The sequence below is a fragment of the Bufo gargarizans genome, chromosome 2 (assembly GCF_014858855.1).
Source record: "Bufo gargarizans isolate SCDJY-AF-19 chromosome 2, ASM1485885v1, whole genome shotgun sequence".
NCBI lineage: Eukaryota > Metazoa > Chordata > Amphibia > Anura > Bufonidae > Bufo > Bufo gargarizans.
The window spans coordinates 459,983,151-460,055,239 of NC_058081.1; the positions used below are offsets into that span (position 1 = coordinate 459,983,151).

Genomic DNA, 72,089 nt, shown 5'->3' on the forward strand with positions numbered 1-72,089 from the left:
TCCCATAGGAATGAGAATGATGGTTCCCCAAGGTCCCCAAGTTCCCTCTCTGAGCTAGTGTGCACGTGAGTCCCTCACTCCATTCACTTCTGTGGGGCTGTTGTAGATAGCGCTCCATCAGTCCTATAATGCTTAATTCAGGGAAGGGACTCAGGAGCCACTCATTCTCTGAATCATGAGGGTTCCAGTTGTCAGATCCCTTGCAATCCAATATCCTATGAATAAGAGATAAATATTTTTTCTGAGATAACCCTTAACAAGGTCGCAGTAGTGTCTTGTGTAGTTCCTCCTGTGTACGAGAAACTACACGGGGCTTCTATAAACACAGAGAGCAACATCTGCTCAACTTTGCCAGCTCTGGGTCAACAGTAGAACAAAAATACTATAGTGCCAATGGTATTAATACAGGAGGATCCTATAGTTAGATCAGCTCCTGTCAATATACCCTACCCCATTTTAGAGCCCCCTCTATTGGACAAAATGGATAGCAGATTTGTAAGGGCAGTTCTGGCAGACCCAACAAGTCCATATATTACATGCATTGTCATACATGTAAAGCTGCATGTGTCCTGCATGGGCTCCTGTAAGGAAAATATATGCCTACATGTAGCTTGCCTCAGCAATAGCAGTTAATTGCTGAAGGTTAGAGGAAGGTCGGTGCTCAGCTAGCGGTATAATCGCCTCTCGCTTCACAGCAGTGGGCAGGTGAATGGGACAGTAGGCCAGAGACCTCGGCACAGCAGGTAGAGGTGTGCTCATATATGAGTTCCATTTAAAAAACATATTTTTATTAAAATGACATTAGCATTTAGGATACAGTGAGTCCATACAGGAGAGGTAAGTGCTCTTCGGCTGCTGATTTTAAAATAAACAATTTCTCCAGATTAGTCTCTTTTTTTTTTAAACTGCTCCAACGCCAGTGAAATCAGAAGTCTCCATGGTTACGGCTGAGTGTGAAACTGCTGATCAAAACCGCAAGACCCTTGGGTGCAAAAAAAGAACAGACAGCTGAGATGTGACCACGGAAGGCTTGTTTTGTAACCTTTCTCAAGACATTTATTCCCATGCAATTGACTGGACAAACATGACGGATCAAAATGAAAGGACGGGGAGGACAAGGCTCATGGTCGGAGCTGTCCATGCTTGAAAGCAGATTTCTAGAAATGTCCATTTAAAGACCCTTATTGTGGAAAATGCTATTTTTTCTATCACTGCTGTGATTTATCTGATGAAATAAATGATGCAGCCTTGTAGCAGACATGAAAATGGAACGAGTGAGTGCCACAAAGTATCTGCAGTACTATGACATTGTTATATGGTAGTGTGAACCCGCCACATGCATGGAGCCACTTTCCAGCTCAGAGGTAAAGGTAGGGTGAGCTAGCTAGGCCCAGGCCATCATGGTAGCAGGTAATCTAGTCTATCTAATGTGAACAATGAATGGGGAGATCTCTGGATCCATGTGAGGTCCAGGGCTGGTTATAGCTTTGCTAGAAAGAGCTTCTCGTGTACTAAATTATGTATGATTTGCATATTTTCCATTAATCATGGGATAACTTCTTTAAATGGGCCATACTGGTATCTACCTAAAAGAGATCTGTGTTCCAAACCTATTCCAGATCAGTTGTTCTACTGTTGTCCATGCAGTACCCAGTCACAGGGGGTATCTGAAAATGTTTGGTTTGTAATGTTATTTAATGTTTGCACTATACACCAGCAGGTGAGGAATGGTTGGCATCAGGAATGGGGCTAACCAACCCATTGGTAGGAGTGGGCTGGTCCTTCTTCCTGCCAGGAGAGGGGAGTGTTAGTTAGGACTGTGAGGAATGAAGAAGGGACCAGAGAACTAGCTCATCTGTGAGACTGTTACTTCAGAGACTAAAGCTTTACTAAAGATTTACAGCAAGCAGAGTGACCAGCAGCCACAGCTATGCAGACCCTGCTGTGGGTGAGGGACTACAGCTCAGACACTCAAAACCTAGATCAAATGCAGGCCAGACCAACTCATAAAAGCCTTTATCTTCACCAAATGGACACCTACAGCCCCAAGGGCCAGCTTTCAGCTGTTAGCCAGAAGTTCAGGGGAGAGATATCAGTAAAATAGCATACCAGGACCACTACCACTCCCATCCTCTGCTCCTGCTCCTCAGGGGCTCGCTGCACCCTTTAGGTCACTGAATTGTTCAATAGCAACCTATTAAAGAGTCATGTGGTTATATGTAAAGCGTTTATGTTTGGCAAGTCTGCTGTCCGTGACATTTCGTGTGTCATCTTCAGCCAGTTCTACCAGATTATATATACACATGTAAGTTGGATTGCTCTGTCAAGATCCATTCCAGGTTTTGCTTTGGCATCTTAAGATTACCAGTGTACTTTCAGACCACTTTACAGTTATTTAGAATAGAGGAGTAAGATTAAGTTTATATTTATGAGCCAATTGCACAATACTCTGCCACATCTTATGACTGATTCCACTGGCATTCGGCAATGCCAGTAGTGTTACGGATAAGTGGGTGTGGACCTTACTGGTTAGGCTTCGGGATTCTCTTATGGGTGTTATTCTGACACTCCCTTGATATTCACCCTTTAACCTCTGTATAGGGGTCTGGACTTCGCTGTAGGGAAATAACCAGACCACCACCTCTTGGGATAGTCCCAGTATAGTTAGCAGCTGACCCACTAGGGTTAGGAGCCATGGTGCAAGCACCAGGAGCTCCGAATACCCAAAATGCACCAAAACTGCAGGTATGGTGTAAAAAGTCATTTAGATTTGAATGCTGGTCCAGAAAGCACACTGTAAATGTGGAAGTAAGCAGACACAGTATAGACAGGCAGGGCAGGCTGGGTGTTAGGCAGGATTACAGAAGAGGGTGACGAATTGGGTTAAACTCAAAATACAGGTGAGCGTGCACATGCCCTAAGGCATGCCCTGGGCAGCAGCTTGCTTAGAACACCGGAGACCAGGGTGCTGAATGGCATGGTGAGTAGCGCAGTGTCCGCACTCACAGGGTACAGCAGGAATACGGCAGGCACCATAGGCCTAACACTACTAGATTGTATGCAGGTAGATATGTAGAGGCCACAACACTCACCCAAGCATTGTGACCCCTTTAAACAGCTGATTGACTTGGATAGGACATCAATATCCTGGTCCTGGAAGACCCCATTAATTGTATTAAAACAAGAGAGTGGATATAATGTTTAAAATTCTCTAGTGGTGTTGTGTTCCTCATGGAAATATCATTAAAAGCTTTTTTTTTTTAATGAAAATAGAACTTTGGCACCATCTAGTGACCAACATAGATTAGAGCACACCAAACCTAAGTAATAATTCGCAAGCAGCTGTTCATTTTTTCAAGGGATTGTCTACTTTAGGGCACATGAAGGCAACGGGTCCCTCAATTTATTCACTGCCATAGAATGTATTAAATGAGACTTTCACATTTGCACAGTTTGGCCAGGGTTGACTAGAAATGACTGGGTCCCACAGCAAATTTTTAAATGGTGAAGGACCCCAACTCCCCCCCAGCAGTTTTTTTGCAATCCCCTTCTCCAATGTAACTTGTACTCCCAGCAGCCGCTCCGCCCGTTTCCTACAAGTACAGTATATACTGTATTAAATGTCACTGTATATAATGTTATTGTATAATACTATTGAGGGTGCCCTGACAATAAAATCTTTTACTCCTCCGCTTGGATGGACCCCAAAGCAGCAGCTTCCCCTGCTTTCCTTATAGCTGCGCCCCTGGTTGCCAAGCATGCATAGATTTGTAGAGAGGCTTTAAAAAAAAAAGAAAAAAGATGAGTATATTACTCTAACTGTGAAACTGTGAAGAACCTGTCATCTGGGGGGCGGAGCCAGACGCAGGGGGTTGAGGTCCCACCGGGCAGTTGACTTAGATAGTGAAGCCGGGAGCCGTCCACTCCATGCTTCACCCTGGGTTCACACCTGAGCGTTCGCAATGGAGCGCTCTGTATGCGCGATTGTACCGGCGTTTGCAATCGCGCATACAGAGACAAGCAAACGCCCATAGTCGCGCGTTCCCGAAAGTCTATGTACAGGAACACGCGACAAAATGCCCCAAAGAAGCTCAAGAACTTTTTTGAGCGTAGGACGTTTTTCAGCGTGTTCAAACGCGCTGTAAAATGCTCAAGTGTGAACCAGGGCCATAGGGAAGCATTGGTTTTCATGTGTTGATTGTTTTACAGCGCGTTTGAACGCGTTGTAAAACGCTCAGGTGTGAACCCAGTGTCACTGTTCAGCTGAGCTGCAGCTCTCTCTAGCAGTCTCATCACATCCACACTGCTGGGCTGTGTGGGGGGAGTGTGCAGGCCCGGAAATCATCCTCCTCCCACACAGCCCAGCAGCGTGGATGTGATCAGACCATCAGGGAAACAGATGAGTATTTGTGGGCTTTTTACTTTATTAATGGAGCTGGAGGGGGCACTGCTGAATGTGGGCATTACTATTGTGAGGGGGGCACAATATGGGCATAAGTACTGTGTGGGGGCACAATGTGGGCATTACTACCGTGAGGGGGCACAACAGTGTCGGACTGGGGTACCTAGTGACCACCAGTAAAATTTATTTTGGGGGCCCACCGTGCGGATACATTCAAATATAATAAATAATCTAACAAGTATTTTTATATGAACATAAGCTGGTTGAGGTGCTGTACATTGAATATATATATATATATATATATATATATATATATATAGTGTACTAAATCTAATGTGTTATGTGCCACTTGTGCAGGGGGTGGGAGATTAGGGGCCCACCTTGCTCAGGGGCCCACTGGGGGATTCGTCCGAGCCTGGGGCACTAATGTGGCCTAAATACTGTGAGGGGGCACAATGTGTGCATTACTACTGTGAGGGTAAACAATGTGGGCTAACTACTGTGATGGGGCACATGGTGGGCATAAGTACTGTTAGGGGGCACAATGTGGGCATAACTACTGTGCGGGGGCACAATGTGGACATAAGTACTGTGAGGGGGCACAATGTGGGCATAAATACTGTTAGGGGGCACAATGTGGGCATAAATACTGTTAGGGGGCACAATGTGGGTATAAATACTGTGAGAGTGCACAATGTGGATATTATTACTGTGAGGGGGCACAATGTGGATATTATTACTGTGAGAGGGCACAATGTAAATATTACTACTGTGAGGGGGCACAATGTGGATATTATTACTGTGAGAGGGCACAATGTAGATATTATTACTGTGAGAGGGCACAATGTGGATATTATTACTGTGAGAGGGCACAATGTGGATATTATTACTGTGAGAGGGCACAATGTAAATATTACTACTGTGAGGGGGCACAATGTGGATATTATTACTGTGAGAGGGCACAATGTAGATATTATTACTGTGAGAGGGCACAATGTAGATATTATTACTGTGAGAGGGCACAATGTAGATATTACTACTGTGAGGGGGCACAATGTGGATATTATTACTGTGAGAGGGCACAATGTAAATATTACTACTGTGAGGGGGCACAATGTGGATATTATTACTGTGAGAGGGCACAATGTAGATATTATTACTGTGAGAGGGCACAATGTGGATATTATTACTGTGAGAGGGCACAATGTGGATATTATTACTGTGAGAGGGCACAATGTAGATATTATTACTGTGAGAGGGCACAATGTGGATATTATTACTGTGAGAGGGCACAATGTGGATATTATTACTGTGAGAGGGCACAATGTAAATATTACTACTGTGAGGGGGCACAATGTAAATATTACTACTGTGAGGGGGCACAATGTGGATATTATTACTGTGAGAGGGCACAATGTAGATATTTTTACTGTGAGAGGGCACAATGTAGATATTACTACTGTGAGGGGGCACAATGTGGACATAATGACTGTGAGGAGGCACAATGTGAATATTACTACTGTGAGGAGGCACAATGTGGACATAACTACTGTGAGGAGGCACAATGTGGACATTATTACTGTGAGGAGGCACAATGTCGGCATTAGTACTGTGTGGTGACATTTAGGGGAAAGCAATAACCTAGATTAATCTATTATACCTTTGGGCTAGGCTAGGTCTTAAAGGGCCAGCACAGTGTCCCCCTGCTGGGGACAGTTACCATCCGTTCCTTATGGGGTTATTCTATTTGTTCTATCACCACAGAGATCTTGTTCTGGATCAACATGCTAGCGAAACTCTGGATGAGGTAAGACTAGCTGGTTATTTCATTTATCGCAAAGTGTATTAGTACCGCCGTGTACCTTATGATAGATTTTTTTTTCATGTAAAATATTTGGGGTCATTTACAAAAAATGGCTTTTTACACCGATCATTGTTCCCCCTCTGCACTGCCAGAGGATTAACCTAATTTATTAATTTATGAGGTGAATCTCTGGCAGTCCGTGGGCCTCATTTATCAAAACTGTCTAGCCCATAGCAACCAATCAGAGCCCACCTTTCATGTTTTCAGAACACTTTAAGAAATGAAAGGTGAGCTGTGGTTGGTTGCTATGGGCAACTAAGTCAGTTTTCCTGATAAATGAGGCTCATGTGTGGAGTAAAAACTACTCAGGCCGCTGACTGGAGTCGTTTTTACTCCTCTTTTCAGGCATAAAGGATAGTAAATGTGTCAGGGCTGGAGTCTTGGCCCCTGTCACTCATTTTCCACTCCTAAATAGTAAGGATATTATTAAAAATTACACTTTAAAATATTCACCCAAAAACCTAAGGGGATTGGGTGAGTATAGTTATGCATTTGACGGAGTTAGAGGTGTGGCTCTGTATTAAGAAAATGACCACTTTGTCATCTAATACAGTTGAGTAGTAAGTGCGGGTTGGAGGGGGGGCGCCATGCTGAATCCTTGCCCCTGTTGCAGGACATTTTTGCTACACCTCTGAAAAGTGTCTGTGCTCAGGACAACCTGTGCTGTATTAGGGCTCATGCACACGACCGTTGCCTGCTCTACGGTCCGCAAAATACGGAAACCGGTCATGAGCATTCATCCAGCCCATAGTATGGACAATAGTAGTGTTTTTTATGTGGACCCATTGAAGTTAATGGATCCACATACAGTACACAAAAATCAAAAAAAATATGTTCATGTGCATGAACCTTTACAAAGACAACCCAAGGTTTTCACAGGGCCCTGTGGAAGGCTGTGGTGCTGCTGCAGGGAAATCATTGTCAAGTTCCCCAAACACTACAGATCCCAGCAGGTGGACACTTTGTGATCACCATATTGTCCGGGGACAATTCTGAAATGTAGGGCTTGTCCAAAGTAGAAATTGTCTTTTAATCTAGTTCTCCAATTTGAACCATATCACTCCTGTACCCTGTAGTATATAACAAATACCCACATTAAAGGAGGAGTTACAATGCATATTGTTGAATCACTGATTCTCCCTCTTTTTATATAAAATAATCTTTACTTTTGCAGCAGCTGCCTGACGTTGAATGCTGCTGCCTGGTTAACTGTAACAGGCTAGATGGAACTTGTCTATACGTATAGAACAATATAATTCTTTAGTAAGCTGAGGACAACTGCTGCCTAATATTGTGCATATTCTCTGCATACACCAGGTGCCCTCGTCTGCGGATGTCTACCCTGGGGATCATCATTTGGTGTTCTCCTACAGCATTTTGACTTGTACACTCCTGGGCTGCTTTCTGACACTGTGTTGATATTCTGCACCAGGACCACAAGTCCATAACTTCTCATGGCTCCAGGTCTTTATTCTGGATGTAGCACTTTTGATGAATCCACGTTCAGGTCCTCCTCATTCTCAACAGAAAACACATTACTCTTCTAGTCCATCCTGAAAAGTTGATGAAGTCAGACTAAAAATTTTACCTTACTCCTAGCATTGTGTTCATCAGCTCCAAATAAGTATTGTCATGAATGATCATGTCGTTCTTTGAAATGCCTGAGAAGGTGATAGATACCCCTGATGACCTGCCAATGCCAGGGTGCCAACCACACTTTTTCCCTGTTTTCTTGCTACGTTGGATCTGGATGACTAAATAGAGCTGCACATGCAATCTATCCAGCTAAGACCAAAGCTAACAGTAAAGCATTTCCTCTGGTACAACCTCTACACCACTAGGGTGAACATGTCAGCAGGTAAGCATAGGTAGAGCCACAGGGAGTTTGATGTATTACTTTTCCTGGTGGAGAAGGCAGAACTGAAAGTTAGTGGGCTGCTGCATATACACCACCAGTTTACCCACCATGTGGCTTTTTTTCTTTAACAGCCAGTGATCTTTATGTTGATATTGGGGAGTCTGGGGACTGAAAAAAGATGTCGTGTGAGGGGGTTGGGAAACTGAAAAAGACTAGAGCCATCAAAAGTCATATATAGTGATCTCATTAGCTTAGCACCTCAGCATTGTCACTATTAGTGTCCACCACTGGGCTGACCTAGTGGCCCATGAAAGATACTGTATAATGGCCCTGTCCATTGCAGCAAGCTGCAGGGGCTGTGTGGAGGATGGGAGTAGTTCGGACACTCCCTGAGTCATGCAGTGATGGGAAGGGTGCACCTTTCTTCTCTTCAGGCCACATCCTGGTCTTGGGGTTTTCCTGCCTGATGGTGGTTTAAGGTGCCCGGAGTGGTGATGAATTGTGTGGTGCAAAGCAGGGTCCCCAGCAGCGGAGGAAACAATGATGAGGCCATTTTGCAGTAGAACAGTTCTTTATTTGCAGATTAAGCTTAAAGGGGTTCTCCGGGCTTTTAATATTGATGACCTATCCTCAGCAAAGGTCATCAATATCAGATCGGTGGGGGTCCGACACCCAGCCCCCCCGGCGATCAGCTGTTTAAAGAGGAGGCCCGCGCCGTGCCAGCGCTGCCTCCTCTTCACTGTTTACCTTCTCGCTGTCGCCTCTGCAGCGGTGAACAGGTGTAATTACACCTAACTGTCCAATTCATTTCAATGGGACTGATTGTTCCCATACACTTGTAAAGGAGCGATCCGTCCCATTGAAATGAATGGGATGTCTTGGGTGTAATTATACCTGCTCACCGCTGCAGAGGAGACCGCGAGCAGATAAGCAATGAAGAGGAGGCAGCGCTGGCACGGGGCGTGCCTCCTCTTCAAACAGCTGATCGGCGGGGGGGCTGGGTGTCGGACCCCGGCAGATCTGATATTGAGTGATGACCTATCCTGAGGATAGGTCATCAATATTAAACACCCGGAGAACCCCTTTAAGTTAATTAGTTACAATAATCAACATGCATGGACTGGCAGTTCTTACACAACTTTGCAACATCACAGATGTAGTTAATTGGCCAGGCAGAAGAACTTAAAGGGAACCTGTCACTGGGATTTTGTGTATAGAGCTGAGGACATGGGTTGCTAGATGGCCGCTAGCACATCCGCAATTAAAAAAAACGATTTGATCCATATGCAACTTAACCTGAGATGAGTCGTGTCCCTGAGATGAGTCCAGCGTGAAGGAGCCCAGCACCGCCCCGCATCCTCAGAATCTCCTCCTTGCTCCCTGATGTCAGAAAGCTAGAGCGCTGTGATCTTGCGATGCGTGAGCTAGCGCATGCGCAGTCATCGTAGTGTTCCTTCCCTGTGCTGGCATCAACCTCAGGGAAGGAACTGCGCATGCACTAGCTCAAGCATCGCAAGATTACGGCTCTCTAGCTTTCTGACATCAGGGAGCAAGGAGGAGATTCTGAGGATGCGGGGTGGTGCTGGGCTCCTTCACGCTGGACTCATCTCAGGGACAGGACACATCTCAGGTTAATTTGCATATGTATCAAATCAGTTTTTTGACACAATAAAAGCACACAGAGCTATGGGGATTGGGTATTGCCGATGTGCTAGCGGCCATCTAGCAACCTATGTCCTCAGCTCTATACACAAACCTCCTCTCAAATCTAGAATGCCTTTCAAATATACCTGTTCTTTTCTCTGGCTGCATTTACTCACATCACCGCCCAGATACTGTCTTCTAAGGCTACTTTCACATTTGCATTGTGCTGTCTGGTTCTGAGATGGAGTGCACCCGAATGCATTCCGTTCTGGTTTATTGCGTTCCCATGCGGAACACAAAATTGCTGCAAGCAGCATTTTTGTGTCCAGCTTGGGAGACTTAACAAGCCGGCACCAAAAACCATGTAAGTCAATGGTGCAGGACTTGTTTTTTAGACACAAAAAAATCGGATCTGGCACCCATTGACTTACAATAGTTTTAGTGCCGAATCAGGTTTCTTCATTTTCAATATGATATAACCGGATCCATTCTGAACGGATGCAGCCAGTTGTATTATTGGAACTGAAGCATTTTGCTGTGGTTTTGAGATCCCCTGCCGGATCTCAAGACCATACAGCATAAACACTAAGGCCTCTTTCACACGGGCGTCATGGATTTGGGCCGGATAAGATGCGGGTGCATCGCGGGAAAATGCACAATTTTTCTGAGCGAGTGCAAAACATCTTAATGTGTTTTTCACGCGCGTGAGAAAAATCGGCATGTTTGGTACCCAAACTTCTTCACAGAAGATTGGGTTTGGGTTAGGTGTTGTGTAGATTGTATAATTTTTTCTTATAACATGGTTATAAGGGAAAATAATAGCATTCTTAATACAGAATGCTTAGTAAAATAGGGCTGGAGGGGTTAAAAAAATAATATTATAATTTAACTCACCTTAATCCACTTGTTCGTGCAGCCCAGCTTCTCTTCTTTCTTCTTTCTTCAGGACCTGGGTAAAGGACCTTTGATGACATCACTGTGCTCATCACATGGTCCATCACCATGGTGATGGATCATGTGCCGGACCATGTGATGAGTGCAGTGATGTTACCACAGGTCCTTTTCCTCCTGTCATCAAAAAAAGAAGGCAGAAGAGAAGTCGGGCTGCGCGAACAAGTGGATTAAGGTGAGTTAAATTATTATAATTTTTTTAACCCCTTCCAGCCCTTTTTTACTAAGCATTCTGTATTAAGAATGCTATTATTTTCTCTTATAACCACGTTATAAGGGAAAATAATAATGATCGGGTCCCTATCCCGATCATCTCCTAGCAACCATGCGTGAAAATCGCACCGCATCCGCACTTGCTTGCAGATGCTTGTGATTTTTACGCAGATCCATTCACTTCTATAGGGCCTGCGTTGCGTGAAAAATGCACAAAATAGAGCTTACTGCGATTTTCATGCAATGCACAAGTGATCCGTGAAAATCACCGCTCATGTGCACAGCCCCATAGAAATGAATGGGTCTGGATTCAGTGCGGGTGCAATGCATTCACCTCACATTGTGCTGCCCCATAGAAATGAATGGGTCCGCAATTCATTTTGCGGAACGAAATTGCGGACGTGTGAATGGACCCTAACCCTGAATTTTAACCACTCCCTGGGAGGGTTGCAACAGCCTCATCTAGTGATGAATGGCCTATTAACAACTTTTACACCAAAAACCACATTATATACATATCACATTATTAACATACATAATCATATTTGTAACCTTTTTGCAGTATGCCACTACCGTAGCAGTGGGACGCTGCACACTGTTACTTCTGTCCATGATAACTAAAAAGACACCTGGAGAGAGAATTAAAAATCTGTGAGACGTCAAATTACCAGTTACATCACTGAAGAAAGTAGTGGAACAGCAAATAATACAGCTACATATGAACTGGGATGAGATCTACTACTGTATATGGGCCAAATGCTATTACAGAGATGACTGGCATCATCCAGGGACTGTGCAATGCACACTGTGAGGGAAGATGAGGTGTTCTAGAGAGTGGAAGGGTCAGTAGAAAAATCAACAGCTCCCGGCTACTGCCAGTAATGATCCAGCCATCTATCCCTGGGGTCTCCCCAGACAAATAGTTTCATAGCTGATGTTGCAGTTTCCTGGAGGTACCTTGTCCAGCTTCACTCAAACTGAAAGATGCCAAACCGACATGCAAAATACAGACCCCTGTTCTCACAAAGCAGTCCAAATAGACCAACATGCTGCTAAAATCCCTAAATTAATCATGAATGGGCAAACTGGAATTCAGTATTTCTCAAATATGCCCTAAACAAGCAGCTTCTGCAGCCCTAAGGGTACTTTCACACTTGCATTTTTCTTTTCCGGCATAGAGTTCCGTCCTAGGTGCTCTATACCGGAAAAGAACTGATCAGTTTTATCCCCATGCATTTTGAATGGAGAGTAATCCGTTCAGGATGCATCAGGGTGTCTTCAGTTCAGTCTTTTTGACTGTTCAGGACGGAGATAATACCGCAGCATGCTGCAGTATTATCTCCGGACCAAAAAAATAAACACTTGCCTGAATGCCGGATGCAGAATTTTTCTCCATAGGAATGTATTAGTGCCAGATTGACGGATCTGTTATTCCGGTCTGCGCATGTGCAGCCCTTTAAAAATGTGAAAAAAATGAATCCTGCATACATTTTGCCGGATGACACTGGAAAAACTGATCCGGTATTGCAATGCATTTTTCAGACTGATCAGGCATTTTTCAGACTGATCAGGATCCTGATAAGTCAGAAAAATGTCTGATCAGTCAGAAAAAATTAAATCAGGCAGGCAGTTCAGGCAACGGAACTGCCTGCCGGAATCAAACAACGCAAGTGTGAAAGTACCTTAACTCTTTGGCTCAACATTTCTATAATACTGTACAATAAACAGTGAAATTGGGACAGAAAAATTAGAACCGGTCACTGTATCCGGCGTACATGCCGGCTTTTAGCCAGACAGAAAATGTCACATGCAACATTTTTTGTCAGGCTGAAAGTCGGCATATTTGCAGTGAATGGGGATCCGGCGGTGCAAGGTGGTATCCGTCTGTGCCAGAAATGGTGAACTCCAGCAGTCTGTTCCTCCACCAGAACAGACTGCTGGAATTCCCAACGTAGATGTGAACACAGCCTTACAAGGATGATGGATGATGGGAATCACCTAGCAAAACAAACAACATATATGTCAAGTGGGTATTTGGAGATCAAGATATCTATGACCTATCCTCAAATTAGACCATTAATATCAGATTGGTGAGTGTCCAACACCCAGCAAACCCACCAATCAGCTGTTCCTGAACCCCCCAGTACTGAAACTACCACCAATGGGGTCAGGAGCATAGCTCTATGCAAAGTCTAGTTCATCAATATCTGTGGTAGAGTCTGACTTCTGGCACCCTGGGTGATCTGCTGTTCTTCAGGAGCTCTGGCTCTAGAAGTAGGTGCCGGAACTACCGTGTAGTAGACAAAGCTGTCTACCGCAGGGCTGCACCTCCTGAAGAGAACCCTGCAGTAACCAGGTCCATCCACTACACCACACAGTGGACGGAGCTGTGTAGTCCCAAAACACCTGATCAGCGGGGGTGCCTGGGGTCGGAATTCTACCAATTCTGATATTGATGACCTTTAACAAGGATGGGCGTTCAAAATAAAAATCCTGGCAAACCCCATGAATGACACAGAAATTGAGGGTGCCCTAGTAAATGTTTTGCATTGGGGCCTGAGGGCTTCAAGCTGTGCCTCTGACCGAAAAAATACATTCAAAACTGACTCCTATGGTTTTGGATGGAAATGAACACAATTATCAAGTGAATGCAATATTTGCAGTATGTTAGAAAGATTCCGCTTTACTCACATGACTGTTCGGAAGTGAAGCTAGTGTGATCCAAGCTACAGAACTGAGTCCCAGGGGTTTTCCTTTATGTAATAACCTATGGAATTCAGTTCTCAGAGCTGGGAACTCATCTGGCAGAGTACGTTTATGGCTGTGTAGCAGGAGATGCCTACTTCTTACTGTTCTGCTGCATATCAGGAAACATCCAGACAGAAATAACATTATACAACATCATGACAAATGGTGGAAATTCCAAAGATTCAGAAATCTTAAAAAAAAATAAATTAACATATTTGATATTCTGAGTAATAAATGGTACTGTCAAATTCCTTTAGTGCAGGCATGCTCAACCTGCACTCCTCCAGCTGTTGCAAAACTACAACTCCCATCATTCCCTGACAGCCTACAGAAGGGACATAGGTGGGAGTTGTAGCTTTACAACCGCTGGAGGGCCGCAGGTTGAGCATCCCTTCTTTAGTGGATGCCAGATTATCAAGGATTATCAAATATTCTGGATTATTGGATAGAAAAGCATATCAAACTTACATATTTCGGGTGGGGATCCTTGAGGATAAAATATCATACCACTTTTTTCTCATTTTCAAAACAGAGAAGTTTCCTAATCTGCTTTCTGTTTAGTTTTCTGCATCTGGTTTTATGAAATTCAAATGTATATTTAAACTGTGTCCTGGAAGCAGATGTCAGATCATCAGATTGGGGATATAGAGAAATTTTACAGAATTTCTTTTCTCATCGAGACGGCCTCTTTTTGTAGGCCCCTATTGAGGTGGAACTGCCCTATATGTACCAGAACGGAGATCTGTAGGAATAAGGAAAGGTGAATATATATTAAAGAAGATAATGAGAAAGTTGGGGCACTCATCTAGTTTGGTTCTTTATTAAGCAAGCATAGCTCAATTGCTTAAGCTTCATAAATACACTATACAAGTTACATATACTGAAAACAAACAAGCACACTAGTGTACAACTACAGTCATGTGCTTACTGGATGAGAACATTTGGGATGCAAGATCAAATATACCCTTCAGTTCATAACTCACTAAAATATGTCCATGCAGCATTGACCCAGTGGTTCAATGCAAAAGGGTTAATACTACTGTTCACTGCTAAAGGGTTAATGTTACGGTTCACCACTAAAGAATTAATGTTATATTATGGTTCAATTTTAAAGTTGTTGAGATGCTTACTGAGATGCTAGCTATGGACTTTCAGTGGTACAAATACACACAGCCAGGAATCCATGTTTTGCGATCCGCAAAAACCGATACAGTCGTGTGAATGCACCCTTATTAGGATACATTTAGAAAACCGTTCAACAACTGTCACGTCGTCATTTTCCGAGCCAATTATAGTCTATGGGGTTACTAATATGGTTGCTTTTTAGCGGCCAATGAATGGCGGCCATCAAAAAAATAGGACATGTTCTATTTTTAGACGTTTTCACAGCGAGGCAGACTCCATTGAAAATCAGTGGGCCCATTTTTTATGGCCATTTAGACAGGAGTGCACCCATCTTACGGCCATTAAAATGGGTGCGAGGTGACGTCACTATGCTGGGAGTGTCAGGTCCTGGTGCCTCCATTGAGGAGCGAATGTCCTCACACGTGCAAGTGGATGAGGTATTGCTTTATTTTTGTTTGCAGTAACGGGGGTGGGGTTGGTGTGGGGGAATTATTGGACATTAATGGGGGACATTATTATGGCCACTATGAGGACATATATACTGGGATCACTATGGGGCTATTATATATACTGGGGGCACCGAAGGGGCCTTTATGTGTCCAGGGGACACTACATAGGCTTTATACATACCAGAGATCAGCAACTTTCAGCACTCCCTCTGTGGTGAAACTACGACTCCAAGCATGCACACTTGCTTGGCTGTTCTCAGAACTCCCATAGAAGGTGCATGGAGCATGCTGGGAGTTGTAGTTTCACAACAGCTGGAGTGCCAGAGGTTGCTGTCCCCTAATATATACTGAGGGCACTGTAGGTGGGAACATAATATGTACTGAGGGCACTACAGGGGTTGGGATAAAAAATAAAAATAAAAAGCCTATGAAATTCATCTGTTTTTGATGGCCACTTAAAGGGGTTGGCCACTCTTTAAATACTCTCCACTACAGTGTGGCAGGCAGGGAAAGAATGAAGTTCCTAATATACTTCATTAAACACATCTGCCTGCTTCTTCAGTTATGAGAGGAAGCTCGTCCATGCGCATGTGCAGTCTGCTCCTGTCAGTGGTCGGCTCCGTGCTGCCTGCTCCAACTGTGACAGGAATCAGCTGCTTCTTCCCTCTCTACAAACAGCTGATCCCTGTCAGAAGCTGGCTGTGATAAAAACCTTCCGAGTCCCTACTGCAGAAGCTACTTAGTCAGTCCCCATCCCCCCTGCACGATCACCACACAGCCGACCCGCTAAGCCACGCCCACTGGTCCGTTAGGCCACGTCCCCTGCAACCAACAGGGAAAGCAGGACATCTAGCCGGGAACTATGATTTTGTGTGTGTGTATATATATATATATATATACACCTTTACCTTGGAGTGCTGCCTGCTTTTTGGATTATAAATATATATATATACACAAACATCGCGTCCACATAGGTGAATAATCTTTTTTCTATTTTCATCTAATGAGAGTGCTGCTGTTTTGCTTCATATATATATATATATATATATATATATATGTGTATATATATATATATATATATATACAGTACAGACCAAAAGTTTGGACACACCTTCTCATTCAAAGAGTTTTCTTTATTTTCATGACTATGAAAATTGTAGATTCACACTGAAGGCATCAAAACTATGAATTAACACATGTGGAATTATATACATAACAAAAAAGTGTGAAACAACTGAAAATATGTCATATTCTAGGTTCTTCAAAGTAGCCACCTTTTGCTTTGATTACTGCTTTGCACACTCTTGGCATTCTCTTGATGAGCTTCAAGAGGTAGTCACCTGAAATGGTCTTCCAACAGTCTTGAAGGAGTTCCCAGAGATGCTTAGCACTTGTTGGCCCTTTTACCTTCACTCTACGGTCCAGCTCACCCCAAACCATCTCGATTGAGTTCAGGTCCGGTGACTGTGGAGGCATTTTGCAGACCGCACATTGGTCCGGATCTGTCCGGATTTGTTCCGTTATGCAAAATGGGTGCGGACTCATTAATTTTCAATGTGGCTGGAAAAGATGCGGACAGCACACAGTGTGCTGTCCGCATCCACATTTCCGGTCCGCTGCATTACTGTTGCATTACTGAAATATATGGACTTTTGCAAGATATTCTAATTTTTCGAGTTTCACCTGTATATTAAAGAAAACAAGGCACACAGAAGATTCACCTGCTCTTCCAGGAGTCCAGTAGATCTCACAGTTTTTCAGTGTTCAGGGCGTTTCTGAAGAGTTGTCATATCTGCAATATGTAAAATGTTAAATTTTTAGAACAAATGATCAACCTAGTAACCAAATATTTCAAGTAGTGTATCAATCACAACTTCATATTGAATATGTCATGTTAATGTTAATATGTCATGATAAACTAATGTGTAATTATGTCATTAGTCGGTATTGACTGTCGCTATACAGACAGCAGAGCTTTTCTTATAAGGACCAAAGTATGTCTATTTTTTAAATCAGATCATTTTTAGTGGTATTTTCAAAAAACAATGACTTCCATATCTTTTCCATAGTATTACATCATATGATCATACATTCATATCCTAAATCCCCAACAAGAAAAGCACCCCCCCTCCAAAAAAAAACCCCACTGAGATATCCCATTTTCCCCCACCCCCTTCTTCACTCTGGTATTGACTTCCCCATTACTCGCTTACATAGTCAGTCCACTACTATTCATCCATGAGCTGCACAGCTTCTCATATTTATGAGTACATCCCCTTTTCAGAAACACCTGCCTTCTCATACATTAACATGGTGTTAACCGAGGAACTAAATTCCTTTACTGTTGGGGGATCCATTTGGATCCAATGTAAAGCTAGCAATTTCCTGGCTACATACAATAATTTTCCTATAGCCACCCTTCATAGCCGTTCATCTGTCCTGATATTTGCTACATAACCCAGTATGCACACTTTAGGGTCCCGTGCGATTTGCACAGAGAAGACCCTCTGTATAATCTCCAATACTCCGCTCCAAAAGGAAACCAGCCTGTGGCATTGCCCTAACATATGTATCAAATCTGCCAGTTCCATCAAGCATCTAGGACATGTCACATCTAGTCTAACAGCGATACGGTTTAAAAATATCGGTGTTTGTATACTCTATGCACAATAAACAGTTGGGACAATTTCCCATTCTCACTCAGCGATGTTAACGGCAATGCCTCCAAAACGTCTTCCCATTGCTCCTGCGATATCTCTCCTAAATCTCTCTCCCATTTGCACATCCAAGTTACCCTAAGTTCACACCTGAGCGTTTTACAGCATGTTCCTACTTGCTGTAAAACGCTCAACAAGGAGAAACCAATGCTTCCCTATGGGAATGGTTCTCACCTGGGCGTTTTACAGCGCGTATGATCGCGCTGTAAAACGCCCGACGCTCAAACAAGTTCTTGAGCTTTTTTTGGGGCGTTTGTTGCGCGTTCCCGCACATAGATATTCGGGAACACGCGACAATGTGTGCATGCCTGTCTCTGTATGCGCGATTGTAAACGCCTGTACAATCGCGCATACAGAGCGCTCGTTTCAGAACGCTCAGGTCTGAACCCAGGGTAAGTGAATGAGACAGCAGGAGCTTGTTAAGCAACATTCGGTATATCATTGAAATCAATCCCCTCTTTTCTCCGCCTGAAACAATGAGATGTAGGATTACACCATAACGGGACATATTCCGTAAATCCAGTAATGCCCCTCAGTTGTTTGGCATTCTTCCAAATCTTACACATTACCCCTATCAAAAGGTTATTCTTATCCAATAGAGGAATCCCTGACCCCTGAATCCACATAAGTTCCTTCCCCCCCATTCTTTCCCTAAATATCTGACCTGTCATATTTTCCATACAAGGCTCCAACCAATCCTTAAAATGTTGACATTGGAAAGCCAGATAGTATATCCAAGGATTAGGAAGAGCTAGTCCCCTCTTCGCATCTTGTGAAGTCTCCAGTTTTATTCTAGCTTGACCTCTACGCCACACCAAGTCCCTAAAGACGGAGTTAATTTTATGAAACCTGTCCAATGGCAGCCAGACCGGGGCATTATGAAGGATTGTGGAATCATCTTTAAAAGGTTGCCCACCAACAATAAAAATAATTTACACCAAGCCCGAACTTTTGTATGAAAGTTCGCAAGCAGCAGCACTAAGTTTAGGTCTTCAAATTCTGACAGTTAAGGGGATGTTATTCACACAAGGGATACTATTAGCCATTGTAATTTCTGAAGAAGGCTGTCCATCCAAGAACATCAGAGCATATTTCTGCCAATTGATAGTTAAACCCGACAACTTGTCAAACCAGTCTATAAGTGCCATAGTTGCCGTCAGGGAAGATGATGTGTCACCCAGAAACAGCGCCTCTGCATACATGGAGTGCCTGAAGTGCCTACTTCATATACTCTGGAAGTTTACACACCTCAAATGAATAGTTAGAAACCTTCAGAAACTCAAGAAGCAAAACCCCATGGAACTTCTTGTATATTTCTACAGGGAGACCATCCATCCCTTGGGGCCTTGTCATTGGCCATAATTTTCAGCGCTTCCCCCAATCCCTCTAGCTGCAAGAGGGCATCCAAAGACTCCCTGGCTCAGAAGGCCTATCCCTCACAGAAATTGGGGTGGTAACCAGTTGGAGAGGTGTATCTGCACAGATTCACTGTATCCAATCAGTGCTGCCATTTTCATACTGTGCAGGTACACCCCCCCAACTGTTTACCTCCCCTCTGTAACCTTACTGCAGACTGCTAGCAATGAATTCATAACTTCTAGTAGAAATAACAAAAGAACGGCACAACATTGTCAAGGCTGAGGATGGGGAAAACCCTCAGCCGTGCGATGCCAGAAGATGGAGTCGCTGCAAGGCCAGGACAGAGATCAGGGAGCAGGTCACCTCCTATCATATCCCTAACTCTGACCCTGACTCCTAGCTGTATGAGCCGACCCTGATGGTAGGAGGGCTCATACTCCGGAACCTTGAAGTCCCTACTAGCCCTCAGGGTTGCCCTCAACTAGGAGCAGGGTAAAATGACCTGTTCCTCCTAGGCACGGAGAAACAGGAGTCTCAGAGGCCAGGCTACAATAAAGGGGAAACATAAACAACTTATGGCAGGTAAATGCAACAAGTATAGCAGCTACCTGCCACAGACACAAAGCCTGGAACCCATGCAGACGCGCTGCTGTCCAAAGAGCACACACGGATACAGCACACACCACACAACACACAGGAACACAGGACCATAAGCTGCAATAAACAAGCATACCAAAAACACACCTTCATAACATCATGTGTGACATAATTTATGACCACAAGGGTGGCCCCCACTGGCAGATGGTGAATTACCAGGAGGATGTCTCCAGCAAAGCATGGCTGAAGAACCCTTCAGCTTCAGGTCTCCATTGAGGCTTTATAGCCCAAAGTGGCCACACCCACACAGACCCACACAGGAAAGGGAATTAACCCTTCCAACACCAACCAGGGAAGTGAAACCACTTAAAAGGGAATACACACACAAACACACTGGAGCTGTTACCGCCGGCAACGACATGCGTGGCAACCATGTCCTGGGAGTCAGCCAAAAGGCCGAGACACTGCCACCACATGTACAATATAGAACACGTTGCCACGGGCAGCCACCAGAGAAGGGAAGTGTCACAGTGCACACACCTAAACCTTGTGCACACCAAACACATAAAAGGCACACCTTTAAAGACAGGTAGCCAGGCGCAACCGCATACACAAACAGCAAGCTGCCACATAAAAATGTTGCCAGCGGCAACCACAGGTGAGGCAACATACTTAAGCCCTCATCTGTGATTGACAACATGTGGTTACAGGAGTCACGACCATGACCATGGTCGTGACAAACATAGAGCCATAAGAATAGATGTTCTGGAATCGATATTACATGGGGAAGGCATGAAGCTATTAAAACAGGCATATCAGGAGCGGTGACAGGGAATCTGTCGGCAGGAGATTCACTGTTAAACCAAGCACAATGCCTTGTTGTTCTTTAAAAAATTAAAACTTTTTGAGATTCCCCCAAAAACATGATTTTATTAATATAATATAGAAAATAATAGACAGTATTTATTCTAGGGATCTAATACAATTGCCAGCAATACCAGTAGAGCTGTATACATGAGGATATTAAACAGCAGTGCTAACCAAACAGAGTAGGCAATCAACACAAATCATATAGGAGCAATTACCACATTATAGGATTGAAAAACAGTGTTTTGTATTCTTTTTGTCAATTTACACCATGTAATATATTATAAACTACTGACCTGCTTCTTAAAACCTCTCATCTACTACTTTCACTATGCCTGAAACATTACTAGGCATGCTAGTGCTGCAGTAAAAACACCCCAAGTAACTATGGTAAATCTTGCCCTGTTCTACTGGGATCGTGGCCACCTTGATTCCAGTTTCACAGTAAACACGGTTAAAAAAGGACATAAGTCCATCAAGTTCAACCAAGGGATAGATGTGAATGTGAATTTTAGAAAAGGGGAATGAGACCTAGACGTCTACATATATTCATAGGCATTAATATTTTTTAATTTTAAGACTTTATCTAATCCTTTTTTTAAACTGTCGACTGTTCCTGCTATGGCCCCGTTCTGAGGTAGTCTATTCCATAGATTCGCGCTCTTATGGTGAAGGAGTCTTGACACCTCTAGAGACAGTGTCCCTTGTCTTTTTACATGGAACAGCTTTTCATTATAGTTGTTGCACAACCTATTTATGTATTTGTACAGGCTAATCATGTTCCCTCCTTAGACGCCTCTTCTCGTATTTTGTACCGTATTTTTCTGACTATAAGACTTGCATTGGATTTGTAGGGGGAAAATAATAAAGAAAAATATTTTCCATCAGACCTCAGAGTAGACCCCAAATCAGAACCCTATTCTACATCAGACCTCAGATCTGACTGTCATCAGACTCCAATCCTCATCAGCCCCTAAAATTAGACCCCCAAGCTCCATCAGCCTCAGTCAGACCCCTCAACCTCTATCAGTCTCAAATCAGACCCCCTTCCTCCATTAGCCTCAATTTAGATTCCCATCAGACCCCTCCCAGCCTCCATCAGCCTCAGATCAGACCACTAAGTCTCCATTAGCCTCAGATCAGATTTCCATAAGACCCCTCCAGCCTCAATCAGCCTAAGATCAGACTACTCAGTCTCCATTAGCCTCAGATCAGCCCCCACCACACTCAGATCAGACCCCCAATCAGACCCCCCCAGCCCCACTAAGCCTAAAATCGGACACCCCAGCCCCCATCAGACCCCCTAGCCCTCATCAGACTCAGACCTCAAGCCTCTGGTTGGACCCCCCCCCCCAGTCCAATTCAACCTCAGATCGCACCCCCCATCAGACCTCAGACCAGACAGTTATAAAAATATGCTCACCGCACCACTTCCTCCAGGTCCTGCTGTGTACTATGACCTGACACGCACAGCAGCATGTCATGGTGCATGCCTACGAGCACTACATCCTACCACTGTTTGCGTTCAGCACACCACATCAAGACCCGGAAGAGGACCGGAGGTGAGTACAGCCACAGCAGCGCTGCCTGGATTGCCAGGGGCAACGTGTAGTTTGTGGTTGCAAGTGTACTTCTCCCTTTAAGGTGTGCCTGCCTGCTGTTTGGTCAGCAAGGGGTTAATGTTCTGGCTAGTGAGGATCAAGGTGTTTCCTGGGTGTGGCCGCAAGCTTGATATAAACCTGTGGCTTGATGGCTGGGGGCAGTAGTTCTACTGCCTTTGTTGGAGTAGAACCTTGCTCCTAGCTCTTTGTCATCGCGTAAGCGGGCGCCTTAGCCGTGGGGTTTCTGCAATTTAAATAGCAGAGACCCGCAGCATAGGTATGCTGATCAGTCATAAGGCTGATCGCATACATCTTACCTTTTAGATTCTGGCATCTGTGCAGACCGGAACCAGAAGTCACGCACTTCAGGTCCAGTAACAGCGTTCCCCGGCTGAGATCGAGGAATCTGTTACCTTGAGCTAATTGACCAAAGCTTTAAGCAGGCTTCAGAGTCAATTAGATGTTTATATCAATGCAGGCCACTAGGTGGTAGCCTTGTATTGATATAGTGAAAATGAAGTCTTCAATCATGGCTATTTAGCCATCCCTGAATACTATGGGCAATGAATGATTGCCAGTTATTGTCATCCAAGGTGACTTAAAAAAAGTAAAAAAAAAGTAAAAAGGTTTTTACAAATTAAAAAAATAAATAAAAGAATCACCCCCCTTTCCTTAAAATAAAAATACTTAACCAATAAAAAAATAAACATCAAGGGCATTGCCGCAGGCGAAAATGCCCATACTATTAAAATATAACAATAATGGCATACGGAAAATGGCATAGCAGGAAAAACTAAATAGCCAATTTGTCACTTTTTGTCACTTCAACTACCCAATAATTTTTTTATAAAAAGTTATCAAAAAGTCACGCATACTTAAAATTGGCATCACTGAAAAGAACAGATCGTCCCGCAAAAAATGAGCCCTCATACAGTCCCGTACACATAGCTACAAAAAAGTTATAGGGGTCAGAATATGGTTAGAAAAAAAAATTTTTTTTTTCAGTATTAAAACGCAAGAAAAATTATACAAGTGTGGTATAGTTTGAACTGTCCTGACCTGGAGAATGAATATAACAGGTCAATTGTACCGCATAGTGTACAGTTTAAAAAAAAAAAACTTTATCAGAATTGTATTTTTTCCCGGTCCCTACTACATGGTATGCAACCGTAAATGGTGCCATTAGAAAGTACAACTTGTCCCGCAAAAAATAAGCCCTCATAAGGCTACAGTATGTGAATAAAAAAATAAAAAGTTAGGACTATGGGAAGGCGGGGAGTAAAAAACGAAAACTCAAAAATGGAAAATCCCAGGGCTACGAGTGTTTATAAGATCAGATCAGAGATAAGGCTTCACAGGAGCAAACAAACCAATTTTAAGCCCCAAAAAATGTTTTTCTTTGTTTGTTTTTTATAATAAGACCATTTTAAAAAATTGTTTTAGCCCAAAATCAGTAAAATGCTATAAAAAAAATTGCCCCGAAGGTGTCCATAGGCTTTAACTCCTTAAGTATGGGGATTAATTTGTCTTTCAGGATGCAGCATTTTTTTTTTATCTCCACCTTCCAAGAGCCATAACATGCAGTGTATTAAAACAGCGATCAATGTCATGTAGTTCCTAGTGGGACTAAAATAAAAAAGCTTTTAAAAATGTTCCTGAATATTCAGAAGAAAAACATTTCCCTATTAAAATGCTTAATTGTACCAAAAAATAAAAAAGGACTTTTAATTTGTTTTACGGTTGCTATGGGCACGAAAACATCAATTATATATAAAAAATAATAAAATTATCATGTTTTTAGACCACACGGTAAATGCTGTAATAAAACACCAGAATAGTTTTTTTGTTTAGTCTGCCACCCTAAAACTAAAATAAAAAGCGATCAACAAGTTGTATGTATGTAAGATAGCACCAATAGAAACATCAAACAATCCCTCAAAACAACAAGCCCTCACGCAGCTTCATCGATTAAAAAATAAAAAGTTATGGCTCCCTGAATGAGGCAATGCACAAATAATTTTTCTAAGAGTTTGTATTGTACAAAAGTAGTAGAACATAAAAACATATATGTATTTGGTATTGCCATAATCACACTAACGTATAGAATAAAGGTAATACTTATGGCTGAACTACCATGAAATATTTATTTCCAAATTTTAGTTGTTGTCTATAACCTGCATGCATCCTGTAGTCAGGTGCTTCTTATAGTCTGAAAAACTAGGGTAACCTGTTGATGAACTTTTACTAATTCTATCCTGGGGGGAAAAACAGCAATTCCACAATTGAATTTTAAAGTTTTTGAAGTTGTAAATTTTACGCCAATTCACAATATACAGTGGGGAAAATAAGTCTTTGTTGCTGTCTCACCAAGCTACTTGCCCTTTGTCCTGTAGCCCATCCTAGCCTTGTGCAGGTCTACAATTTTGTCTCTGGTGTCCTTAGACAGTTGTTTGGTCCTGGCCATGGTGGAGAGATTGGAGTGTGATTGATTGTGTGGACAGGTGTCTTTTATACATGTAATAAGTTCAAACAGGTGCAATTAATACAGGTAAAAAAAACTAACAGGTCTGTGAGAGCCAGAATTCTTGCTGGATGGTAGGCGATCAAATACTTATTTCCTGAAATAAAATGCAAATTCATTAATTAAAAATAATACAATGTGATTTTCTGGATTTTTTTTAGATTCTGTCTCTCACAGTGTACCTACAATAAAAATTACAGACCTCTCCATTCTTTGTAGGTGGGAAAACTCGCAAAATCGCCATTGTATCAAATACTTATTTTCCCCACTGTAAATAATATGTTACCTTATGTTCCATTCACACGTCCATAGTGTATTGCGAATCCGCAATACACCTGGTCGGCACCCCATAGACTGCCTAGTCTTGTCCACAAATAACACATGCTCTATTTTTTTCCGGAGCTGCGGACCTGAAGATTGGAGGCACGCTCCAGAAATGTAGATGCGGACAGCACACTGTGTGCTGTCCGCATCCATTCCTGCCCCATAGAGAATGAATGGGTCCGCACCCGTTCCGCAATTTGCGGAATAGATGCGGAACCATTCTACGGACGTGTAAATGGACCCTAATTCTGTCTGTCAGTACTATTACGGAGCAATAGACTCTCAGGTGAATAAACAAAAAACGGAACTTGTAATAGACGATAAAACTCTATGTCAAAACAATATCTCACTTATCCTTAAATGTGTCAACCCCCTATAGGTAAATCAGAGGGATATCTTGACACTGCACTATAAATAACAAGATCAATATACATGGCAGCACCCAACAAAATGCGATGGATAATTAAACCGTTTGGACCTACCACCGGGGTTGCCAACCAGAATTTTCCTTTTATTGGACAACGTATCCCAAAATCACGGACAGCCCAAAAATGTTATGGATAAATTGGAAAACTACAATGAATAATAAAGATTATAAGTAGTACATGTCTACAGCTCAATATACTGCTAAGAACTCATCAGCCAAATACATCCAGCCTCAAAAAAATCATGGACACATCTATTTTTTTTCAACGACACAGGAAAAAAGTCTCCTATTTTTACGGACTGTCTAGAAATTTCTGGATGGTTGGCAACCCTGCCTACCACCTCCTGTAGTCATGGTGGGGTGTCCCAGTGTGTTGGATGTTAAATCAATAAGGGGTCGTGTACAGTACACAAATGAATGGTAACATCTATCCCTACTGTACCCAACAAGGGGGACTATGCATGCCCTGATGTGCCTATCCACAGACTATCCACCATGATAAAGGTGGCATCTTGTGTAACCTCACCTTGATCTCAGCACCCTTATGCTAGCCCTGACCCAATATCCCAATTTTTGCCCAATAAAAACACTTTTTTCATTTTTGTAAATTATTTTGTTGCCATATTCATGTTTTTTTTCTGGAGTGAGCTGTAGTTTCATTGGCACTTTGAGGTATATATCTATTTTGATCACTTTACTTTATTTTCTGGGAGGCAGTATAACATAAAATCTGAAATTCTGTAATAGTTTTTTTTACAGTGTTCACTATGTCATATATTTGACATGTTTATTCCGTGAATTGATACTATTATGACAATTTTAAATTTATATAGTTTGTTTTTGTATTACCATATTCTGCGAGCCATAACTCATTTATGTTTCTGTACACAGAGCTGTGTTCGGGATTGTGTTATGCAGGACAAGCTGTAGTTATCACTGGTAACTTTTTGTGGTGCATATGACTTTTTCATCACTTATGTTTAAAATTTTTCTTGCAGTATTCATAGCGGAAGAAAAATAACATAATTTTATAGTAAGGGTGATTACGGATCTTCTTTTGATTTTCACTTCAAAACATTTTTAGCAATATTTATTAGTCCCTCAAGGGGACTTAGGCTGCTTTCACACTAGCGTTCGGGTGTCCGCTCGTGAGCTCCGTTTGAAGGGGCTCACGAGCGGACCCGAACGCAGCCGTCCAGCCCTGATGCAGTCTGAATGGAGCGGATCCGCTCAGACTGCATCAGTCTGGCGGCGTTCAGCCTCCGCTCCGCTCGCCTCCGCACGGACAGGCGGACAGCTGAACGCTGCTTGCAGCGTTCGGGTGTCCGCCTGGCTGTGCGGAGGCGTGCGGATCCGTCCAGACTTACAATGTAAGTCAATGGGGACGGATCCGTTTGAAGATGCCACAATATGGCTCAATCTTCAGGCGGATCCGTCCCCCATTGACTTTACATTGAAAGTCTGGACGGATCCGTACGAGGCTATTTTCACACTTAGCTTTTATATGCTAATATAATGCAGACGGATCCGTTCTGAACGGAGCCTCCGTCTGCATTATTATGATCGGATCCGTTCAGAACGGATCCGATCGAACGCTAGTGTGAAAGTAGCCTTAAACATGTGATCCTTTGGTCACTTACATAAGTGCACCACTTTAAAAGTTTAGTTGACTATGCTCTTCAATACATTCTGTAAAAAATGTATACTGGTATATACTTAATTTTTTTTACAGTGGAAGTCTGTGAAGGACATATGTAACTGTATGGGCATTCAGTTGCATACCGTAGCAACTACACCAAATGTATTCCTCTAGCAGGTCAGGCTGAAAAGAGCCTAAGTTCACACGTGGTGTCTTTACATAGGTTTTTGCAATATTTAAAAAACTAATGCTAAAAAACAGTGTTAGGACTCATGCACACAGCAGTTGCCAAGCTGTTCCATGCCTTGGGGACCGCAATTTGTGGTCCCCAATGCACGGTCAATATTTGTGCCGCTACCGCAAACAGATCCAGGCCTATTCAACTTGAATGGGTCCATTATCCGTCCACACTGCAAAAAAAATAGAACATGTGCATACTGCAATACGGGCTTGACCGGCACACTTTCATTTGCATGAGCCCTTAGGTCTCATGCACACGACTGTGCCGTTTTTTGTGGTCCGCAAACCGTGTAGAAATGCAGATTCTTGTCCGCAAAACGGACAAGAATAGGACATGCCACGGAGCGGTTTAACGGATGCGGACAGCACATGGAGTGCTGTCCGCATCTTTTGCGGCCCCATTGAAGTGAATGGGTCTGCATCCGAGTCGCAAAAAATGCGGCTCGGATGCGGACCACAGAAACGGTCGTGTGCATGAGGCCTTAGAAGCATTGCAAAAACACCACAATCATATATGCCCCAATATGGCTCTGTGCAGTTGTTTCTACCTGCTGTTTCTGATTTTTTTTAACACTTCAAAACATGTTTTAACAATTTGTATTTGTCCCTCAAGTGGGATCCTTTGATAGCTTACATAACACACTGCACCACTTATAAAATATAGTCAACTATGCTCTTCAATACTGTGGATCCTGCAAAAAAAAAATTCAGTGGATATCTGTGAAAGGCATATGTAACAGTATAGGCACACAGATGCATGCTCCAGCAATATTACACCAAATGCTCCTATATCTCATAGGTGTTATCTGTTCATTTTAAACTCATGAATCTTCAAGTACTATTAAGAAAAACTAAACAAACATTTATCATTATAATTTTCTTTTTAAACTTAAAAACTTGAAAGAAATGGATAAAAACAGAGTGACATACAGTAGAAGCCTTTTCGGTCTTTTCATTAACTAGTAATAAGAAAGAAGAATGTTTGAGAACTGATAGTTAACCTTTGAGATAATATCCCCACATAAACCTATGCATAGATTAAACCTGGCAGGACAATAAGATTACAATAAAACTTTATTATATACATGTTCCCACATAGCAAGTCCGCAGCTGAATTTTAAGGAATTTCACGGAAAATCTGCAGTGGCTTTTTCTGAGCTATACTAAAGCAAAAAAAAAAAAAATGGGGTGGTTTTTGCAGCTCCAGGAATCGCTGTGGGTCCTGCATTCAAGCTGTAGGTAACACCGCAGCATAAATTGACATGCTGCAGATTGAAAACAAGCAGCCCAAGTGAGTTTACGGTGCCGTTTTTTTTTTTTTTGTTGCAGCGTGGATGAGACTTCTAAAAATCCCATCCACCTGGCTGCTTCTGTACACAATTGCAGATTTGCTGCAGACAGATCTGCAGTTTTTATGCCACATGGAAATACCCTTAATTAACTTTCAAATCAATGCTAAATAGACTTGAATGTACCCCAAGGGGACAGCCACATGTGGTAAAGATTTCGCTGTAGATTTCATGCATTTCTGCATCAGAATCTGCACCTAATTCCCACAAAATCCCCATGTATTACATGCAGATTTCTTGTGGATTTGCTGCAGATTTTACCCAAAAATCTGAAATCTTCAGTGGAGACCCACAGCAGAAATTTACATTGACATCCACACTGCAGGTTAGAGTGGACTGCTGTTTTTTTTTTTTTTTTTTGGCAGCATGTGGAGGATATTTCTTAAAATCTCATCCACTTTGCTGCTACTGTAAAATGCTGTAGAATTGCAGGCATATAAGTCATGGATGTACCCTAAGGGTATGGCCACACGGTCAGGTTTCTGCATGCAGTTTTGGAGGCCAATACCAGGAGTGAATTTAAAAAAGAGCAGAAGTCGTATCTGTGCTCTATACTTTTGGCTTCCACAACTGCATCAGGGAACCTGACCATATGGCCATACCCTTAGGCCAGACACAAATGAGCGAGTTGAACTCGCAGCGTGTGTCAGCCAGGTCCTGTACTGACCTCTGCTCCTCTGACAGGATCGCACAGTATTAGGGCTCATGCACACGAACGTAATTTCTTTCCGTGTCTGTTCCTTTTTTTTGTGGACCGCATGAGGAACCATTCATTTAATGGGTCCCCCCCAAAAAAACAAAAGTTACTCCCTGTAAATTCTGTTTCCGTATGTTTATATTTCTGTTCCGCAAAAAAATGTAACTTGTCCTATTATTGTCCGCATTACGGACAACAAGCATAGTTTCTACATAGTGATAACATAGTGCTTTACCTTGGAAACAGTCTAAGGACCTTCCAAGATGTTCTTCAGGACTTGTCATTTCATAATGCTCCACATTTCTGATGCAGTTTTAATGCATTTATTTTTGTACAATTTGCAAGAAAATATTTATTTCCATTACTATACAAAAATGCTGAAAAACGGAGCAAAAGTTTGTAAAGGAAAGGCTCCTTGTTAACATACGTTCGTGTGCTCCACTTTTTGAACAAGATGACTATATGCCTATAAACGCGTTTCGATCGATGATTTAGCATGTTGATCTGTGATCCTTTAGCATGGAGCAATCATGGTACTGTGTGGGTTTGAATGTATCATTTTCCTATACAGTTTGCATACTGGCAGTAACTATTTACACAGGTTCATTTTGCTGCCAACAAATTACCCTTTTTTTGCCTGCATAAGCGATACGATCAGCCACAAATGAACACAGGCAGGTTCACATAAGCATTCTAATTCATTCGGTCAATCATCAGCCCATGTAAAAGGGCCTTTGTGAGCACTACTTTGAGTTTGGTCAATGATCCAAGGAATACACTGTAGCCAGGTTTACATCTCAGGGACCAAAGGGCAATGGAGTATTTGCAGTGTATCACAAATTAACAATGAAATAGTACATGCCATAATAGAAACTACTGGCTCGGGCAGCTACTTACCCCAATAATTGAATTTTCCATTATCTCTAATTTTTCAAAAAGAAGTGTATCTTGTAATCTGGTTTGTAGCTGATATACAGTGCTGTTCCAGATATTTAAACACAATAGGAGGAACAGAATACTGCTAATTTGCATACGTAATGATTCCACCGAGCAACCAGCCTGTCTACTGCTCTGGAAAGTCCCTTACGCTGTATACTCCCTTCTCTGCAAGAGTTTACACAGGGCTATGCGTGAGATAAATGTACTCAGTACTTCTCTGTCACCCCCCTCCCCCTTCACACTTTCATCATCTTCTAATCTGATAGAAATAATCCACTTAATACATGCAAAGTATCAATGTGGAATGAATTCCGGTTACTTGCTAAATGTTTTTAGGTATATTTCCCCTATTTCTAGGTATATTTCCACACTCTATTTCACAAAGTTTTTATTGGTAATAAAAATAGGTAATATTTGACAGTACATACTGTTTCGTAGTTATGAACAATAACAGAATAAAGGCCACATTGCATAGGATATCTGTGTCAAAATCACATGGCATTGATAACTTTAATACACTATGGATAATTGAGGGACCTATATCGCTTTCAGATAAATTGCCCAGGGGGTAATGGGGTGGGGAAAGGGGGTCAAGAAAAAAAATCAAAAGGAGCTAGTTCCAGAATTAAAGTGTGCTCTGAGTTGGATATGTCTTAAGCCACTTTTCCCATCATAGACACCTTTGCAGAAGGCCACTCTGTGCATAATGTCATCCACAGTGGGAACCAGAGTGGGGCGCCAATGTTTAGCAATAAGTGTTTTTTGACTGCTATGAGTGTATGAAAAATAATAGCTTTATCTAGCTTGGGTATATCATAAAGCCCTATGTGTACTAAGCAAAAAGCTAGATTACTAGGTACTGAAAAAGGTACCTAGGTACTGAAAAACCCATTATTGTGTTTAGTAGTGCCAATGTATTATCCCATAAAGTTTTGAGAACTGGGCAATCCCAAAATATGCGCTTAATGTGTCCTATGGCTTTGTCGCATCTCCAACAAGATGCAGACACCTCTGGGTATATCTTGGATAAGCAAGTCGGGGTCATGTACCATCTGTATAGCATCTCGCACAGCTGGAAAGCTGACCTGCCGTGGCGAAAGCCCTATGCCAGGCTTGTTCGTCTATAGATAATTCCAAATCTGTTGCCCACCTCGTTATCCCAGAAATATTGTCTTTTGAGTTGTATTCTAGTAGTAGCCTGTAAATTCTAGACAATCCTTTAGGGTGGCCAGATTTTCCAAAAAAGTACAGCTCAAAAGCTACTGTGGTAACTCTCGGGGGTTGTGGAAGGGAACACAAGAGGGAACGTAGTTGTAGATATTTTTAAAACCCTTTATTTGAGATCTGAAAAGAGTTGGACAGGGTAGAAAAAGGGATCAAATGGTTGGAATCCCAGATTTGTTTAATATCATTAATCCCTGCCTCAATCCAGTCTGCAAAGGAGATATCGGGATTCAGCAATTCAACCATACGTAAAGTAATAGTAGGCATGACACTAAGTCCTTAATCTTAACCATATTTATCCATGAATTAAAGCAAGCTTGGGGGATTGGGCTCATTTCTCCCTTTTCTATTTAGACCCATTGTGCGACATCCTCACCTAAAAACCAACATCTCATCTGATCTAGTAATGCTGCGTGATAATATAAAAACTGAATAATAAATCAATCAGGCTGGCTCACAGTAATTTTGCATACCTAAAATTTATTATCCCAATAAATGTTAAAATATTAAACATAACCTTATTTCATGTCAGCATATCAGCGTAAATATATATAGATACATACAATGCGGAGCTCACGCATACATCTATATATCTGGAGTACTCCAAATAAATAAGACCTCTTTGCCAGAGCCGGACTGGGGGTAAAAACCAGCCCTGGAAAAAGTTGCATACCAGCCCCACAGCATTGCGTCATTATTTACTTGTTTCTAAAAGGGAAAGCGTTCATTTTAAAACATGTCTAAACACGAATATGAACTTTGCCCCATGATAGCTCTTTTGTAGAACCCCTATTGTTCATATTATCACCGTAGACCAGCTTTTCCCAACCAGGATGCCTCCAGCTGTTGCAAAACTACAACTCTCAGCATGCCCACACAGCGTTTGGCTGTTAGGGCATGCTGGGAGATGTAGTTTTGCAACAGCTGGAGGCATCCTGGTAGGGAAACACTACAGTAGACCATTATCCATGGGTCAGACTCAGAACTAAGAATAATCAAAGAACTTTAAAGAATGTAAGACACTGTTTCAAACTCTTACTTTATTTTAGTTACTCAACACACACAAAACCAGTAGATGATGAATAGTGCAAAAAAAAACTTAAGAGGGAAAAAAAAGTGCAAATAAACCTTTTGAGGTAAAAAGTGCGAAATGTTAAACTAAACAATAATTTTAAAACATGACAGGAGGCTTCCTATTTTGCATAAACTCTCTTTACTAACTCCACAGCAGTAAAGAAAAATGTAAAGAGTAACAAGTAGATCACTGCGCCACATAGTATATAAGGGTCATGCTGCCTGTGCACTTCCTCTTTCTTTACTGCTCCATCACAGACAGGTCAGACTTTTTGCTCCCCTGGAACTATATTACTTCTTGTACATTTATTCTTACTATATTGTATTATTATCATTTACCTCGGGTTCCTCAGGTCCCCCTCTAGCCTGGAGTGCCTCCTGGCTTCCTCCTTTTAGCGCCATTTTGCGGCCGTTTTTTCCCGCCATTTTCGCGGCCGTTTTCCCGCCATTTTTGCGGCCGTTTTCCCGCCATTTTCACAGCCGTTTTTCGTGCCAGCCCACTTCCAAATCACGGCTGGCCTCAAAAAATTTAGTCTCCGGCTTACAGCCATCTTAATTTTACCTCATACCATCTCACTGGGGATTCAGTGTGACTGTACTAATTAGCTGTTACTCCCTCATTACTGGTTTTCACCCCTGGGCCTATCTCAGACTACTATTCAGTTCTCTCTGTGCCTCATGTGGCTGGGTCAGTCAGGTCAGTGCTGCTGCCTGTTTATTATTGTGACCTGCATTTAAGGGTTTCAACCCTGTGCGAACCGGGGTGAGCCCCCACTATTAATACGCTGCTTATTGGGAGACTAGCTGTTGCAGTTCTCTCTAACTGGGTGAGCCCCAGTTTTTAAGGTCACTACTTTACCCTGCTGGGGTTTATACTGGGCTTTGTTCCCATACTATTAAAACTGACCATACGCCTGTTCTCAAGACCTGGGTGCCCGTTTATTACTGTACCTTTCAGTGACATACCAGCCGACCCTTATTATGGAGAATTCCCAGAATGTCCCTGTAGACTTCCAGGCTATGATTAACGCAGCTGTCGCTGCCTCTGTGGAGAAGGCACTCTCCAAGGCCCGAGCTTCGGCTCCTGACGTACCTAAAACTCGCAGGCGTCCACGGCACGAGTCGGAAGCCGACCTGTCCGACTATCAGACAGGGGATGAATCCCGCCCTACGAAACGCCATGACAAAGGCGAGGACTATACACCCAAACCACCCAAGGGTAAGACACCTGCCAAACGTAAACCTGCCAAACTTCACACTCCGGCCCCGCGTCAGGAGTACTCTTCAGAAGAAGAACAGGACCCTACCCACTCCATGTCAGTGCTAGATGAGTGGCAAGCTGACGCTTCAGAGTCGGATTACGACGCATGGGGCTCGGACGAGAAGTCTGTTTCTGCTTTCATGCAGGAGACCCTCCTGGGTGCGGTCCAGGCAAGAGGTATCGAAGACACTGCTGACGCAGAACCTCCTCTTGACTCAGACACCATTATGGACCCCTCAGGTCAGGCGATGTTCGATCCTCGCAACATACGACACCCCAGATCGGGTGAATGGTCGCCTCCAGAACACCTTTCCAGGTTCATGCACCTGTGGCTCCGCAAACCTCTGGAGAAAGAGGTCCGCAACCGACTCAGGTCTGAATGCCCACGCCCTTCCCTGCCGGATAAGGTCGCTCAGACCCCAGAATTTGACAAAGTTATGACAACCTTTATGATGCGCAGTGGCAGAGACCCTCGACGGGGCTTAGAGAAAGGCCTATGGGGCGCCCAAGATAACCTACTGGATTCCGTAGGCCCCCTGGCTCGCATTATGTATCTGGCGGATGATGCCTACGCCAAAGCCGATTCCTTCTCCACCGAGGACTTCAGGGAATGGGCACATGACATTCGTGAGTGGGCACAACGTTGTTTTTGTTTCATCGGAAACGCCAATGTTACGCTCTCTTCGGAGAGACGAAAAGCAGCGTTATTCCGTATTAACGGTAAATTGGCAGACCTTGGCACAAAAGAGATTGGGCCCCAGGCGCAAGGAAAACTTTTCGGTGAACCATTCCTCAAGGAATTAAACAAACATGTCAACGTGTTCACCTCCCTTAATAAGGCGCAATCCTCAATGCGCAGTGTCTTCAGGAGCAACCCTACCAGAGGGGTTTTTGGAAGGGCTGGCCGGCAACGGGGCCGTGCCGCCAGCCGATTTTGGCCTTCAGGCCCCCGTACTCAACCAACACCATTTTATCCGACAAGGGACTATCAACAACGACCCTTTTCCAGAGGCTCGGATAGAGGCCGTGGAATCCGCGGACGCGGACGTTCCCGCTTTACTGCAGGTAAGGACCCATATTCCTCCGTTGTTACCATGTACCCGCATTGCGGGCCGTATTTCCCTTTCTTTCCACAATTGGGCATCCCTTTGCTCAGACGCATGGATTCTACAAACAGTGCAGGGATATATCATAGACCTAGTGGGAACCCCCTTTCAGGTTCAGCCCCCTCACCCCATCCACATGTCGTCTTTCGACCACAACCTCGTCAACGCGGAGCTACGCGAGCTTCGGGACAAAGGGGCTATTCAACCAGTCCACGAACAGGGAGGTTACTTCAGCAACATTTTCCTCGTGCGGAAGAAGTCGGGAGAATACCGCCCAGTTATCAATCTTCGCGCCCTCAACGCGTACGTGGTCTACCGCCACTTCAAGATGGAGGGCATCCACCTCCTGCGGGACCTTCTTCGGAGCAACGACTGGTTCGCCAGGCTCGATCTAAAAGATGCATACCTGTCAGTCCCGGTGCACCCGGACTGTCGAGCACTCCTACGTTTCCTCTGGCATGGTCGCCCTTGGCAATTCACTTGCCTCCCTTTCGGGCTCAGCTCAGCCCCATGGTGTTTCACCAAACTCCTAAAACCGGTGGTGGCCCACCTGAGGTCCAGCGGCATCCGATGCATCATCTACTTGGACGACCTCCTCCTGTTCTGCTCCGACAAACGCAGACTACGCCAACACACTCACCTGGCAGTATCCCTACTGGAATCTCTGGGCTTCGTGGTGAACCAACAGAAATCGGAGCTGACCCCTACCCAGACGATACAATTCCTCGGCTTCGAGATCGACTCGACGACGTGCACTCTGAGGCTACCAACCTCAAAGATCGCAACCATTCGCAAGGAGATTCGCAGAGTTCTCCGACTCGATTCCATCCCTCTACGCAACCTGGCCAGGATTGTAGGTCTCCTCTCAGCTTCCATTCAAGCCATATTTCCGGGTCCTCTCCACTATAGGGCCATGCAACGACTCAAGGCAAAATACCTTCGCCACAGACCTACCTACGATCAACCCGTCCCGGTGACGACAGAAGTTCGCGAAGAGCTGTCATGGTGGCTGGACAGCATGCAAGCCTGGAACGGCAAGGCCATTTTCGGAGACACTCCAGATTTCGTTTTAGAGTCAGACGCCAGCTTGTGGGGATGGGGTGCCACCAATGGAACCATCTCCACGGGAGGAGCATGGATGACGCAGGAGCTCTCCATGCACATCAATTGCCTCGAACTCCTAGCAGGATCCTTTGCGATTCGCAGCCTGGCTCGGGAGAGCTCCAATTGTTGCATCCTCCTTCGCATGGACAACATCTCTGCAGTCCAGTACATCAACCGCCTAGGAGGCGCTCGCTCACGCCTACTGTCGGATATCACGAGGGACATCTTCGACTACTGCCTCCCTCGCAACATCACGTTACAAGCGGAATACTTGCCGGGAGAAATCAACCTCACAGCCGACTGGTTCTCTCGCCACTGGAGAGACGTCAGCGACTGGAAGCTGAACATGAGAATCTTCAGGGCCCTGGCAGCCCGGAGGGGTCCCTTTCACCTGGATCTGTTCGCCTCTCGCAACAATCACCAGACCCCGGAGTTCTTCAGCTGGCTCCCGGACCCGGAGAGCAAGGCGACAGACGCATTTCTCCAACAATGGCCGGCGACAGGAGCCTACGCTTTTCCCCCATTCTCCATGATTGCGAGAACACTACACCAGATGCGGACACAGCAAATCAAACTGGTTCTCATAACGCCCTTGTGGCAGAGTCAACCATGGTTCCCGGACCTCCTGGCCTCCTCCTACATGGATCCTCTCCTCCTTCCATCCTTCCAGAACCTGCTCACGGATCCCAAAGGATGTCTCCACCCGCTCATCCTGGAAGATCGACTACCCCTGGTGGCTTGGTCTCTTTCCGGGGTTCCTGGCGAGTCAGCGGACTATCGCAGACTGCTAGGGACCTCCTATGGGACTCATGGGCCCCGGGAACTAGACGCTGCTACCTTTCAGCTTGGGCCTCCTGGTCTACTTGGTGCATGGAACGGGACTCCGATCCATTTACGGCACCTGTTCCCATGATTCTCAATTTTCTTTCCTCCTTGTTCTCTTCTGGCCGCTCTTATCGCTCTATCAACGTCGTTCGCTCCGCGATTTCGGCAGCCCATACTCCCGTCGGGGACCTCCCGGTCGGCAAAGATCCTCTGGTCTGTCGCCTACTCCGCGGCATGCGGCTCCGCCGCCCCCCAGCCCCCAAATACCATCACCTATGGGACGTGGGACTGGTTCTCCGTTTTTTCAGGGATTGGCCTCCGAATGACCGCCTCTCCCTTCGCCAACTATCCGCTAAGTGCGCTTTTCTCCTTTGTCTTGTGTCTTTCCGACGGGTGTCGGACGTTCGGGCCTTCGATGTCGATGCCTTTGAGGTGACCCCTGAAGGGGTCACATTCCATATCTCTCGTCGCACTAAATCAGGTTCGACGTCGGTCTCTTATCCCTTTTTTCCAGACGACCCGCAGCTCTGTGTTGTTTCCACCCTTCGCAGTTATGTTTCGGTTACCTCCTCACTCCGTTCCTCTACGTCGGGTCAACTCCTAGTTTCCTACGTGCGCCCTTACGCCCCAGTCTCTGTCACCACGCTGGCCCGTTGGATCCGCTGGATCCTTTCCCTCACAGGTATAGACCCCGCTTTCGGCGCCCACTCCGTTCGCGGAGCGGCGGCTTCATCAGCCCTAATGGCAGGGGCGTCCCTTTCGGATATTCTCCGAACGGCGGACTGGTCTAGGGAATCTACGTTCCGTACCTTTTATTTTCGCGCTCCCCCTTCTGCTGGGACATCTCTTCTTCAGCGTTAAAATTGCAAAATAGGAAGCCTCCTGTCATGTTTTAAAATTGAAGATTATGCTAGCTTTAGTGTACTAATAATCTTAATTTTAATAAAGACAGGAGGCGAGTATTTTCCCTCCCTTCTATTCCCTACCCTGACTCTTTGGGGGAGTGAATCTCAAGGTGTCGGATATGGGGCTTGATTTTAATAATTTCTCTGTTTTGGGACATATTTGGAATTTCTCACCCTAAGTATTGCCACCCTGACGGACAGTTCTTAGTTGTATTACATACTTACACCTACCATACATTTAGCCACTAGATAATTTGCACCCTATTTGTGATGATTTAACTTTACACTATTCCGTTAAAGCCCATAAGCGTGAATAGTTAAGATTCTATACCTAACCTATTTTATACTCTCCTTTCAGCGTAACCCTCTTCAGGTCCTCCACTGGTCGCTGGTTTGTTAATCTTACGACCCGATAGGATGAGATGAGAACTTTGTTCGGTCTTACCTCCAACCTCGTTTACCAGAAGTCTCCTCAAGTTCTACTCGCCAGAAACCGCTGTTACAGTTTTCGTTGAATTTCTGGATGTTCGAGCTCAACCTGGACTTTGATGTCGCTTTTAGAAAGAGGAAGTGCACAGGCAGCATGACCCTTATATACTATGTGGCGCAGTGATCTACTTGTTACTCTTTACATTTTTCTTTACTGCTGTGGAGTTAGTAAAGAGAGTTTATGCAAAATACTCGCCTCCTGTCTTTATTAAAATTAAGATTATTAGTACACTAAAGCTAGCATAATCTTCAATTATATAGTTTAACAGTTCAAATAACATTTTTGACCCCAAAAAAAGTGCAATTATGTTGCTGTTAATTCTTTAAAAGTACAAAATGTGCAAAAAACTTTCTATAGAAGTCATAATAACATCCCCATTTCAGAAAAGAACAAAACTTTTTTAAGATGCACCAGTACCATGGTAAGCAACCCAACACTTCAGAAAGAAACATAGAAACATTACTCAAAAATCCAATCACGCTCCTATCACTATCAGCCTCAGACAGCCTATACATGCTGGAATCGATTTTGTAAAAACCCTCTACATGCTGGAATCACTTAGATTTCCGCATGTACTGGCTGCCTGGGCATGATATAAAGTGTTAGAGCTTTAAGCAATCACTCCTATCATGCCCAGGCTGGCAGCCGGCAGTACATGCGGAAATCTAAGTGATTCCAGCATGTAGAGGGTTTTTACAAAATCTCTCAGTAAATAGGCATTTAGTATAAGCCCTGTATGTGCTGGAATCACTCAAATTCCAGCATTTAGAGATCAGTATTTCCAAGTATCTGGAAACTCTGTCATTAAAAACTGGCATTGGTACATCCCTATTAACTAGTCCATTGACATGCTTGTTCATGCTTGTTGCCCTTGAAGCAAGCTACTTTTTGAAGCCAAAACATCAATGATGGTGTCATTGTTTAGTCCAACCAAGGCATCTTTTTCCACGGACATCAGCATAAAGGCCTCTAAATGTGGTTGGGAGAGGGAATTTCGAAGCCTGTTTAAGATAAACTTAAGTTTCGAAAAAGACCTTTCACATGCTACTTGGGAAGAGGAAAGTGTCAGGGTTAATTTGTATGCATTGAAAAGTGAACAATATGCTAGACTGTATAAGTTGAAATGCAGTAAAACATTGTAGCAGCAGGCTTTACAGCTCTTACAAGTCTTGCACTTTCCACTTTTCTCGCTAACATTTGAGTTTAGTTGTCCCTCAGTTTCAGAGATAAGATGAGAATGGATGGCATCTTCATCTTGACCTTCATTGTTGGCATCTGTGTACTCTTCATCAAGAGACATTTTTAATCGGTGCCACTTAGATGCAAAATCAAGAAGTTCACTTTGCAGTTTCTCTTTAGTTGCCATAGAGTCAAATCTAATTACAAGGCTGCTCAGTCGTTCAAGTGCATTGTTGGGAAGGTGTGCTAAAATGTCTTCAAAATGCTTGGGAGCCAAACATGCCAAATCTGCAAACAGCTGACCATGTGTAGTAAATCTGCTCTGCAAACTATTAATAATCTTGTCTATGGTCACATTGTACACCTCCACTCTGAACTGTTCATCCGCCAACAAGATTGGTTCATCTACTGCAAGCTCACCAGCCATTCTTTTCTTCCGTTGTATCCTTTGCAGTGGTGGAAAGTCTTCCTCAATCTCAACTTTGCAGTCAGTTGTATCCAACCTGTTGTTAGCCCAGACTGCAAACTTCTTTGCAGCATCTTTAATCATTTTAAAATCACGATCATGTTTTTTTAACATATCGACGGTTTCTGTCACCATCCGGTATGCCTGCAGTACATCCATACCCTGTGTTTGAAGGTACAGGGACAGTGGAGTGGTATTTTGGAAAATGAATAAGTACAGCTGTGCTGTTACAACTATGTTGAATTTCTTAAGGGAGTCCAAGTAAGTTCCAGCCTTGTATCTAATGTCAGCCGTAAACCGATCAGAATGTGATATCTCTGTCATGGTCTGGATCAAATCAACATACAAGGCTTGACTTGGATCATTAAAGGAACCAAACACTTTTTTAAGTACTGCATCTCTGGACCACCATCTTGTTTCTCCTATCACAGAAAGCGATCGAAATCGTTCTTCATGACACTTTTCCCGCCATACATTCATCCTGAGATAGGATTCGCGGAGAAAGACAGCACATGAATTTAACAAACCAAACAATGATATTGCCTGAACAGATATCTTTGTGACATCCATCATCACCAGATTTAGTACATGTGCATAGCACCACACATGGATCTGGCCAGGTGCTTTCTTACTCAGCCATTTGCTGAACCCATTGTACTGACCCTGCATATTAGAAGCTCCATCTGTTGAGTTCCCAACACAGTTGGTAATATCAATATCCAAGGATTCCAATACATTGCTGACCATTTCACACAAAGTCTTCCCTGTAGTGGATGTGCAAGTCACCACAGCGACCAGACGTTCATGGACCACATCTGTGACATACCAAATTATTATTGAACACTGGTCTGAGACATTTATGTCCTGTGTTGTATCCAGCTGTATTGAGAACATGCCGGCGTCTCTGATCTCTTGGGCAATACCTTTTTTCAAAAGTGCTGAAATTACACTGATGATATTGTTCACTGTAGTTTTTGAAATGAGTGTAACAAATCCGCCACGGCCTTTGCTACTCGTTGCACTTTCATGCTGCTTTTGACTTTTTTTGATGACTACATCAAGATGATTTTTTAGCAAGGGATCAAACTTGCTTAGGAGTAGCAAAATCTCTAAGAAATTTCCATGGTCCAACTTTTCATCATCTAAAGTATATGCTGCTTCAGTTGTTGCACGATAGCTTAGGCCTCTTTTCCCAATCAGCTTGATGGTTTCAATCACTCTTTCAAGGATGGCACGTTTTCGCTTTACTTCCTCTTTTCTGGCTGTTGTTTGTTTCTCAAAGAAACGACTGGATATGTCCATATTCTTTGATCTCATTAATAAAGATTCAGCACTATTATTGTGGAGGTTGCCTCTTTCATGCTCTTCAATTCTCTGATACATGTGCTTTTCATCAATGCAACCATCAACAAAAGCACTGCTGTCTGTCCTCCTACTGAAAGCAAGACACACCGTGCAGAAAAAAGCACCATATCCATGTGAATATGTCAACCAGTAACGCTTCTGTCCATCTCTCCTCTGATACAACTTTTTTGAGGTGAAAGGAAGTACATCTGGCTGACATGGATGAAACGATAAGAAGGTATCCACATTTTCTGATTTTGGTCTGATAAACCACATTTTGTCATCAACTGTGTCAGGTGCACTCTCCTTACTGGGAACCACTTCTGGAATTTCTTCCCCTCCTAATGATTTTCTAGCAATTACTTCTTCAAGTTCTTCATCAGTTTCTAGTGCAATAGCAGCTCCAATACAGTGGTGAATATATTCTCCTTCATCAGTATTAATATCTTCACTTACACTGCTTTGCATAGTACTATGCATTGCTGTGCTGCAGCTAGCATCACTGTCTTCATGTGGAGATGCAGGTAGATCCTGTTTTTTTGCCACTATCTTGAACAAGCTACTAACTTTTTGACATTGGCTTGCATCTTGTTCTAAAAGTCTTTTTTTTTTTTTCACGTTCTTTTTCTGCACCTCCTTTCTGTTTCCTTTTTCCTTCGCCTGTCTTATCCATAGCAATATGAGATTCACTAAAAAAGAGATAGTTCCTTAAACAAAAGTGTGTGTGACATATATACTGACATTTCATTTACCGGGCTTCCATACTGTTACAAACTTGATGTTGTGGGCGTCCTTTGACTCAAAAGGCACAGCGACAAGTCTGCAACATGACGGAAGTCTGGCAAATCAAATGTCAGGCTTCCCTGGCAGGCTGTAGTGCTAAGAGCTTATATAGTAGAAGCCTGGTATTTGATTTACCAGGCTTCTGTCATGTATGGTACAGCTGTGCCCTTTGACCTCAGGGCACAACCTGTGCATAATTATTTTACAGAAGACTGGCAAATCAAATGCCAGGTTTCTACTCATACTGACTGACTGCTGGTATGGCCTGGCTGACCCACAAGAATATTATAGGCTTGCAGACCGGCCCAGGAGTTTTTGGCTTTGAGTGGCCAAACACGGCTGATCCTAGGGTCATGCAAAATTATTTCTTGGGGTCCCCCTAGGTCGTGGCTATCTTTATTAACTTCACCCCTTTACAAATGTCTTTTCCATATATGACAATAAATTACAAAACTACAACTCCTATCATGCCCTAAAAGAGAGTTGTAGTTTTGCAAAAGCCAGAGAGCCACAAGTTGGGGAATACTGATGTAGAGTGTGACGACATGGTGATGAGTTTATAAGTTAAATGTGTATTGGTATCGAGTTGTGTTTGAGTGCGTTATGCTGTATAACATGGATATGAAAAGACTATCAGCACCGTCCCTCATTATCTCCCATTGTTCTCTGAGGGAGCTTAGAACAATGACATTCTGGCCAGCTCGTTACGAGGGGAAGCCCTGTGGTGTTGAGCAGACCGATCTGTAGATGTGATGGGATTATAATCTGATCTCATCACTTGCTGTATAAAAGTTTGTGCAGTTTCTCAATAAACCAGAGTTTTGTTTACCCTACACTGAGTCCCAACCAGTGACTGGGAAAACTGGGAGCTACAGATCAGTGGGTTCCAATATCTCCTCAGCAAGGAAGAAGATAGCGGCGGACATACTCATCCTGAGTACGGGGGTCCGTCATATAGAGTATTACCAAGACTACAAAAAGTCACGAGTCACTAGTAGACATGCTTCAGTGTCTGATTAACCCCCCAACAGCACTAAAAGTGTTAACGTATGTTAAGACAAATTTCTACACATACATATCACCATTATACTGTTACTGACCAAATCCTGTATACTGAAACCAATGTTACCACTAATACCAGTATACAAGAAGAAATATTATCATCATACTGTTACTGACCAAATCCTGTACACTGACCATTATTTTCAATAATACCAGTGTACAAGGTATACCGCTGCACTAGGACCACTACAATTACCCCTGCATAGTGACTGGATACTAACACCACACTGTAACTAAATAAAATCCACTAAACAAAGACCAATATGACCATATACTGGAAAATACTAGCACTACACAGATTCTGCAAACCATAAGTGATTAAAAGTTCATATTTAAAATTATTGACTCACAGAGCGACTTCTCAGGGTGAATCAAAGGTGACGTCTTCTTTGATTGGAATCGGTCTCTTTTTCTGGCCTCCGCAGAATCTGCAAGACAAATATTTTAGGCTTCTCATTCCAGCACCATCCCCACCGCTTTACAAACTCCCAATGTGTATTGCCCGACACAGTAATAGAGCCAACTATTTGTCCATACATGGCGACACAGAGAAGGGGAGTCTGTACTATATGACAGCACAGATGGGGGACCTTGTACTGTATGGTGACATAGAGGGGTATGGTGAAATAGAGGGGGGAGCTTGTACTATATGGCGGCAGAGGCGTGGGGCCTGTACTATATGGAGGGACAGAGTGGGGGTGCCTGTACTATATAGCGGCATAGAGGGGGGGGGTCTTTATTATTTGGTGGCATAGAGGGGGGCCTGTACTATATGGGGGCACAAAGGGGGAGTCTGTACTATCTGGGGGCACAGAGGGGGGTCTGTACTGTATTTTTGGGCACAGGGGACTGTACTATATGGGGGCACATGGGGGGGCTGTATGTACTACCGTATTTTTCGCCCTATAAGACGCACCGGCCCATAAGACGCACCTTGGTTTTTGAGGAGGAAAATAAGAAAAAAAATATTTTGAACCAAAAGGTGTGCTTTTGGTGGGTTTTGAACTAATTGTGGTCTGTGGATGGCACTGTTATGGGGGATCTGTGGGTGACGCACTGTTATGGGGGATCTGTGGGTGACACTTATGGGGGATCTGTGGGTAACACTTATGGGGGATCTGTGGGTGACACTTATGGGGGATCTGTGGGTGACACTTATGGGGGATCTGTGGGTGACACTTATGGGGGATCTGTGGGTGACACTTATGGGGGATCTGTGGGTGACACTTATGGGGGATCTATGGGTGACACTTATGGGGGATCTGTGGGTGACACTTATGGAGGATCTATGGGTGACACTTATGGGGGATCTGTGGGTGACACTTATGGGGGATCTGTGGGTGGCTCTTATTGGGCTCTCTGGATGGCACTGTTATGAGGATCTGTGTATGACAGTTATGGGGGGGATCTGTGGATGACACATATATAGCATCTTATGCTATGTGTCATCCACAGATCCCCTCCATAAGTGTCCCTGTAGTGAATGACCCTCAATACACGGGCTGGGGGTCGCATCTGGTTTTATAATGACAGCGGGGCCCGTGCAGTGACTGTATTCTACTACACGGGCCCCGCTCACTGTATAATCGTATCTCTAATAGTAAATTGTTATGTACATAATCGCATAATGAGCGCAGTGTATTACTTACAACTACAAGCGATCGCCGCTCAGTGCAGAGAGGAGGGAGAAGGCAGGCCGGCAGGACAGGCACTGGCAGCGTGAGTCATACATCATGCGCCCACGCCGCCTGCTTCATTCATAAAGTGGGCGGCGCAGGCGCATGACTAACGCTGCCAGCGCCTGTCCTCCCGGCCTGCCTTCTCCCTCCTCTCTGCTACCTACCGAGCGGCGATCGCTTGTAGTTGTAAGTAATACACAGCGCTCATTATGCGATTATATGCATAACAATTTACTATTAGAGATACGATTATACAGTGAGCTGGGAGCCCGTGTAGTAGAATACAGTCACTGCACGGGCCCCGCTGTCATTATAAAACCAGATGCCGGCCCCCAGCCCCTCCTCCCTAACAGCTGATACACCCGCCGCGCGGCATCGTGGCGGGTGTATCATTGAAAACTCGGCAAAATCAGCAGCATTCGCCGTATAAGACGCACTGCTATTTTCCCCCCACTTTTGGGGGGGGAAAAAGTGCGTCTTATACGGCGAAAAATACGGTATATGGGGGCACAGAGGAGGAAAATTTTAATAAATGGCGTATGACAGACTTGTATGACTTTAAAGGGGTTATCCAGTAATTAAAAATGTATCCCCTATCCACAGGATGGGAGGGACTCCCCCGGGCCCCAGCGATCTCCAGAATGGGGCCCGTATTTGTCTTGGCAGACAGTGTGGACCACTCAGCGCTGTTCGCTATAGCCGGCGATTCGCTTAGCGACCGTCACTGCCAAGACAAATACAACTTGGAAGATGGGGGAAGGGTGAGCTCGGCCTCATTCTGGATGTTGACCCCCTGTGATCAAATACTTATTATCCCCTATCCTGTGGAAAGGTAATACGTATGTTTTTAATAACTTGATAACCACTTTTTTTTTATTAAAACGCCCCCTACGGTACTATCAATATCATTCATTCACCCACGGGCCCGCCACGGCCATTTACCTTATGACTTTTTATTTTTTTCTCGGATTCCTCCTCCAGGCTCCAGTCGACCTCCACACTACTTTACTGGCACAGTGGCACTGGCAAGTGGCAGAGTGGCAGTGGCTTAGCCTTCCCAGCGGCCAGCCTGAGCCTGCCTCTGCTGCTGAAATTCTTGGGGTGCTGCTGCAGGATTGGTGGCAATGGATTTGTGGCAGTGCCAGTGGCACTTTACTTGGCAGTGGCACTTGGAAGAGTGGACAACTGGGCACTGCACTGCCACTAACAGCAGGTCAGTCTCACTCTCTCTCTCTGACTGCTGCTCACTGCTGCCCAGGGCGCCAGGCTGAACTTTACTTGACTAGAACAGTAGAGTAGACAGACAGACTACAGACAGTGTGAGGCAAGCTAGCACCTCCCCCAGATGAGGCACCAATTTCCCAATTATGATAATAAGATGACACTCACAGTGCCACCACAGTTCATGCAGCAGGGAGCGCTGATGACGTGTGACGTCACGTCTCACACACTGTGCGGCGCACTGCGGTCCTGTCCTGTGCTGCCCCGACCGCCTCCTCCGGCTCCTCCTCAAGTACTAGTGGTGAGTGTGTTTGTTTCTGTCTGGTGATCAGGCCGGCCCGGCCGCCCGCCTGTGCGGGCCTGCGGGCTGCGGTGCGGCAGAGGAGAAGGAGCCTGCCTCCCTCGCTTACTCAACTCGCCGGCACCATGGCCGGCCGCAGCGGCAGTCAGGGAACTTGTCGCCGGCACCACGGCCGGCCGCAGCGGCAGTCAGGGCTACCGGCCTACCGGGATTTTTCCCGGTATCCCGGTAGGCCAGTCCGGCCCTGCTCTTTGCTTTTAATATTAGCGTCTATCTGAAAAAATTCCACTACTTGATAATTGTACGACAAATGTGAATTTGACCCAGTTATCTGTGCGTTATTTGTAACGCTGCAAAAAGAACTTTGCTATTATTGCATGTAGTATTGATCTAAATTAATTGGCTTGATACTTAACCAGATACCCGCTCATTTGCGGACATGTAATGTTAGTAGCTACATCAGTATTTTATGCATCAAATCTATTTCGAAGGTAGTGAGTTCGATACCAGCTCTAAGGGATTTCAGTTTTAAACACCATCACAGCTAATTTGCCTATGCCGGCATGTCCTACATAGTGCAATAACCTTGCTGAGTGGAACTGAACTCTATACCGACCGAACTCTGCTTCATCGATTTCCGCCATTTCGACTAATTCAATTGGATCACATCATCGACCAACAAACCATCTCCCTGGTTGGTCACGTGGGACGCGACGTAGATCGAGCCGAGGGTTCACTCCGAAAGAGGAGGTAGTGAATTAATACGAGCCGAAGGCGTGACATCCACCATCTGGAAGCGCTGTTTAAGGGCAAAGTTTTTTCCATCGGGGATCGCAAAGAGGACATTCCTTTGAACCATCCAGGTTCCTACCACTGGTAAAACAGTATACAATTATACGATTATTCAATAGTCAAACTTTCGAGTGATAAAATCGCACGATTATCAAGTAGTGGAATTTTTTCAGATAGACTATAATATTGAAAGCAAAGAGGTCTTATTTATTTGGAGTACTCCAGATATATAGATGTATGCGTGAGCTCCGCATTGTATGTATCTATATATATTTACGCTGATATGCTGACATGAAATACGGTTATGTTTAATATTTTAACATTTATTGGGATAATAAATTTTATGTATGCAAAACTACTGTGAGCCAGCCTGATTGATTTATTATTGATTTATTCTTTTTTGATCAGCTGGTAACTGACAGGCTGGGCTCCAGTAGTTTGCTGGTGGAGCTTCTCTAAATATTTATTATCAGTTAATATAAAAACTGGTTGGGGAAGCCCAATCCACCCCGCATAACTGGTTTATATAAGATAGAGGCTGCCACTCTAGGTTTTTTGTGGTTCCATACAAAGGTATTTAAAGACGCTTATAGTTCCGTAATGTATCTCATAGAAAGCATTATAGGGAGGTTCCTAAAGTAATATAGTATTTTAGGCAGTAGCATCATTTTAGCTGGTGCAATCCTGCCCCCCCCCATGAGAAATCTACTTTGGAGTAAGTGGCTATATCATCCTTAATCGTTTTCAGTAAGGGGACATAATTATTTGCAAAGAGATCCTTGGAAGGGAAGTGTTATGCCCAAATTAGGCTACTTTCACACTAGCGTTCGGGTGTCCGCTTGTGAGCATCCGTCCAGCCCTAATGCATTCTGAGTGGACGCGGATCCGCTCAGAATGCATCAGTCTGGCACCGTCTGTCCTCCGCTCCGCTCAGCAGGCGGACACCTGAACGCTGCTTGCAGCGTTCGGGTGTCCGCCTGGCCGTGCGGAGGCAAGCGGATCCGTCCAGACTTACAATGTAAGTCAATGGGAACGGATCCGCTTGAAGATGACACAATATGGCTCAATCTTCAAACGGATCCGTCCCCCATTGACTTTCAATGTAAAGTCTGGACGGATCCGTTCAGGCTACTTTCACACTTAGAATTTTTTTTACAATATAATGCAGACGGATCCGTTCTGAACGGATCCACCGTCTGCATTATATGAGCGGATCCGTCTAAGACAGATCCGCTCTGAACGCAAGTGTGAAAGTAGCCCAAGGCAGACCCTCTTTTGTCCATTTAAACGGGTATCGGAAAGTCAGCCGGGAGACATCCAGCGGTGGAAGACCCATATTTAAAATAATGGACTTGTTGGTGTTAAGTTTGTAGTATAAAATATATGAGATAGATTCATGACTGCCGGCAAAGAGCTCAGGGGGTTAGTTAGTGCCACAATAACATCATCAGCGAATAATCCTATTTTGTGTTCCTCCCCACTTATAGATATGCCTGTTATGTCCCTTGAGGCCCTTATTGCTGCTGCCAAAGGCTCCATAATCAGGGTGAATATTAAAGGGGAGAGGGGCACCCCTGCCTGGTTCCATTTGTAACAGGGAAAGACTCAGAGAGATGTCCAGAGGCTAATACTTTTGCTGAGGGGGGAAAGTATAATGCCAGTATAGCTTGTTGTGCCAAACCTATAATCCCAAATTTAGTCAAAACCGCTTCCAGAAAACCCCAGTGTAAACTGTCGAACGCCTTCTTCGCGTCCAAAGAGAGGAGCAGAAAAGGTGTCCGACACGCCTCCACCCTCCCCACCAGATCCAAGAATCTCCTCGTTCCATCCACTGATTGTCTGCACCGGACAAATCCCACTTTATCCCTATGAATCAGTGTAGGAAGGACATCTGTCAGTCTAGTAGCTAAGATAGTAGGGCGACTATTGTAGCTGATAACATTTCACTCGGTATCTGCGCTGAGTTACAGACGTAATTAAACATTCTGTGGAGGAATGGCATCAGTATAGTGGAGAACTGTTTGTAATAATCATTGGACAGGCCATCAGGGCCAGGAGTTTTATTGGGTTTCAAGGTTCTAATTGCCGCAGAGATCTCTTTGAGGGACTGCTTCTAGTGTTGGTAAATGTACCGATTCAATATTTATTCATATTTGAGACATACCCTGGGTAAGGTTTATCAAATAGTTTATTTACAGATGCCTATGCAGGCGTTGAACCTATCTTGTCCCAGGTGAAAATTTAATACTTCACTTTTATTATTATTTGGGTTAAAATACATGCTTTATACCTTTATTTAATTTTACTTAATGAACCAAATAATAGGAAAAGATTAAAAATACAGTAAACACTCCACTGCGTGGTCAAATGATGCTGAGTGAGTCAGGAGGGAGAGCACGTGCACTATCTCTCACCCCTGTCACTTATAGGCAGTTAGCTGCCTTCATGTCGCTTGCGGTGACACCTTCATCTAGGCTAAGTTGTGGGAGCTGAACTCACTCTTCCCACTTCTAATACAGCACATGGATGATACCATATGTTAGCTGACCTATGTCTATCCCTTTGGTGGTGCACACATAACATTCACGGTTTGAATACCGTATCACACTGCTAAACTACTCTAGCTTAGATAAGTAGGCCGGCCGGACTACTGCTAACTGACTGACAGTGGAGTGGATCGCTGATTTTAAAAGCTACATCTGCCCCCCTATATAATAACAGGGAAGCGCTTGTGTTTAAGTCTGTGAAGATCGTCTTTAAGCAGATGCGTTTCCTGTATACTTATAATGTCCATGTTTCTTTTAATAGCATCCTGCAATAATTGGCTTCTTTTAAATGGGCTGTTTAGCCCTTTTGCATTAATTGAGGTGATTTTAAGTACCATTATATTTGGACAGACGAACTACTAACGGTTGATCTTCACATACCCAGACTACACACGCCTCACACCTTTTCCTGCTCCAAATAAATTTAAGCAATAATTTCTCTAGCACAAAAGAACAAAGAGAAAACAATTAACAAAAACATAAATGGTAAACCAGAAACACCGTAAAATGGTTCCCACATTTCGGAACCTACAACGCCCATATCTGATGGTAAACAGCGTTGCTAAAAGAGGATAAGACAAGAAAAACCCAGTATCGTCCGTTAAGGCCTGAGACAATGAAATGTCACTGCTTCAAAGAAGGGAGAGAAGGACATGTTTGCTCACAGATCCTTTAGTCATTAGAGATCTCCGCCAACGAACCGTGGTCCACTCTTCCTCCAGATGCGGGGGTGAGGTGTGTTTAGGTGTTAACATAGAATCAGGAGATGAGGGCAAGTTCCATGAAGATATCATCTGCATGGCGTCTGCTGGGCTGGATGCTACCACTTTACTCCTTTCTCTTGAAATCAGCAGCTTAGCTGGGAAACCCCACCTATACTGGATTTTGTGGGATTTTAGGATCTTCGTAGCTTCCTGAAACTTCCTCCGTTTTGCAAGGGTGGCCGCTGAAAGGGCGGACCGTCGGTGTAGAGAGAAATGAAGCGGACCCTGTCTGGTACCTCTGGGTTGTTACTGCCGGCAGCCATTAGATTTTCCTTAGTGTGATAGAAAGTGATTCGCGCCAGCACATCTCTAGGCACTTCCGCTAGCAAACCTTTAGGCTTTGGTAATCGATGAGCTCTTTCAATAAAAAGTTCTGTTTGAGGGGCACTGGGCAACAGGATTGTAAAGAAGTCAATCAGATATTCATGAAGTTGATCTGGTTTTACCGATTCTGGAATTCCTCTAAATCAGATATTATTGCGGCGGGAATGATCTTCCAAATCAGTTTTGCGTGAAGTGCCGCTATCTCTTCATCTTTCTCATTTGTATGTCTGCTAGATCGTTATGTGCTTTTACAAATTCAGACATTTTCTTTTCTAAGTGGGACGTGCCCCTTCCAATTTCCACCATTTTGTTTTGTAAAGCGGTCAGCATGTCGCGAAAATCTGCCTGCAAGGACATTCGCAGGTCTCCCATTAGGGCTTTAAGGAAAGACTCTGTGACCGGTCTGTCAGATCCCATGCTGCTGCCAGCAGGGTAAGGCTGAGTACCTACTGTGTTTGAGCAGTCTGCTGCATACTGCTGTTCCATCGATAGAACTTTCCCTTGGGGACTACCAATGTTCACATAATGCTGCCCAGGCGGGGTGTCATGACAAATGTGTGATGCCGCCATATTTCTCCCCATTAAGCTTTCTGGTGTGCACTGCCCCGATATGGTAGGGGAGGGGACATGGTGAGATATTGCAGGGCCCTGTATGGACAGCGTCTGGAGCTGGCTACCTGCAGGGGTTTGTGTTACTGTTGAGGAAGGGTTGAGACGTATGCATATATATCCATGCATGCCTGCAAACACGTGCGGGCATGTATGATATATATGTGCATACATTAACCACAGCATCATGGGACGATGTGCGCAGATGTGCCCAGCGTCTGCGCACGTCTGCCCATGGTGATCCCCAGGGGCTCATGGCGGCCCCTGTGGGAAATATGTGCCTCCTTTAGACCGTGCCCCTTATAATATATATGGCTGTGGCCCCCTATAACATATATATATATATATATATATATAATATGTGTGTATGTGTGTTGTCAGGGGGACATACAGACGTGGACAAAATTGCTGGTACCCTTTGGTCAATGAAAGAAAAAGTCACAATGGTCACAGAAATAACTTTAATCTGACAAAAGTAATAATAAATTAAAATTCTATAAATGTTAACCAATGAAAGTCAGACATTGTTTTTCAACCATGCTTCAACAGAATTATGTAAAAAAATAAACTCATGAAACAGGCATGGACAAAAATGATGGTACCCCTAGAAAACACAGAACATAATGTGACCAAAGGGACATGTTAATTCAAGGTGTGTCCACTAATTAGCATCACAGGTGTCTACAACCTTGTAATCAGCCATTGGGCCTATATATATGGCTCCAGGTAATCACTGTGTTGTTTGGTGATATGGTGTGTACCACACTCGACATGGACCAGAGGAAGCAAAGGAAAGAGCTGTCTCAAGAGATCAGAAAGAAAATTATAGACAAGCATGTTAAAGGTAAAGGCTATAAGACCATCTCCAAGCAACTAGATGTTCCTGTGAGTACAGTTGCACATATTATTCATAAGTTTAAGATCCATGGGACTGTAGCCAACCTCCCTGGACGTGGCCGCAGGAGGAAAATTGATGACAAATCTAAGAGACGGATAATCCGAATGGTAACAAAAGAGCCTAGAAAGACTTCTAAAGAGATTCAAGGTGAACTTCATGCTCAAGGAACATCAGTGTCAGATCGCACCATCCGTCGTTGTTTGAGCCAAAGTGGACTACATGGGAGACGACCAAGGAGGACACCATTGTTGAAAACGAATCATAAAAAAGCAAGACTGGAATATGCCAAACTACATGTTGACAAGCCACAAAGCTTCTGGGAGAATGTCCTGTGGACAGATGAGACAAAAATCGAAGTTTTTGCCAAGGCACATCAGCTGTATGTTCACAGACGAAAAAATGAAGCATATCAAGAAAAGAACACTGTCCCTACTGTGAAACATGGAGGAGGCTCTGTTATGTTCTGGGGCTGCTTTGCTGCGTCTGGCACAGGGTGTCTTGAATCTGTGCAGGGTACAATGAAATCTCAAGACTATCAAGGAATTCTAGAGAGAAATGTACTAGCCAGTGTCAGAAAGCTTGGTCTCAGTCGCAGGTCATGGGTCTTGCAACAGGACAATGACCCAAAACACACCGCTAAAAACACCCAAGAATGGCTAAGAGGAAAAAATTGGACTATTCTAAAGTGGCCTTCTATGAGCCCTGACCTCAATCCTATTGAGCATCTTTGGAAGGAGCTGAAACATGCAGTCTGGAAAAGGCACCCTTCAAACCGGACACAACTGGAGCAGTTTGCTCATGAGGAGTGGGCCAAAATACCTGCTGAGAGGTGCAGATGTCTCATTGACAGTTACAGGAAGCGTTTGATTGCAGTGATTGCCTCAAAAGGTTGCGCAACAAAATATTAAGTTAGGGGTACCATCATTTTTGTCCATGCCTGTTTCATGAGTTTATTTTTTTACATAATTCTGTTGAAGCATGGTTGAAAAACAATGTCTGACTTTCATTGGTTAACATTTATAGAATTTTAATTTATTATTACTTTTGTCAGATTAAAGTTATTTCTGTGACCATTGTGACTTTTTCTTTCATTGACCAAAGGGTACCAACAATTTTGTCCACGTCTGTATATGTGTATCTGCCATGGCTCTCCCCCAGGTGTGTGTGTGTATATATATATATATATGTATATATGTATATATATATATGGGCCTATAACTGCCCATGTATGCCCCAGGTTTATGATGAGTATATATATGTATATAGATGCGCCCCAAGTATCTATATACATATATATATATATATATATATATATACTTAAGTTTCCCAGGCGTCTGCAGGGGGGTGGATATGTCTCCAGATGGCTGGTGACTTTTCAAAGGCTAAGGGTTATCAGCCTATTTACTATGCGGCCCCAACCTTGTGTTTGTGACATGGCTGGGCGTGTGGTGCTGTGAGCCTCAGGGGGCCAGCCAGTTGTCTGCTGCAATCTGAGTGCATGCATTCCGTCACACGCACACAATGATGTCACACCCCTGGAAAGGGGGGGGGGGGGTGAGAGTGACTTATATATCAGTCCAAGACAAAGGAACAGGTCCCCTTGCAACCAGACTGGATTCAGAGACACATGAGGACTGCTGCCTGAAGGAAGAGAGGCCCATTTGGCCCTGGAGATGGCTGAGTATACGCTGGCATGGCATTGTACCTCCCTTGCAGTGCCAACCATATTCTGTGCCCCTGATGTCCCTAACCCATTAACCCCTTCCCTGCCAGAACCCCAGCTCTCCTGCTGGTATTAACCTCAGCACTCACTGGCAAATAACCCTTGCAGTGCTGAATCTATACCCTCTTGTAACCCCGTAGGGACAGTATAGAGCTAGGCGGGTGGGTTGTTATACTTGTATGTGTGTATTGTATAGTTAGTTTATGGGTGGAATTGGGAACTTGTAGCGTAGTTTGAGTATTGTATATGTGTAGTGCTGTGTATTGTTAGTGTATTGCGTGCTTAGTGTGTTAAATAAATACCGTTATATTTGTACCCTTTGTGTAGCGTGTACTTGTTAGCGGTAGCGAGTTAGTAAGGCGCATGCAGCTAGTATTAGTGATTAGTGTAAAGCATAGCGAAAGTATTGTGTATTTATTATATAAAGGCATAAATAGGCGGAGTCATCACCAGGTGGCTCCTCCTATTTAGGAATATTAATTATCGATATTCGCATAATATTGGTGATTAATATTCCCCCTTTACAGTTACCTTCGCAGGTTCTTCAAGAGATCACTGTGATGGCCATTTTTGCTGAAGTTGCAACAGGAAGGCCGGTCATTTTGGTTGTCACTTAATAGATTTTAGAAAATTATGGTTAAGATGTAACTGTCATTTCAGGTAATTTTTCTCAATAAGCGGCCATGCTCATCGACATGAGGAATAATGCTATTTCTGACCATTGTATGACTTGCATCTGGCATTTTGTAGCAGTTTTTCCTGACAGTTACTCTTTAGACTCTGGCTTGTTTTATGCCCTAGTCATGTTTCACAGCTCTCGACATTGTCTTACAGAGCATCTACCTACAGGTGACTTTAAAGGGCTTCTGTCACCCCACTAAACCGTTTTTTTGTTTACTATAATCCCTATACTGCGATTTATGCCTACATAATCTAATTAATCATTTCGGTTCAGTAGATTGTCTTAAAAACGTGCTTTTAAAATATGCAAATTACCTTGCTACCAGCAAGTAGGGCGGCTACTTGCTGGTAGCAGCCGCATCCTTCGATCCTAAAGACGCCCCCTCCGCATGTTGATTGACAGGGCCAGTGAACGGGATCGTCCTCTGCTGGCCCTGTCTGCTATCAAGATCTCGCGCCTGCGCCGTAACGGTATTCAGTCGGCGCAGGCGCACTGAGAGGAGGCCGCTCGCTCGGCCGCTCCCTCCTCAATGCGCCTGACCCGATGACGTCACATCTACACCCGGCGCAGGCACATTGAGGATGGAGCGGCCGAGCGAGCGTCCACCTCTCAGCGCGCCTGCGCCGATTGAAGACAGGTACGGCGCAGACGCGAGATCTTGATAGCAGACAGGGCCAGCAGAGGACGATCCCGTTCACTGACCCTGTCAATTAACATGCGGAGGGGGCGTCTTTAGGATCGAAGGATGCGGCTGCTACCAGCAAGTAGCCGCCCTACTTGCTGGTAGCAAGGTAATTTGCATATTTTAAAAGCACGTTTTTAAGACAATCTACTGAACCGAAATGATTAATTAGATTATGTAGGCATAAATCACAGTATAGGGATTATAAGTAAACAAAAAAAAACGGTTTAGTGGGGTGACAGAAGCCCTTTAACCACTTCAACCCCCCTAGCTGAAACACCCTTAATGACCAGGCCACTTTTTACACTACTTTCACCGTTTATTGCTCGGTCATGCAACTTACCACCCAAATGAATTTTACCTCCTTTTCTTCTCACTAATAGAGCTTTCATTTGGTGGTATTTCATTGCTGCTGACATTTTTACTTTTTTTGCTATCAAAATTTAAAGTTTTTTTTTGCAAAGAAATGACATTTTTCACTTTCAGTTGTAAAATTTTGCAAAAAAAACCGACATCCATATATACATTTTTTGCTAAATTTATTGTTCTACATGTCTTTGATAAAAAAAAAATGTTTGGGTAAATAAATAAAAAAATGGTTTGGCGTTTACAAACTATGGTACAAAAATGTGAATTTCCACTTTTTGAAGCAGCTCTGACTTTCTGAGCACCTATCAAGTTTCCTGAGGTTCTACAATGCCCAGACAGTAGAAAAACCCCACAAATGACCCAATTTCGGAAAGTAGACACCCTAAGGTATTCGCTGATGGGCATAGTGAGTTCATAGAACTTTTTATTTTTTGTCACAAGTTAGAGGAAAATGATGATATTTTTTTTTTCCTTACAAAGTCTCATATTCCACTAGCTTGTGCCAAAAAATAAAAACTTCCATGAACTCACTATGCCCATCATGAAATACCTTGGGGTGTCTTCTTTCCAAAGTGGGGTCACTTGTGGGGTAGTTATACTGCCCTGGCATTTTAGGGGCCCAAATGTGTGGGAAGTAGTTTGAAATCAAAATCTGTAAAAAATGGCCTGTGAAATCCAAAAGGTGCTCTTTGGAATGTGGGCCCCTTTGCCCACCTAGGCGGCAAAAAAGTGTCACACATGTAGTATCGCCGTACTCAGGAGAAGTTGGGGAATGTGTTTTGGGGTGTCATTTTACATATACCCATGCTGGGTGAGAGAAATATCTCGGCAAAAGACAACTTTTCCCATTTTTTTATACAAAGTTGGCACTTGACCAAGATATTTCTCTCACCCAGCATGGGTATATGTAAAATGACACCCCAAAACACATTCCCCAACTTCTCCTGAGTACGGCGATACCAGATGTGTGACACTTTTTTGCAGCCTAGATGCGCAAAGGTGCCCAAATTCCTTTTAGGAGGGCATTTTTAGACATTTGGATCCCAGACTTCTTCTCACGCTTTAGGGCCCCTAAAAAGCCAGGCCAGTATACTGTAAATACCCCACATGTAACCCCATTTTGGAAAGAAGACACCCCAAGGTATTCAATGAGGGGCCTGGCGAGTTCATAGAAAAAAAAATTTGGGCATAAGTTAGCGGAAATTGATTTTTTTTTTGTTTTTTCTCACAAAGTCTCACTTTCCGCTAACTTGGGATAAAAATTTCAATCTTTCATGGACTCAATATGCCCCTCAGCGAATACCTTGGGGTGTCTTCTTTCCAAAATGGGGTCATTTTTGGGGTGTTTGTACTGCCCTGGCATTTGAGGGTCTCCGCAATCATTACATGTATGGCAAGCATTAGGAGTTTCTGCTATTCTCCTTATATTGAGCATACAGGTAATGAGATATTTTTTTTCCGTTCAGCCTCTGGGCTGAAAGAAAAAAATGAACGGTACAGATTTCTTCATTCGCATCGATCAATGTGAATGAAAAAATCTCTGCCAAAACAAAAAAGGAGGGGAAAGGCGTCTGCCAGGACATAGGAGCTCCACCCAACATCCATACCCACTTAGCTCGTATGCCCTGGCAAACCCGATTTCTCCATTCACATCAATCGATGTGGATGAATAAATCATTGACGGGATTTTTTCATTTTTTTTATATACAAAGTGTTTGCCAAAGCATATGAACACCGCCACCTCCTCAGCTCATATGCCTTGGCAAACGTATCTTTTACTGCAGAGGAGAAATCTCGTCTTGCAGCGCCGCATACACCGACTTTTGTGTAATCTGACAGTAGCGCAATGCTTCTGTCAGAATGCACATCAGTGCTGCAGCTAATCGATCGGTTGGTCCACCTGGAAGGTAAAAAAAAAAAAGAAAAAAACCAGGCCGCAACGCAATAATATAAACTTTAACTTTTTGAACTGAACGTTAACCTTTTTGCTTACTGGTTATTTTTTTTTTTACCTTTATAGGACAAACCTCTCCTTCCCCATGGGACAATGTGCAAAGCGCAAATCGCCCAGAGATGTGGCGAAGTGCATTATGCACTTTGTCCCAGGTGAAAGGAGAGGTTTGCAGCAGCTCCGTGTGTGAATGGGCCCTAATAGCCCTGTGTGCCTGTCCTGGTGAGATGTGATCCCTATGCTAGGTGTACCTGTGTGTGGTACTTCCGGAAACACTCCCCTAAGCATTGGGCACTCCCCTAACCTGAGGCAGTCAGGACAGAAATAGCGGGTGTCACGCCTTATTCCACTCCTGCTACAGACACGACATCTTTTTCGGGGTGACGGTTGGGTTGAGGTACCAGCAACGACATTGGGGAAATGTCGCTCGTGTAGACGGCTAACTACACTGGTGGATGGGGCCACGGAACCTCCTGGATACAGGAGGTTCTCGATGATCTCTTCCTGAAATTTGAGGAAGGATCGTGTTCTCCCAGCCTTACTGTAGAGAACAAAACTATTATACAGAGCCAATTGAATTAAATATACAGACACCTTCTTATACCAGCGTCTGGTGCGTCGGGAAACTAAATACGGAGACAACATCTGGTCATTGAAGTCCACCCCTCCCATGTGAAGGTTATAGTCGTGGACTGAGAGGGGCTTTTCAATGACACGGGTTGCTCGCTCAATTTGGATTGTCGTGTCTGCGTGAATGGAGGAGAGCATGTAAACATCACGCTTGTCTCTCCATTTCACCGTGAGCAGTTATTGGTTACACAAGGCAGCCCTCTCCCTCTTGCAAGACGGGTGGTAACGAGCTATTGGGTAACGTCTTCTATTTCGGTGATGTCATCGGCGCAGGCGCACTGAGGGAGTTCTGAGGAGACGAGCCTCCTCATCTCAGAGCGCCTGCGCCGAATCAACACAGGTGCGCGATTTTTGAAATGCCGACAGGGCTGGCCGGAGGAGGAGATCCCGGCTGGCCCTGTCAATCAACACGACGAGGGGGCGGATTTCTGCAGCAGCTACCAGCAAGTAGCCGCCCTACTTGCTGGTAGAGACCGAATTTACGTATATTAAAACTTCGTTTTTTGCAGAAACTGCTGGATCAAAGTAAGTAACACAATTATATTGTCATATATCGCAATATAACTAATTTCACTAGCCCCAAAAAAAAAATCACTTTAGTGGGGTGACAGAAGCCCTTTAAAGAGAGACAGTTTTTCTGTATATTTTTTTGCAGCAGTTTTATAATATGGTAAAAATACATAACAGTATGTTTTTTACATTTCTCCCTGCAGCCGTTCTGATAAAATAAGCACTTTTATAATATGCTAATGAGCCTCTAGGTGCTATGTGGGCGTAGAATCAGCACCTAGACGCTCCGTCTACTCACCTTTTATCCTGCCCAGGTCCCCTGTTCTGCCCGCCCCGCTCCTCTTGATTGATGTCCCCTGTTCTGCCCACTCTCCTGATGCCGGCTTCCTGATTGTGACGTAGTCGGCGCAGGCGCAGTGAGGAATCCGGCACCAGGGGCGCATTATTTACTCAACTGCGCCTGCGCCGAATACAGAAGTGAACGGCGCAGTTGCAGGATTTCGTCAGCGATGCTGCGAACCGTGCCATCAATCAAGAGGAGCAGGCAGAACAGGGGACCTGGGCGGGATAAAGGGTGAGTGGACGGAGCCTCTAGGTGCTGATTCTATGCCCACATAACACCTAGAGGCTCATTAGCATATTATAAAAGTGCTTATTTTATCAGAACGGCTGCAGGGAGAAATGTAAAAAACATACTGTTATGTATTTTTCCAATACTGTGAACGGAAATATAAAAAAGTTATGGCTCAAGGAAGACAGGGAAGAAAAATTAAAACACAAAAATGAAAAAATACCTCTCCCGGTACTCCAGTATATATATTTTCTTCAATTTGAAGACCTCAACTGTAGTTATCTTTAGAAGCTTCAAAACAGTTACGCTGGATTTACATGGACCAAATTTCGGAAACAAATGTGTAAGACCCCTTTCACACGAGCATGACAGATTGGCTCAGGAAGCGTTCAGTAAAATACGCGCGATTTTGCTAGCAAAGTAGGTCAGTTTTGTCTGCTTAGCTTTGAGGCCTTGCTTGAACTTCATGGACACCAACATGCGGCGTAGTGTTTCAGCTGAGGAATGGCTAATTATAACTCTAAGGTATGTAAATATTTGTACACTTAGAACCTCAGAAATGTAATTTATTTCCGATATATAGATGATTTGTTTTTGCATATTAAATAAATACAGTGGATGGTGATAGTGTTTTGACTGTTCTCTGATTGTTTTTATTTTTTGTTCACAGATTTTTGGCCACAGGAAATCCTTTTTCCTCGTTACATTTTGAATTTCGAATGGGGACCTCCACAATTGCTGGGATAGTGAGGGCAACCTGTGCCACCATTTGGTTGCGACTGCGAGCTGCTGCGCTGCCACAACCAACAAGGCAGCAGTGACTTCAAATTGCCCAGGCATTCCTGTAGAGGGCACAATTTCCCGACTGTATTGGTGCCCCCTATGGGAAGCACATACGATTGCAGAAGCCACTGAACCCAGGGTCCAGATTTCTATAATTATAAACAGTTTTTCTCTGTAGTTTAGTTTGCCTTGGCTGACACAAACTACAGGTTTATAATTGTAGATATTGGGGCCTATGGAAGTTCGGCTGATGCTCGCATCACTGGCTTCAGTCCAACCAACTGGACATTCCCCAACCAGGTCCTCTTCCTGGCTCCTCTGGCACACCTGCACCATATGTCATAGTTGGCGATGAGGGGTTTGCCTTATCGCCAAACGTCATGCGTCCTTTCCCCAGGCGAGGATTGGATGAGAAAAGGCACAAATTCAACTATCGGTTAAGCAGGACCAGAAGGTTTGTGGAGTGTGCCTTCAGGATCTTAGTCAGCAAATGGCGTATATTTCTTTCGGCCATCCATCCAAGAGAATGCCAAGAGTATGCAAAGCAGTAATCAAAGCAAAAGGTGGCTACTTTGAAGAACCTAGAATATGACATATTTTCAGTTGTTTCACACTTTTTTGTTATGTATATAATTCCACACGTGTTAATTCATAGTTTTTATGCCTTCAGTGTGAATCTACAATTTTCATAGTCATGAAAATAAAGAAAACTCTTTGAATGAGAAGGTGTGTCCAAACTTTTGGTCTGTACTGTATGTATATATATATATATATATATATATATATATATACATTGTGGGAGATTAGCTAGTGGGGATCACCTTTTTCTGGAACAGACAGTCCGTATGCAGGCAGTTTCCTTGAAATCTGGCTGGTTGCCAGATTTAGCCAAAAAGGTTTGTGTAGCAGGAAACAAACAAAACAGAAAGTAAATCCTTGCCGTCCAGCGCTAAGCTATACAGTCGTGTCCTGACTATACGGTGCGGGGCTGCTCCCCGACACCCCCAACACAAATGGTAAAGCAAACCTTTTGTTTTTCTCGCATCCAAACATAGCTCTCTCTTAAGCAACACAGGTTACGGTCCTGAGACTCAGCACATGAGAGAGACATTGTGCTCTCTTCCTGTTTATTTAAAGTCCACCTGGAGGTGAACTCCAGTGGACCCCAATCTCTGGGCCGGAACCGAGCCTGCCACCGATGCTGGAAAAACCCGGGCCGAATTCCGGTTCAGTCCCTGACAACAGAGCGCATGCGAGGTGAAACATACCTATCATCCATCACCTCGCCTCGCATACCGTCACAATATATATATATATATATATATATATATATATATACATATACTTACAGGCGCATTTTTTTTGTAACGCCCTAGAGGTGCATTACCACCTTTTACACCTCTCCACTGTCTCCCATGGTTAATCTAGTGTCATTCTTTGCACTAATTCCCAGGGCCTGCAAAATGTGTATTCCCATTTCCCTGTAATGTTATGTTCAAATGTAATGTACCTGGTTCACCAGCAGATGGAATCATCTATGGCAGAGCTACTTTGCATAGAATTGAACCTTTTTTCCATTCTAGCCCCCTCTCAAGAGAGGGAGGAGTTTTAGTTAGTGAGAGTAAGTCTAGCTTACCCTGAGCTTGGGGAAGGCAGTAGGCCCTCGTCCCTGCTGGACAAGTCCTGCAAAAGTGAGTCCTGTCTGCTCTATCAAGAGCAAAGAGCCTCAGAAGCCAGGAGGAAAGGTTCCCTGGATAAAGATAAAGATACAGATGAAGACAAAGTTTGAGTCAGAATACAGAAAGCTAAGTTGAGCAGAAAGGAAAAGTTTCTATTTAATCCTGATAGCACAGCAGAGCTAGAGAGTGACAAATGTACCAGAGCCAAGTGTGTTTTCCTGCCAGAATTGCATGCCAAAGCCTGCTGGTAACCAAGACCAAGCCTGTGAATTGTTTGAAAGAAAGTTTATTCAAGTAAAGTTCCTGTTCAACTTCAATACAAGTCTGGACTCAATTCATTTCTTCATTCCCTTCATCAACCATCCCTTGCACTGCTTCGGACGACTATGCCTACCTTTCCAGGTAGGAGCACCGTGACACATGCACAGCCACATCTAAAGGGACATTATAGGCTACCCTTACACCAGTCTGGCATTCCTACATTGTAACGTGCTATGTAATGGAGGACAACGTTAGACATGTGCTATGCTAGTTAAAAGAAACTGAATATCACACATGAATATATGGACAGTGCACTTAGGATACTTTCACACTTGCGGCAGAGGATTCCGGCAGGCAGTTCTGTCGCCGGAACTGCCTGCCAGATCAGTCAAAACACATGCAAACTGATGGCATTTGTCAGACGGATCAGGATCCTGATCCATATGACACTCTGCTTCAAAACAGCAGAACTTCAACTGTGTTTTTGGTGGCTACTTAGACGCTTTGCTTCAAAACAGGTAAGGAATTAGTTAGACAGGTTTTTGCTATTTTCTGATTGCAAATGAGCAGAGGGTCATTAAGGTGTTGAATTTATTGTTGGGGGGAGCTTTTGTGCAAGTGTGTGTATATATAGCAATATAATATTAGCTTGCATAATTGTAGCTTGCATCATTCTGAAAGTGCAGCATTTCTAAGTGCATTACAGATATTCAGAAGATACTCAGGAGGTAATCTGGAGGTAGATACAATCTAAAAAAGTAAGATTTGTTTGGATGCTGTCTGATCTGTAGACAGCTCTCCGTAATGCAGCAGGAAATTTCATTTTTGAAATCTGAGATTTGTAAATTAACTGTTAAACAAACTTAGGCTGGGAATGTTGCAATGCCACAAGGGCCCCTAGAAGTGGAAGATGGGTTACTGCAGGTTCTGGTAGACTTAGAGTTGTTGATGGAAGACATGTCCCACAGTCTGTGACTCTCCATAATTCATTTGCAGCACTTTCAGAGTGCATGAGCAACATGGAGGATGGCTCAGGCACAGTGGGTGAGGAACAATCATCTCCTATCCCTAAGGTATGAAAGACTGCAGCCAAAGACAAAAAGGATAAGATGAGGATTGATAGTAAGCAGCTGTTGGTGGCCGATTCTATAATAAGAGGCGTGAAGTTTGAGGAAAATTGTTTTCTGAGATGTCTCCCTGGTGCTACCGCTAGCAGAGACATACGACGTATCCTTAATATTGTTAAGCAAGCAAAGCAGAAAAGGGAGGTAGATGTTATTGTCCATCTTGGGACAAATGATCTAGCTTGCAATGAGGTTTCAAAGGTGAAGGAAGCTTTTCACACACTTGGTAATGATATACGAGAGGTTGCATCGACTGTTTCATTCTCTGCAGTTTTGCCTGTGCATAACCTTCATCATGACAGGCAGATGCTCATTAAGAAATTCAATGTATGGCTTGATGAATGGTGTCTAAACCAAGGGTTTGCATTTGTGTCTCATGTTAGCTCTAGTTGGAATGGAAAAGAACTGTACAAGAAAGATGGCTTGCATCTTTCTCTCAAGGGAACGAATGTCCTCAGTTAACAGTTCAAAGTATTTGCTAAGGAGCATTTAAACTAGGAAATGGGGGCAAAATAGTGATAATCCAGCCGTCCGACTGCCCCCCAGAATAATGCCAGAAGATGCCAGTAGCACATAGGTTAAGAAATGACAAGCTCAGAGTCTTCTCTACAAATGCTCGCAGTTTAGGGAATAAGATCAATGAACTTGAGTCTATAATGGCATCTGAGAATAAAGATTTAGTAGCTGTTACTGAGACATGGTTCAATGAGAGTAATGACTGGAATATAACAATACCAGGGTTCTCACTATTTAGGAAAGACAGAGAAGGCAAGAAAGGTGGAAGGGTGGCCCTGTATGTGAAAGCATAAAATCTAATCTAATACAAGTTAGCAAGACCAATTTAGAGTCAGTTTGGGTTACGTTGCAGCTTGATAATCATAAGGTAACTCGTGTAGGTGTGATATATAGACCACCTGGCCAAGTCAAAGAATGAATTATCTACTAGTTGATGAAATAGCTAAAATGACATTGAAAGGGGAAGTTATCATTGTGGGAGACTTTAATCTTCCTAATGTAAACTGAAAAACAAAAATAGCTAGTTCTACCAGGAGTACAGATATTCTAAATTCCCTACTGGGATTATCTCTACAGCAAGTAGTTGAGGAGCCAACCCAGAAGGAGGCCATTTTAGATTTAGTATTCACAAATGGGAATTTGGTATCTGATATTACTGTAGGGGAAAGCTTGGGATCTAGTGATCACCAGTCAGTGTGGTTTACTATAAGTACAGTGACTGAGTCACACCACACAAAAACAAAAGTTTAACATTTTAGAAAAACGGACTTTTCTAAAATTAGATTAGTGGTATACGAGTCCCTATCAGACTGGAACATTTTCAATGGCGTCGAGGAGAAATGGGACTACTTAAAAGTGGCACTATTGAAGGCAACAGATAATTGAATTAAAAAACAGTATATTAGTTAGATGCACAGGGTGCTTGATACACCAAAAAGGGTGCTCTCAGTCTTGCAGCGTCACCCCGCTGCTAGAAAAGACAGAAATATAAAAGGGAATGACTGGGCACACCTAAGATATTTGGTAACTAATATTTATTATAATGGTTAAAATATTTTGAATCACAAAACAGCAATATGAATTAACGTAACTTCCACGTAATTGGGCAGCATTCAAGGTGAGAATTCTGCATATTTGTGGCCGAAATGAAGCTCAAGTTGGTCATTCACAGGTGGTATTATTACTTAGCAGCCTCATTGCAAACACAATTTAAAGCAGACAGGTGGAATATATAAAATCCAATGTTGATAATTCAAATAGCAATAATTTCAGCAATTAAAATGCAATATAGATAATAAAAATCTGAATGTCTAGATACGACAAGTTGGAGTCCTTCAGATGTTGTAGCCAACTTGAGGCGGCAGGATAATGTTATATAGTAATTGCAATGTGCAGAGTTAAAAGTTACAATGTTCAAAAGTAAAGGTTGCTCCGTCACTGACCCAGCGGTGTCCCGCTTTCAGTCAGAGATCGATCCAGCAGTAAAGCAACAGTTAATTCAGGAACGCTCTTACCAATGTTGGAGGGTTCTCCTATTTAGGAGAAACCTCAGCCGTCTGTCGAAACTTACTCCCGGTTTTTCTCTTTGCGGTTAGGTGAATTCAACAGTTGATAGTGTGGGTCACTTGTTGGCAGTGCGGTTGCTGCACGTGGTCCCGCTTGTTTGGATCCAAATCGAATATACCAACCTTCCGGGCGAAGGTTTCAGATCGGCTACGTTGAATACATTGGTTTAGAGTAATCCTTAAGTAGATTAGATGCGGTGCACTCGCATGAAGTTGGGGGGTCAGATCAGACGCGTTTCGGGGCTATAGTGTCCCCTTCCTCAGTGGCTATCCGACCTCCCCAAAAGATCGTCCTTTTGTACTCTACAGAAGGACTTTGCAAGACCCGATACGGATTCTGATTCCAGAAGTCCTATGAAAGTCATTAACCCGTCGGGGGAAAGTTCCCTCATTAGTATAATGTAACAGCTTTTCTTATTTCACTTTGGTTTAGACGTGATTAATATGTGCCGTCACCTATCAGTTCATATTGTCTTCTGGACTTATTTTGCTAAAAATAAAGAAATAATAACTGCATAATGTCGTTGCGGTTCTCTTGCGTTTTTGTTCTTACTACAAACTGCCCTAACAGCTGCACATTAAATATTATTTCATACATTAATAAAAATGCAACATATATAGCACATTGTAAACAGAATATATATATATAGTCGGCAAGTATGTATTATAAAATAGGGAATCTAAAAAGAAAGAGGTAAAAAGGGAGAGGGGGAGGGAAAGAAATATTTCCCAAATCCGGCAGATAAATTCTGCATAATTAACATTACGTATGTATTCTGGCATCAAAGTTTTTTTTTATTTATCCATATATCTGAGAAATTATTTCTATATACCCATAAAAATAATGTATATATCAATGAATGTATTAATTCATATTGGGTCTTCTCTAGAGTTCTGGAAACACTATATATCCAAATAGTATATATATTCATTAATGTCCAGAATTTGCACAAATGAATAAAAATATAAAAAAATATAAAAATAGATAAAAAATACATTGTAAAAAACTTTTGAAGAATAATAGTGTGGACTAGTGGTTTTTAATAGTAAAATACACTAGTAGTTTTAAATAAAGTTTATAACATATCATAATAGATCCTATAAATTATAAACATATCATAATAGATCAATAATATTGACCCCAAAAAGGAACTTTTCGTACTTGACTCGTATTAAATAGAGGAATTGAAATAGTGCCATACACAATCGGTCGATGTTCTACGTTGTGGGACTGCCGTCATGGGGGAACCAGCCGGGGCATAAAGCTACTCGATAATTGAATTAGGCTTGTCAGTAAAAGCAAAAAAAGGAAGAGGCCACTGTGGTACTCAGCAGAAGTAGCCAAAATCATTAAAGCAAGTTATAAGAGCTTCTAAAGCACAGGCAAAAGAGAAATTGGCTCAGTCAGTGAAAAAAAGGTTATAAGACATTCTTCAGATACATAAATGAAAAAAGGAAATTAAAACAAGGAATTACCAAAAAAAAAAGAAGGAAGGTATATGGAGGAAGATAAAGAACTAGCTGACTGCCTCAATGAATACTTCTGCTCAGTTTTTACAAAGGAAAATGAAGGAAAGGGACCTCAGTTAGGGAGGAAGACTAATGAATCTTTTGATGCATGTGTCTTTACAGAGGAAGAGGTTCTAAGTCAGCTGTCTAAAATTAATACAAATAAGTCACAGGGGCCTGATGGGATACACCCAAAGCTATTAAAAGAGCTTAGTGGTGTACTAGCAAAACCATTAACCAATCACTCGTCCCAGAAGATTGGAAATTAGCAAATGTTGTGCCCATTCACAAGAAAGGTAGTAGGGAGGAATCGGGCAACTATAGGCCAGTAAGCCTGACAGTGGCGTACATACAGCGGTCGCAGTTGCGACCAGGCCAGGTACTCCAGGGGCCCGGGACCCGGCTGCCTGTGGACCCCCCCTGGCCCCTGCAGTCTGTGTTCCCTTCCATCTAACTAAGTTGCGTGGGTGGGCGGCTGCGCAGCCATATCGCGCCGCTCAAGCTGCTTGCAAAATGCGAGCCCCCAAGAGTAAGTGAGTGCGTGTGTCAAAAACATATCCGTCATGCGCCTCCTGCCCCGTCTGCCTGCTCCTCCCACTTTATGAATGAAGCAGGCAGGAGGTGCATGATGGAGGGAGAGATGTCACGCACAGGCAGCTCAGCAGCAGCAGGGCGGGGAGCGGCGCTTTAGTTCGGTTGCCCTCTGCCGGCCATGTGAGGAGTGGGAGTGGTGAAGCGGCCGCCGCTCAGGAGACTTGTGTAGCAGCAGTTGGGGTGCGGTTGGGGCTCATCGGTCCCTGCATCCTCCCTCCCCACTGATACATTACTAGAAGGCACTTATGGGGGTATCTATGGAGGGCACTGTTGTGGGGAGATCTGTGGAGGGAACTGTTATGGGGGGATCTGTGGAGGGCACTGTTATGGGGGATCTGTGGAGGACACTGTTATGGGGGAATCTGTGGAGGGCACTGTTATGGAGATATCTGTGGATGACACATATATAGCATAAAACTTGCAATGAATGAACTGGGCACTCTCAGAATATAGGGATCATATAGATATTTATTAATGTGTAAGTCAATAAAAAAGGATAATAAAAAGAGAGAGAATATGGCCGCCCTTTTGGAAATCTATGTACTAAACAGCACTTCATCACTATAACTAGCACTCTGAATCTAGATAAGTACTAATAACTTGTTATGGCATATTCTTGCAATAAAATGGTACAATCGATCGCTAAATCACAAATTATTCACACAATAAAAAACGCATATGTAGCGTAGACGCTGAATGTTCACTGGGAAAACTGCAAATGTCACTGTTGCGAGTTATTCCCAAACTCACTGATAAAGTTCTGAAGCTCCAAAGTAACAGTTATAAAAGGCACCGTGGCGTGATAGTCCCACAACAAACAGGTATAGCGGCGTCCCGCTCTAGATTCAACCAGTAGCGTCCCACTGGGCGAATAGCATTCAAGTCTTGTTAAGTCTTGTTAAGTCTCCAAATATTCGATGAAAAAGATAGTCTTACCGGAAAGGTTCTCCTCACCACTTTGCTGCACACCGTCGCTCTGCTGGGTCGCGTTTTTATAAATTACCTCCAGAATTTTTTGAGCGGTCAGGTTGTAGAAATCCCACGTAAAAGTTTGGCATGTGCAGCCCGGTCTCTGCTGTAGGCTGTCACAGATTCCTTATACTTTAATCTTATCGTGGTGTTGAGCAGTGTGGTACGAGGTTCCGGCACTATCTGTTGGTCCTCACTCTTTCAAAGTTTGGGGTCCTGTTAGAGCTAGATGTGTTTCGGGGCTTAAGGTTGCCCCTTCCTCAGTAGCTACCAGTCCCCCTAAAAATGCTTCCTTTTATAGTCCTAGACTACTTCCTCAAAACCAGTCATGGATCCTGACCGGAATCGGGACCCACAGTTTACTGGAGCTGATATTCGCTCCTAGAACACATGGAGCTTTTTTCTTTATGCTTCTAGCGTATTAAGTTTATAAGCATTAGTATTCAATATCATACAGCCTGCTTATACAAAAATTATTAAAAACACATCAAAGCAATATCAGTTTTAAAAATTATTCATACCAGTGACTTGTCTCTCTCTACTGGTTATATTGCACCAAAAAACGCATCTGCACCCATGCGGTTTTGGTGCAGTTTCCATGCGTTTTTTTTTTTTGTTAGTTTTTTCCTTCTATGCTTTATGGCCAATATCAGAAAAGGATTGGAGACACATTCCTTATCCAATCATTTTAAAATAGTACATAATAAAAATCCAAAGGGTCTGAAATTCGCGGCCATTGATAAGGTGAATAGAGATTGGAGAGGGGGCAACCACATCAACAAAATGTCAAGGTTGGAGACACAGCGTATCTTCGAACTAAACACTCTACTCCCGGGAGGGCTAAATGCAGAATTTGAGCTGTTTGGTTTTCTCTAAAGCAGGGGTGGGTGCCCACTGCTGAAGGCCAACCCAACCTATTTTGTCTATTAGGTGGGATGGTCCTTGGCAGTGGGCTCTCACTCCCTTCCTCACATCCCCCCCCCCCCCATTCCCACAACTTTACGAAACATTGAAATTATTGGAAATACCTAATGGCAAGACCCAAATAGTCATATTGAAACTGCTCCCTAGTAGCATTTATTGATGAATTTTGTGATTTTTAGAAGTATGTTCTTAAAATAATAGTTTTTATTACTTTGGAGTTATAGACTCAATTTTTATGTAATGTCTACTACCCAACAGACAATAGGGAATATGAGCAGATGTTTTTGCAAAAAAAACATAGAAGAAAAAAAAAACGCATTGAAACCGCACCAAAACCGCATGGGTGCAGATGCGTTTTTTTGGTGCAATATAACCAGTAGAGAGAGACAAGTCACTGGTATGAATAATTTTTAAAACTGCTATTGCTTTGATGTGTTTTTAATAATCTTTGTATAAACAGGCTGTATGTTATTGAATACTAATGCTTATAAACTTAATACGCTAGAAGCATAAAGAAAAAAGCTCCATGTGTTCTAGGAGCGAATATTAAGCCCCGAAACGTGTCTAGCTCTAACAGGACCCCGAACTTTGAAAGAGTGAGGACTAACAGATAGTTCCGGAACCTCGTACCACACTGCTCAACACCACAATAAGGTTAAAGTATAAGGAATCCATGACAGCCTACAGCAGAGACCGGGCTGCACATGCCAAACTTTTACCTACATGGCATTTCTACAACCTGACCGATCAAAAAAGTCTGGAGGTAATTTATAAAAACGCGACCCAGCAGAGCGACGGTGTGCAGCAAAGTGGTGAGGAGAACCTTTCCGGTAAGACTACAGGGAGTGCAGAATTATTAGGCAAGTTGTATTTTTGAGGATTAATTTTATTATTGAACAACAACCATGTTCTCAATGAACCCAAAAAACTCATTAATATCAAAGCTGAATATTTTTGGAAGTAGTTTTTAGTTTGTTTTTAGTTTTAGCTATTTTAGGGGGATATCTGTGTGTGCAGGTGACTATTACTGTGCATAATTATTAGGCAACTTAACAAAAAACAAATATATACCCATTTCAATTATTTATTTTTACCAGTGAAACCAATATAACATCTCAACATTCACAAATATACATTTCTGACATTCAAAAACAAAACATAAAACAAATCAGTGACCAATATAGCCACCTTTCTTTGCAAGGACACTCAAAAGCCTGCCATCCATGGATTCTGTCAGTGTTTTGATCTGTTCACCATCAACATTGCGTGCAGCAGCAACCACAGCCTCCCAGACACTGTTCAGAGAGGTGTACTGTTTTCCCTCCTTGTAAATCTCACATTTGATGATGGACCACAGGTTCTCAATGGGGTTCAGATCAGGTGAACAAGGAGGCCATGTCATTAGATTTTCTTCTTTTATACCCTTTCTTGCCAGCCACGCTGTGGAGTACTTGGACGCGTGTGATGGAGCATTGTCCTGCATGAAAATCATGTTTTTCTTGAAGGATGCAGACTTTTTCCTGTACCACTGCTTGAAGAAGGTGTCTTCCAGAAACTGGCAGTAGGACTGGGAGTTGAGCTTGACTCCATCCTCAACCCGAAAAGGCCCCACAAGCTCATCTTTGATGATACCAGCCCAAACCATACTCCACCTCCACCTTGCTGGCGTCTGAGTCGGACTGGAGCTCTCTGCCCTTTACCAATCCAGCCACGGGCCCATCCATCTGGCCCATCAAGACTCACTCTCATTTCATCAGTCCATAAAACCTTAGAAAAATCAGTCTTGAGATATTTCTTGGCCCAGTCTTGACGTTTCAGCTTGTGTGTCTTGTTCAGTGGTGGTCGTCTTTCAGCCTTTCTTACCTTGGCCATGTCTCTGAGTATTGCACACCTTGTGCTTTTGGGCACTCCAGTGATGTTGCAGCTCTGAAATATGGCCAAACTGGTGGCAAGTGGCATCTTGGCAGCTGCACGCTTGACTTTTCTCAGTTCATGGGCAGTTATTTTGCGCCTTGGTTTTTCCACACGCTTCTTGCGACCCTGTTGACTATTTTGAATGAAACGCTTGATTGTTCGATGATCACGCTTCAGAAGCTTTGCAATTTTAAGAGTGCTGCATCCCTCTGCAAGATATCTCACTATTTTTGACTTTTCTGAGCCTGCCAAGTCCTTCTTTTAACCCATTTTGCCAAAGGAAAGGAAGTTGCCTAATAATTATGCACACCTGATATAGGGTGTTGATGTCATTAGACCACACCCCTTCTCATTACAGAGATGCACATCACCTAATATGCTTAAAGGGCTTCTGTCACCCCACTAAAGTGATTTTTTTTTTTTGGGCTAGTGAAATTAGTTATATTGCGATATATGACAATATAATTGTGTTACTTACTTTGATCCAGCAGTTTCTGCAAAAAATGAAGTTTTATAATATGTAAATTCGGTCTCTACCAGCAAGTAGGGCGTCTACTTGCTGGTAGCTGCTGCAGAAATCCGCCCCCTCGTCGTGTTGATTGACAGGGCCAGCCGGGATCTCCTCCTCCGGCCAGCCCTGTCGGC

At 43.5% G+C, this 72,089-nt stretch overlaps 1 protein-coding gene and 1 long non-coding RNA gene across 3 annotated transcripts; one reads left to right on the plus strand and one right to left on the minus strand.

The window, feature by feature from the left end:
• Positions 1-7,922: 7,922 nt before the first annotated feature.
• Positions 7,923-30,580, minus strand: LOC122926441. 2 transcript variants are annotated; one of them, XR_006387673.1, is made up of 5 exons: positions 30,490-30,580; positions 16,976-17,046; positions 14,149-14,422; positions 11,468-11,561; positions 7,923-8,292 (listed from the first exon to the last, which is right to left on the minus strand). It is a non-coding gene; the product is annotated as an uncharacterized LOC122926441 (long non-coding RNA). The 2 variants fall into 2 exon arrangements; XR_006387672.1 differs by lacking the exon at positions 7,923-8,292 and having other exon boundaries at positions 11,255-11,561.
• A 2,741-nt stretch (positions 30,581-33,321) lies between these two features.
• Positions 33,322-38,663, plus strand: LOC122926443. The gene is made up of 2 exons (XM_044277817.1): positions 33,322-35,155; positions 38,389-38,663. Exons 1-2 carry the CDS (start codon positions 33,811-33,813, stop codon positions 38,391-38,393), a joined length of 1,350 nt encoding a protein of 449 aa, XP_044133752.1. The 5' UTR covers positions 33,322-33,810; the 3' UTR covers positions 38,394-38,663.
• Positions 38,664-72,089: the final 33,426 nt, after the last annotated feature.

What these genes read in the sequence shown, in the direction of transcription:
- LOC122926443 (XM_044277817.1), top strand. Translation starts at nt 33,811, where the DNA reads ATGGAGAATTCCCAGAATGTCCCTGTAGACTTCCAGGCTATGATTAAC.